Source organism: Amblyomma maculatum, chromosome 6 (genome assembly GCF_055883805.1).
Source record: "Amblyomma maculatum isolate TAMU_Amacu chromosome 6, ASM5588380v1, whole genome shotgun sequence".
NCBI classification, from domain to species: Eukaryota; Metazoa; Arthropoda; class Arachnida; order Ixodida; family Ixodidae; genus Amblyomma; species Amblyomma maculatum.
Window position 1 is genome coordinate 32423843 of NC_139349.1, and position 72089 is coordinate 32495931.

The 72089-nt window shown below is 47.3% G+C and overlaps 1 long non-coding RNA gene and 1 pseudogene across 2 annotated transcripts; one reads left to right on the plus strand and one right to left on the minus strand.

Annotated features, from left to right (window-relative positions):
• Nucleotides 1-1209: 1209 nt before the first annotated feature.
• On the plus strand, nt 1210-39746 carry LOC146185410 (uncharacterized). Of its 2 annotated transcripts, XR_014707992.1 has the most exons (4): nt 1210-1664; nt 28086-28228; nt 38326-38658; nt 38811-39746. It is a non-coding gene; the product is annotated as an uncharacterized LOC146185410 (long non-coding RNA). The 2 variants fall into 2 exon arrangements; XR_014707991.1 differs by having other exon boundaries at nt 38326-39746.
• Nucleotides 17674-18762, minus strand: LOC146185411 (uncharacterized; annotated as a pseudogene).
• Nucleotides 39747-72089: the final 32343 nt, after the last annotated feature.

Below are 72089 nucleotides of genomic sequence, written 5' to 3' on the forward strand. Positions count from 1 at the left end.
CGTGCAAGGAGACCGACTATCACGTAAGGAGACGGACAGAATAGTAATATTTCCTTCAATGCCCATACCCTGCTAAAAAGTGGAGCTCGTAGTAGGACAGACCCACCTGATTCAAATTTGTTGGCGTTTTTATTCATAAATTTGCTCTATTCTTGCGACAAGAGCAACCTGTGACTTTGTCAGAAATATCTGCAAGTCCTTTAACTGCGCCTGGAGAGCATACGTAACAGAAATATGACCGCTGCACGCGTATTTGAATGGTTTCGTTATAATTGGAGTCTTCTCTATTTTTTTACTTAATTTGTTGCATTACTTGAAGCCATGGATCATTGATAAATTAACATGCAAGAAATGACGCGATCTATGACTACGTCATGCGAGCAGCAGGAGCAAGCGTAGAAGGCAAGAGCAGGGGTTTCACTTGTTCCTTCGTTTCCTAAGTAAGAATGCTCCAGAGCATGCTCTAATAGTTTAGTAACCGGTTTTACATCTTACTCAGCACCATAAAGCAGTGGTCGATTTCACTCGATCATCAGCATTCCATTTCAACACCATATTGTCGCTGCTAGTTGCCGGTATTATTTTCCGAGTACATTTAACCTTCTGCAACATATCGTTCACTCCTTGCTTCTTTTCAGACGTGTTCGATACAGTAGAGTCAATATTAACCCCACTCGCTCTTCAGTACGCGCGGTCCTCCATGCCGTTTGAAAAACCTGATACAGTTTCCCGCCTTTCCTTTGCACAATTTCAGTCAGCCGTGCGCTCCCTTCCCGCCAGCTTTAATAACGGAGAGGACGTGAAAAGAGACCCAATTGTGCGCTGGCGAGTTCGTTGAATGAGGAGCTGGCAGTGCAGAAAAAAAAAAAAAAGAAAGGAGAGAAAGAAAGAAAAGAAATAGCAATGAGGCAAATGAAAAATAGGGCGAGGGCTAGGCGCATGTGTGTCGCGCGGGCAAAGCAAGGCGATGACATTGGAAAATAGAAATGAAAGGAAACGGAGCAGTGCGAGGTTGGTGGGGGTGAATGGGGGTGTGGGGGTGGGGTTCCCAGCGCCACCTAGGGATCGTCCGTGGCATTTCCCACACGCTGGCCATCCGTCTCTCTCCTACCCCGTGTCCTGGCTCTCCCTTTCTCAGTTCCTCCTATCTCAAGCCCTCGTCACTCTGTACATCTCCCTCGTACTTTCACTCTCTCCCGAGCTTGCGTCAGAGTTCGAGCTCGCGTTACGAACAGCGGCGAAAGTGTGTGCGTGCGTGTAAGCCGTGGCAGCAGACGCGTCCCCGCGCGCGCGATGAGGCACGCTCGTTGTCTCTTCATCGTCCCGGTCACTCGGGGCTCGAGAAAGTGATGTTTCCTGCACGTTTACCGCCTCCCTCTCTGTCCCCATCCCTTCTGTTTTTCTTGGTTCTCCCATCAGCGTGGTCTGCCCAAGGAGAGCGAGCATGCATGGACGGATAGACGCTGAGCGCTCCCGCGGGGATTGAACCGTCGCCGCCACCGTTGCGTGCTTGCCTGCCCATCCGCCCACACTCGCTTTCGGCGTGCGTCGAAGCAGCCGATGAGCCAGCCGGATGGCCCGCATCGCCGAGACGTCACCGCTCGCTCTGACCGGACGGACAGACGATGCTCATGGCAGAGTGATCGTCTACTGCTCTTCTTCAGGTTCGTACACAACGTGGTTTTATTTGTTCGCCTGCTTGTGTGGCTGCGATCAATGCTCGACCTGTGGAATAGGCACTGTTTAAGCTGTGCTGTGTAGCCCTGACCTCGTGGGACTGCATTTTCGGGAAGGGTGAAATAGGGATTTTCATTCATGCTCCGATAGTGTGTGTGTGTGTGTGTGTGTGTGCGTGTGTGCGTGCGTGTGTGTGTGTGTGTGTGTGTGTGTGTGTGTGTGTGTGTGTGTGTGTGTGTGTGTGTGTGTGTGTGTGTGTGTGTGTGTGTGTGTGTGTGTGTGTGTGTGTGTGTGTGTGTGTGTGTGTGTGTGTGTGTGTGTGTGTGTGTGTGTGTGTGTGTGTGTGTGTGTGTGTGTGTGTGTGTGTGTGTGTGTGTGTGTGTGTGTGTGTGTGAGCGAGCATATATGTATATATGTCTATATTTTTTAAAGTATGACGAATAAGTAGTTTGTAATTGTAATTATAGCTCAGCTATCTATACTGATGTTTTTCTTTCACTGTTCGAAAACAAAAACAAAAAGTAATATCGCCGTTACAGTCTTCTGATCGAAAAATGACTGAAGAAAGTATATTCTCAGTATCGATCTATGAGTACCAACGTTTTGCGTGTGTGCGTACGGCAAGTGTAAATAACGGGATTTGTACCTATATAAGCAGCTCTTCACGTGCGAAGGTCCAGAGTCTGGCAAAAGTTGCTTTACTATGACGAGCTAAGCTTGCTTAAACAAAATTGTCAGCCGGCCTGCAACCGATGACGTGTAAAGAGTGAGGAGCTGTTTGTTAGGCAGAATCCTCCCTTACAGAGTACGCATTCTAGTACACTCATTGGCCTTAGCAAGAAATGACGTCCCCGTTGTTGTGCTGGCGATGCACTGTACGCAAAATGCTTCGCTCGTGAGAAATGCATCTTCTGCGTCGCTGAGCTGACATTTTAATATAACCTAAACACAGATGTCAGAGCTACTCTCAAAGTTGCAGCCTTCGTGATCAAATGTTGTCAGCTCAGTGACGGAGGAAGGAGGAAAGGAAGGGGGTTAACCCTTAAAAGGAACGGGTTTGCTACCCTGCACTGAGGGAAAGGGATGAGTGGATATACAAGTTATAAGGGAGGGATGGGTGAAGTTAGTACAGGCACATCACAGACATGTCACATCACATCACGTCACAGTCATATCACGTAACGTAACAGCGAAATCTAGCCCAATATGTCAGTGAGCTGGCAACAACTGAGTCTAACCTAAACACAGTTTAAGGGCTGCTTCTAAGTTGCAACCTTCGTGATCGGGTGTAGTCAGGTCAGTGAATCATTGAACAAGCGGTGCGAACATGCGGCTCTGCCCAACTGAGAAGCCGGATGAAGTGTCTCCTGAGAACTCTACTGACGCTGCGTCTGGATATAAACCTATGCTACAGTTCGCATGGCGCACATGGCTTCTGGCGTAGAATAGGTTCATTCGCAAACCTGTACGTCAGTTTTGTTTTCATAGTTGCGTTTTCAAGGACCATGGCTCCGCCCTTTGAGGACACGAAGTGAACGCGTGACAGAGTGCGAAAAGAAAAGTTCGGAAAAGAATAAGCCGGTAGTAGCTGGCTGTCTCAAATGCTAGGGGGCCGTGACGCGAGGACTGCGCGCCCCACAAATCTGGAGCAGTTCACACGGTCCTGCACTCGCGGACCAACGAAGCATACGGCTGCCTGACGACCGGAACGAGTTTCCGAAAAAACCTGACGTCATTGAGAGACAGCGCGTCACAACTATGGCTTATAGGTGATGGCGGCACTCCATTGTACGCTCTCGTAATGCGCCGAAATTTCTTCCATTGAGTGAAAGTCCCACTCAGCCCTTTCTGTGCTTCAACCTTACCTTTCTTTGGGCTACGTTCCAAGCAGTTTAAAACACAGCAGAAAGCTAAACGTAAGAAGCAGCATTCACGGCAAGAGGTGAAGTTACTGAGGCGCCCCAAGATGGGCAGGGGAAGAGGGTGCGGCTTGTGCGGCTTATGTGGCGGAAAGCGCGGTAGACGCGGGGCCCACATTGCGACCGGCGGATTTAGCCTCATTGCGCTCATTGAGAACCGCTCGGCCGCCGGCCTTGGACTCGTTGCTGTCTGGCGAAGCGACAGCGCGTTCGCTGACTCGCCCCCGGTCGCCGGGTGGTTTGTGTACGCCGCTGCAGCAGCAGGCGCATATAAGCACGCACGTGTGAGTGTATGTGTGTGTGTGCGCTGTACTACTTCCCGCCGCCCCATTGCACTACATCGTCATACTGCGGCTTTTTCTGTGTCGCACAGCACATATTTCATTGCGCGATGCTCAGCTTGCCGTTTCCGTTGTTTGAGGCGTCACTGTTTCCGAGAAGAAATGCTTAGGAGCGCGAAGGTAGACGGCCCCATGTGTACTCGGATCGCATAACGCCGTAGTGATTTTTCGTGACGAGTGCCGTAGACTGACTGCACGGAGTCCTCATCTGTGGGCAGGGGGCCGCAGGCTTTTCAGCTGCTTTGAATAATCAGTGCGTTGGCTTGGTTTTACAGAGTAGCAAGATTCATTTCACTTTGCCTATCTAACGATACCGTTTGAACTGTGTGCGCGCCCTTGCACGACCTTGATACACGTTGTCAGGTTCCTTTTTTTTTTCTTATTAGCTTACCTTTCCTCCCTGCTTGAGTCAAGTGGAACTACAGAGGTACGCCACGACACCAAGCTTAAGCTGAGCAAAGGCTGCGGCTATCTTTCTTTAAAGTCCATGGCGGCCTGTTGATAGAGTACAAGAAAGAAAGCAGATAGCTGAGGAGCGTCTTCACTGACAACCAATAAGAAAAAAAAAAAAGGATATCTCGCTCATAACAGTTTCGTACCCTTTATTCATTTGGCTAAGGCAAGGAAGCAACTTAATTGGCAGGCTGGGTCGTTACCTCTACGCACTGTGCGCCCTGCACGAAAAATTGATAAGATCATGAAAACCTATATTTGTTTCCCACATCTGAGTAATTACTTTGTTTTCCCGCCAAATGTCTCGCCTGTGGCTTCCTCTACACTGACGTCAATCAATATCGCCGATGATAAAAAGCTTCAGCTTGATCTCACGAAGACCCACTTCCAAGCAGCTTGCGTATCGGGTTCGAAAATCTTTTTTGTTTATTTTCTTTAGAATGCGACGTACGTTGCGCCAGCAAATATTTACTCGGTGGCTTTAGCGCCGTGACTCTAGTACAGACGTTCTTTGCCTGGCAATAAAGTTTTGTCTGCTTTCTCCGTCAGTGCCAGTCCATATTTTTCAGTCATGATTGCTGATTAACAAATTGCAATGCTAACTCACTTTCCACGCTCCTTGCGCTTCCGACCTTGTAAGTCGTAATTATCGGACTTCCCTTCGCGCTTCTCGTGCGCATAGATTAGTTGTCGCTATATCTTGCGTCCTCCATATCGCGCTCGTCACAAAACCGTTTTTCTTGTCGTTTCTTAGAAGCCGTTTGCCGCTTGTCCGACGCCGCTTGTTGCAGGCTAGCGGGAAAAAAAAAATAATAAAAACACACACACACAAAAAAAGAAGCACAGCCCCTCTATAGAGGGTTTCCCAGGCTGGCGTCATCATCGCCAGGCGACGGCGGATGATTCTGCGCCCGCTCTGGTCTGCATCTTTCTGCGCTCTTGTTATTGACACTCATCTTCCCGCCTCGCGTTCTACGGCCTTGTTTCCACAGGGACGGCCGTCTGAGCGCCAGCGAGCGTTAATTCCTCGCGATCTCTCTCCCAGCACAATGCCACAAGCCTCGAAGCTTGTTTTTCGTGAGCCACGGCCCCGAAGTTTCGATTTAGCATTTCTTTTTCTCAGCCATGTCTATTGTGTCATTTCAGTGTTACGCACGGATTATATCGTTCTTTTTTCTTCTTTTTTTCAAAAAGAAAGAACAGAAGAGAACTGAAGATTTCTTATCTGACGAAATTCTTGCAGACTCTCTTTCTCTCTCTTTCACTTTGTCGGTTCTTTTTCTCCTTGCGTGCGCGCTCTGTCCATGAATTGAAGGCAGCCGTTGCGCTAGCGAGAGCAGGCTAAAAGGGTCGCGTTTCCTGCAGCCATGCCTGCAGCCCCCAGTCGCGGCCCTCTGCGTAAAGTGATAGGGCATGGAGGCCCAGTTATCTTCTTGGAACACACTGTGCCCATCCTACCATGTCCCGTCTCCGACGCTCTTCCCCACACGTCGCCTTCGCTCTCCACTTCCACTTTGATTTTTCTTCTTTCTTTCACGCCCTCACCCTCTCTGTCTCTCAATCGTGAGCTAGTGTGCGTATGAGTTTGTTTTTTTCTCCTTACATCTATTTCATCGTACTTTCCCTCGCCAGCATTCGAGCTGCTGGCCCTCTTCGTTCAATCAGTGCCATTCTCCGCAGTGCTCGCGTTTTTAAGTTGCACTATTTTTTAACTGCAAGTACAATGTTCAACGTTCGTGCTTTTCTCTTCTCTTTCTGGACCCTTTATTTCTCTCCTCCTTTTTCCTCTGCTTTCTGCGTACGCCTTCCCGCCTCTCTTTTGTTCGTCAACATCGGATCTTTCACTCTTTTTAGCTTTATCGCTAGGAGCAGACAGCAGGCGGCCCACTATCCGGCGGAAGTAGGATCGCGGGCACTAGCGGAAGTTCGCCCAGAAGAAGTCAACGTCCTGTAATGGAATAAGAATTATACGTAGGCGAAGACTACCGGATGTACACGCTTCGGCGCCTGAATGCCAACTAATTAGGCGAGTGTATGCGGTAATAGCACTGAAGTGCCTTTTAGGCGAAGAATGGGGACAAGTTTAGCGCGTCCAGACCGATCAACCTGAAATAAATTTCATTCGGCATAGCACGTAAGGGACGCATCACACTGGGATCCCCAGCGTTTGCCCTTATTGTACCTTTGTCAAAGGTTTAGAGCCCAGGGGGTCCGTTTCTGAGCCACTTCGTGCGGCTTGTAATGCATTACCAGTGTTCCGAATCTCTTGACGGTAAGATTTTTTGTCCTACCCCCTCCAATGGGAAGTACGTCCACTAATGCTGAATCAGCGCCACTGCACAGCTCAGCACCAGGCCCCCTGGGCCCTACACGTTTGGCAAAGGCTGTGCCTATACACTTTATAGGAACAAATTCGGTCTGGACCATATGAACGAGTCGTGAAGTTCGAACCCCAGTGACGTCATGTACCCACCGGTTTGCAACGGGCACGTGCTACCCCTTGGTCCCCTGTTCGGCTTCTCTGGAGTGGAATGCTCGGAATACGGTTATTCGACCCCACCTTTTTTAGATGAAAACCCCTTCAATCATGCTGCTCAAGATGGATCTGAATGTGAGTTAGTTGGTTCGTGGCGCAAGAAACATCAGCCAACTAGGAACAACACTTGCGAGCACACTAACGCAGTTAGCTTCATATCTCTCTCCTCAGTGTGTTGTTCCTATTTGGCCATTGTTTTTTTTTTTTTTTGTTTTTTTTTGCACCACGGCGCTCTGGACAAAGCTGCACCTGTGGCAATAAATTACATCATCGAATTTGGCCTAGGTTGGATATCAGTGATTACATCATGCCAGTCTGATAGCACTTCGTGTGTTTTACTACGCTCTCACCACAGGAAAAAACAAGTCACCAGGGCACAAACAAGGGTATACATAGGAATATCTTTGTTGCACTAAACCACCGAAAGTTTCTCATCGTCGACCCCGCCGTACATCGAAATGTATGGAGATCCATGTTTATTTCGGTCCGAACGCTGTGCATTGCATGAACGATAACGAAGTGCTCGATCAAATTCCTTATCGCATTTCTTTTCGCTTAGCGTCACGGTGTAGTAGCAAGGCGTCACGCACCTTGAACGCATAAAACGGAATATACAGCTTTGTTCTATCGGCTGGCGCGATACCCGCCTGTAAAGGACGCGGTGTGCGCTCTAGACATAGCACGTTGTATTAAAAATCAAATCCTAGCAGGTGAGCGAGAAGATTTAAGATGAAAAAGATAAAATTCCTAGGCGTTTAATTACCGCCGCGAAAGGGCAATGACCACTTTTTTATAAAGCTTTGTAACGAAATCCCGTTCGTATTTTTCGTTCGAACAATGTCCCCTGTGTTTTTCCTTCTCGTCTCAATTGTTCGGTCCGTTTTTTATTTGTCCTGAGTGGTATGGCAGCCTTTGCGGTTGCGTGGCACATCTTATGTGATACCGGAATGTTGCGCCGCCCATTCAATAAATGAGCGCCGTTTAGGCAGCGATTTTGTTTTCAGACGGAACTATGGCTGCACTGTACAATGATAACTAAGACAAGACATTCTTTGGCGAAAGCTGGTTGTCCCTCGCGGTCGTTACCAGCGTACCAGTGGCAGTTACCAGCGATAATTACGCTTTCCTGTCAGTATTCACTACAGCAGCGAACGTCATAAAATGCAGTTTAGGGAGTCTCTTGTTAAATGAAATGAAACGGAATAAAAACCTTTAAAATACCATACATTTCGTCTCACAAGCTGTTGCTGTTTGCATCACTGCGAAGGGCAGGGGCGACCTGATCCAATCAGTATCATGCGCACTACAATAAGTAATTGTGCTCATATGCGCCTCTCGCCGCACGTGTGCGTGGGGGGGGGGGGGGGGGGGCACAATTATTTATTATAGCGCCCGGAGGCAGAAGGCACTAGGAGCAGAGTTACCTAATATAGTCAGCACGATCTTGAATGGGCCAGGGCTCCCTGCAAACATCTTGGAAGACGAAGTACAGGCGTACAGTGTGATCTCAGCGCGCTCAGGATTCCTAAGGGAAAAAAAAAAAAAAAAGAACGAATACAGCATCTCTTGTACGCAAGCTCCCATGTTCCGTGGTGCCTTGATGACGCAGCCGTACAGTTAACTGCGCGCATATTTAGGCACCAGTGGAAATTAGGACCATCGCTGCGGGCTGCACAACGGGCAGTAATACCAAGGCCTACTCTGGTACACGTGCGTCGCGCTAGCTTGTGCAGCTTGTGACACAAGGAAAGAACCACGATCTGCACACGCAGGCTTTTTGGCCATGGACGCCGAGTCACAACCACCTGTCGAACCCGAACGCAGAGCAGCGCGATGCATCACCGCTTCCGGCTGACAGGGATCGCGGCGCTCTTCCGAAGTGAGAGTTACATAGCAGGTGCTAGACAGAGGTGTGTCCTCAAGTCAGCTCATATTGCATTCAATGCTGGTTCCTCGGCACTGATTATTAATTGAACAAAAAAAAAAAAGTAAGGACCAGATAAGCGGTCAATGTCTTTAGCATATCGGTGGCGGTTATTATCATTTCGCGTCCCTCATGTGCTGGAACCTTTGCGATGATCGCTCGACGGCTTTTAAGAACTATGTTGCGAATAAGATGGGTTCACTTTAGATTACAGAGATGTGTCACAAAGACAGAGCAGCAGTTGACGCTTTTAATTGAGCAAGTTGGTACCGCCTTCCGAAATTCACAATTGCTGGCGCATATAAAAGGCGGGAGCGGGGCACCAAGAGGCATCACAGATGGTATCGTTTTTCCTCTCCATTTACGTGTTACGAACACGTTTCCTAATGAGCCAACAGTTAGAAGTTTCGCAGGCAGAGATAGATAGAGGCTGTAGATACGGAAAGAAGCGGACATTTCGACCCCAGGGGCGTGTGCCTGCGTATGCTGCATCCTGAGCACTGGGGAACCAAGAAGCGAGGCATAAGAGTCAATGTTATTAGTATAACTAGCCCTGTTCACCTGCATGGTTGCACGAATGGTTTTATGTGTGTTTATTGCACTTTGAAAAATATTTCTGCCCTCCGTGAAGCAATTCCTATTTGCCTTGGCAGTACTGCTATATGAATAATTAAGGGAGATCGCGGGCACTCAAAGAAACATCGAGGAAGAACAAGGGTCAGCACAGGATAAAACCTCGATCTCACAAACAGCTGTCGCCACGTCCCCACAACATTTCCCGCTTTTTTTTTTCTTTTTTGAATGTGGCATCTTTCATTTCACTGGAAATAATATAACAACAACTTAGCAACTGCAAAAAGATAACTGCAACAGAGAAATTAATAACAGCGCCGTGGGTACACGTGCACGCAGCTGGCGAACATACGTCTGTTTTTTTTTTTTTTTGTTTTTTTTTTCACATATATTTTTGAACGCATCTGATATGGGGCTGAGCAGAACTCCTGCGTTGGCGCAGTCAGTGTATCATTGAATTGGAACGGCGAAAGCGGTTTGTGTGGAAATGGAGCAAGGCAGCGAAACAAAACAAACAAGAACTCTTCTCTAGCAAACACTGTACGAAATCACGGACGGCAACTTCGCTGACACCAGCGTTCGTGGAAGAGTACGAGCGAAAAGGAGAGCGCGAACCTTGAGCGGATGCCGGCTGCAGTTTCATGCAAGGTTTGATCTTCTACAGCTATGCGATGACATCATAACTAAAAGGAGCTAACCCAAGGGGGAGCACTTGATTTCGTTGTACGCAAAAAACTGGAGCAATGCGCGTAGCACTGTCCTCTCCCATACTGCGCTATCGACAAGAAAGGCAAAGTAGGCCGTCCTGCTATTTCACAACAGCTTCCTGCTGTAATGCTTGCTTGCGTTCAGTGGTGAAGATCGCTTGATTCTCGGCATGTGCGGTGTATGCAAGCAACGGTGTACAACCTCGCCAGTCAATACTTGTTGCGCTAGCTAGAATGGCACGTTTTCTTTCGTCCCTATGCTTTATCACGGATCCGAATAGGCAGAATACTCTAAACGAGTACAACGGTTGCTTGTTTGAGAGTCGTTCATTGAATCCCGAAGGTTGTGATATGTATACGTGCAATATCCCCTGACATCCTGCACTTCTTTTTTTGCTTAGATGACTTGATGCCTTCCAGCGCTAAAGGGATGGAAATCGCTTGTATACGTCGGTTGTATCAAACCTTTGTGTTATCGTTTGTGAGTTGGTAGGCTCTTGTCACAGCATACACTACGCCGGGAGGGACCCTGACCTCAAGCTATCTGTCACATTGAATGCATTGATGTTTGCGCAATGTATGTACCTTATTCTAACCGAGTGAATGGTACCTAGTGCTAAGAGTTGCACAGTCACGTTTTATAGTGAATCACAAATTGACCTAATACAGTTCAGCGGCATCTTTCGCTAGTAAATGTTTCTTTCTTGCCAAAGCGATCTTTCGCCGAGTAGTCGCTGCGTTATCATAGCTTGTGTATATATATATATATATATATATATATATATATATATATATATATATATATATATATATATATATATATATATATATATATATATATATATATATATATATATATATATATATATGTGTGTGTGTGTGTATATATATATACACATAAAACAAAAGCATTTTACACGCTCAAAGTGTCTTTTTATTTTTTTTTTTTTCCTATTCAACTACCATTTCACTCGAGCTCATACACTACGGTCTCTGTCTCTTTGCATCGATAAGAGTCCTGCAAGCCCAGAAAAAGAATACAAGGAGGAAGGGTGATATAACCTACCTATCTCAGTGGCTATTTCTGAGCGGCCAGTATATTTACTGGTGGAAAGCTGCACGTCATGCGTGGGCGTTCTAAAAACTTCGAGTATGACCCGCCGAGTTGGCGCATTGCTTACGGCGCTCGACTACTGTTCCCAAGGGCACGGGATCGAATCTCGGCCTCGGCGGCCGCTTTTCATTGGAGCCGAAAAGCAAGGCGCCCGTGTGCTGTGCGATGTCAGTGCATAAAGAACACCAGGTGGTCAAAATTTCCTGAGTTCTCCACTACGGCGTCTCATAGGCTTAGTCGCTTTGGGACGTTAAACCGCAACCCAAACCAAACCAAAATAAGAACGATGGAGATGTGTATTTATATCAGCAGAGGGCCCCGGCGATGTGACGAAGCAGAGCCGTTTGAGCGATACAGTTGAGGTCGCATACATCGATGGGTAGACACAGTGCAGTCAAGAATCGAAGACAAGCTAAAAAGAGGTAAAATATGCTCAGTCATAATTTCTCCTCTACATACAGTATACGAAACTCGCAACAAGATTGCGCCGCCACGTCCTTGGTGACGAGCAAGTACCATCATACTTAGCTGCAATGTTCTGACTCAGAACGCCTCCGTTGTTCACGCAAACCACGTTGTTGGTAGATGACACGGGAACGAAAACTCCCAACCATCAGTATATAGGACGCAGGAAATGCGTCCCCTTTTGCGCCCATCAGAAAAGCAAATCTTCCGAAGGCGTCCCTTTAGGTTCCAACCGTTCCGGCTCTCTCGGGCTGTTCGCCATCCCCTTCAGAACATGGCATCGCCGGTGGCGATACTTAGTAGCGTCGCGAGTCCAATCGAAAGGCTCATAATTACTACTCCCTACATTGCAGGGTGTCGCGCAATCTCGTTGTCCCGTGCGTGCGCTTACGCAATGCACGCTGTACACGTCCGTAACGGGAGCCCATCAGGCGCGCTATAGGGGGCACCACTCCACACATAACAAACGGCAACACATCTGCCAAGTTCCGAAACGAGTTTGCTAAATGACGCGGCTAACTCGGCTGCGGCCGATGTGCCCGCACCGACGAGGCGCGCGCTCCTGCTATCGGGAAAGCCCGATTCGGCCGCGCCGCCGCCGCCGCGCACTCATTCAAGCCTCGTTACCAATGTGCCGACGGTCGCGCCCTGCGAGAGGGCGACGCCATTAGGCCTAAGCAGCAGTAGTGGCCCCCATCGCCGCCAGACATCCCTTTTCTGCCGAGAGAAGGGGGCCCCCTCCTAATTCGATCAGGGCCGTCCGTCTTGATAGCGGCCATTCGTAAACTGTTGCAGTCCCGACGCTCGACCGACTAGCAAGCCGTGCACCTCGGTGCCGGTGGGCGCTCCTAACGGTCGCCTACGAACGTCTGCTGCCTCCTAAAGCAACGCTCCGCGAGCCGCTCTTATTCTCCTCAGGAGCCAGTGTTGCCCTATTGGCCGGGCCGTCGTGGATAAGTGGCCTGTAGCTTCCCCCTTTCCCCATCTGTTTCCTTTACTCCCCCTTTTTTTGCTCGGTTGGGTTTCGCTCCCGGATATAGGCGTGTTCGTCTGTCAGTTATGGGGATTCAGGAACGATCGGTCCTTATATAAGCATTGGTTCTTGAGCGTTTGCGTGGTATAAAGAGCCTGTGTACGCATTCGCGGGCGCTTTTCGGGCGCCTTTGAGAAGCATCTTGTTGGCGATTCCGTCGAGGGCAAGGGACTGTAGCGCCACTGTAGTGCTATCAAGAAAGAAGTGCCTGGAAACCAGGCAGGCAGCAACTGCAGCGTATCTGACTTGGGATCAGACTCGGCAAAGAACTGCGCTGCACTTTCAATGTGAATACATGCAGTAGAAATGAGAAATCCACTCCACATTTTATTTCCCCTCCTATCTTATTTTCTTTTCCAAATTTTGTGTATGGGGATACCCTCTTCTACTTTCTCGGCAAGTGTAGCCATTTATAAAGATATCGCGTACAGCGTCAAATTTTCAGTTAGCTCCCGTGATGGTATTGAGAAATGTAAAATTTGAAATTTTGCACTAGATACTGATGTTTTTACTGGCCTGTGTAAATCGTAGCGTTTTTCCTCATTTTCAAACTTCCGGCGCAGTGCTGTCAGACAGTCCTTCTGGGGCCATTTATTCAGCGTAAGACGGTGACATTGAGTTCCTGTGTGTGCCGTGCGGGGGCTTTCCATTAACATCGTGTGTGCAGCGTCAAGCAGCCGCAAACTCCAAAGTAACCGACCTTTTTTAATGAGGACTTAGTCAACGATATTGTGTCGCTTCATTAGTACTCTACATAGCTGAAATGTGCCGATCATTGACAGCAAAAAAAAATTTTTTCTTTTTATTGGAAGGGGAACACGTATACCCTAGATAATCTAAACACTCATTCGAGTGTCTTCTGGAGCAACACTAAATGTAACGTTATAAGTGCGGCACGCTGACCAAGCAAATTGCTGAACACGCTAGACACTCTCGGAGTCAGTGCTGACATGGGTCGTCCAGAAGGACGGCCTAGTGTTTCAAATTATTCAATACAGATTTTTCTCTAAAATGTCGTGGAAGGTATGCCGGTGTGGTCTGTAAAGGTGGACATTGTTTGCAGTGTGGAGTGCACTGAAAAACTAAAAATCACTAATCAACTCTTTTGATGATATGCCACAACCTTATATTGAGAAACTGAAGCGTTTTAACACTGAGGGGAAGTCGAGTCGATAAAAACTCTTAATCGGCGCTTGGTATCGGAATATTGAGCCTCGAGAAATACGCTTTTTATGGAACGCTAAATTGGCTTTGCCGCAGTACACGTGATATCGTGATATTGTCCTTTGCGTGATACCATCACGAGAATCATGCAAACGACCTTTACGTCATTAACGACGTAAACTGCATCTGCATTTTGATGAAGCGGCATCAATTTTTTTACAGTCTATAGTGTGGGAAAGCCAACCTAAGAGCTTCCAAAATCCTTTTTTTTTTTTTTTTTTTTAAACGCTGCATATTGCAAACAACGATGCCGATTATGAAACTTCTAAACGGAACCCGCCTTCGATTTTCGCTTCAACTTCGTGCCTTAATCATGAGCCCTGAAGCGAAAAGTAAGAAAGTGGAATGCCTTTTTCGCTAAATAATTTTTTTCTGTTACACCCTGCCAAGTCCGCCCTATCGCACATTCATCCTGCGCAGACCGCAGTGAATTATCCAACATCGTTTTTCAAAGACAAATCAGCGTTGCATAATTTAGAACACCTTGTATATAGCTATTAAGAATCTTCTTAGAGCAGTTTCCATGCAGAAAAAAAAAAAAAAAAAAAACGTAGCCGGTGTTTAACTCCGTTTGAACCGATCAAGACGAGCGAAAGCACTGTTTTGCATGGTTGTGCTAAGCGGTTTAGCATTTAGAAGCTGGCACTGAGTTTGGCAGTGTTAAATGTCTTTGCTGTACGGCATACAGCTGGAGTTACATGTGTCATCGGTTCGAATTACTGTTGGAAACTAGCATTCAGCTTGACTAATCGGTGGATGCTGAATGGGAAACGAAATGGCATGGCACACCTGAGCGCTTGACGAAGAAAAATTTCGTTACAATTTACTGACACCGTACGAGCAAATTCCGAGCCGGAGGCGACAGCCGGGAGGGGATTCGCCACACTGGCATCTGTTGCACGTGCCGCCGCCCAACTTGCTGCTTTGGTGGCTGGACAACGGCTGCCTCCACAGTTGCTATGGCAACCAGCAGGACACAAGCGAAGTTTTTGCTCGGCTCTGATGGTAGTATGAGTGCACTAAAAATGCAAATTGTAAAATGTAAAAATGAGTGCACTAAAAAAACGACAGCAAGCCTATCTGCTACTGATTGTAAGAAAGCTCTGCAACGATCCATTAGGTTATTTACAATTACTCATTTCTCATCATACATTTTACAACCTTTAATATGCAAAACATCGTGTCCTCATGTCACTAGCACTGTGACGTCTTTCTCATAATGTCCAAAAAAGCAAGCTTTGCGACTCATAAGATCTTGTGTCATACAATTAAAGTCTGGACGATTGATTTTGAGTGATGGGATATATCACGCAAATCTTATGTTCTCATTGATCACCTGAATGATCCCGATTTAGATGGAAGTTCAGTATCACACAGTCTATATGATATAAACGCCAGTTGTGTGAGAGCTGAAGAAACAGGTGACATAAGATGTTGTATGGCTATCGATATCACACAATTGTATGTGATTTTAAAGAAAAACTATTTGATCTTTGTATGACATCACACAAGAAGATCATATTTATCACACACGCATATTATTTAGATCAAACACATCATTCAAATATCACATATTTTTCATACATTGATTACACAGTTTTTTCAAAAGAGTGGCATTGTATTTTCGAAGAATATCTTGTGGCCCGTCGAAAGTCAAAGGCAACCCACATTTATCACGAGTTCAAACCGTCGAAAGGCGTACTTTTCACTCGGCGATCCGGACTTGCATTAGCCAAGGTGCATGGGGCCCCAACAGCGCCCAACAGTCACCTAGATATCGCGGCACTGAAGCATGCAGGGACCCTCATTGAAATACAACAAAATGCCAGCAGCGAGAATGTTCCTTTAACTGCTTGGTGTGCATCGAATAAATGGCGTAGGTTAATGCTTCGATTCTGCTCGCCACTATTGCACGTGTGGGGTCTTGCGTTTTCGGACAGAAGTAAGAAACACCCCTTGAGACTTCATGATGTATAAGGGTCTTGTGGGGTTGGAAAAAAACGTCAGAAATACGAGGAAATACGCTTCAAAAGTGTGGTGCCGAAGACGACGCTCTATTTTCTCACGCACGAGATTAGAGCGACCTTTGAATGAAAATGCTCCAATGTTTGAGACTGCCTATCAAAAGAAACATGCGTCTATCACCGGTCCTAGCATCATAAAATACGCCCGTAACATTGAGCAATAATAAGCGATTGATATCTGCACCTATATTTAGTAGCCTGGTTAAATGTGTGCACCGTAACGACTCTCTCTGTTTTCGTCAGGTCTCGTCCTGTATTTACGGAAACTGTGTCCAGGACATCATTTGAAGATCTAAAAGAAAACAACAAACTCTGATTTAAATTATTCCGAAAAAAAAAAAAAGCATTTATACAGCTAGGCGTGAACTTCGAAAAACTTGCTCCAACTATACTAGTATTTGAACCTAAGTGCAGTATATTGTAACTAACCTTTTGTTCCATTACTTTTGTTCGTAACTGCCCAGATCCAGCTTTGATATCAAATCTCAAGGGCCCACGCTTGCCATTTTGTAGGCGCAGCTGGGTCCTCGCGGAAAATAACCACGGTATCGGATCACGCTATTGCTGCATCTCTTTACTAAAGGAAGAAAGCAATGTACTCGAAAATGTCCTGTCAGAAAACATGGCCCCCAAAGAGCGTAGATGATACGCATCAAAAAGAAACATCTCTTTTGAAGTGCTCATCTAAAGGCTTGGGTAAACAATGCACTCATTTAGTTTCAGACACTTTTTGCAAGCATTTAAACATTCCTTTGAATGTTTCTTAGATCTGTAAGGGGGTAACCTAGCGTACTTTTCTCGATATATTTTTATCGTTTCGAAAATACCCCGTTCAAAGCCCCGCCGGGGTGGTGCAGTGGTAATGTTGTTGTTGTGGCTGTAGAAAGAAAGAAAAGAAAATGCACGGGCCTGCTACTGGCTCTGTAGCTGAGCCACCTCCGCTGCCTCGTGCGGACAGAAGAGAAAAATAGACAAGAAAGAAAAGAAGAGGGAGAGAAAGACGCGCGCCGCAACAACAGCCGTCGTCCACCACCACCGAAGCGGTGGCGGGTGCAATGACGGCCTACAACAGATAAAATTCAGTGGCTGGCTAGCCCCCGCCGCAAGCGGCGTTGACTTACCGTCCCAACCCCGTAGGGCCAGGAACTGCCACCCTTCACCACCTCCGCCTCCTGCCGTGCAGTGGTAAGACGCCCGACTACTGTGCCAGAGCACCCGGATTCGATCCCGACCGCGGCGGCTGCGTTTCGATGGAGGCGAAATGAAGAGGCGTCCGTGTGCTGTGCGATGTCAGCCTTTCTATCTCCCTCTCTTCATTCACTCCCACCTTCCTCCCTTTCTTTACGGCGTGGTACATGTATCCGCGGAGGATTGAGACAGATACTGCGCCTTTTCTATTCTGCAAATCAATATCAAATGCCGCTGATGCCTGCTGTACCTAGTGGTGTTGGTTGTACTAACGGCTCCTAGACATCTGGATCTGCTTCTGTTTGCTGTGGTGCGGTGTTCGAGGTAACAACAAATGAAAAGCGCCGCACGGACGTCAGGATCGGACGCCCGACGGTGTCAGCTTCGTATATGCATGTATGTGTGTGTACAACTTTTATTTCCACCAGAATGGAGGCCCCCTACTCCCCGCCCCCGGCACGCAGGCCTAGGAGACGATGGCCGAGACCTCCGCAATTAGCGGCAGACAAAGAGGTCTTGGTTCCTTGCGGCCTCTTCCGCCAGGCGGATGGCTTGATTCTCAAGACTTGGGTCCTCGCTCCGCAAAAGGGTTTCCTAGTCTTCTCTACTAAGTATTTTTGTTTTAGCCCCTGGGGAGCTAGTGGATTTCCAAATTACATGGTCTAGGGCCCCTTTCTCCCCACATTGCTTACATTTATCGTCCTGTCTCTCAGCTGTCTGGACGTGATAGGCCCAGACTGGGTGGATGTAATTTCCTGCTTGTAGACGCCGCCATGCGGTCGCCTCTGTTACTCAGACGCTTATCCGGGGGTGGAACCAGCTTTCTGTTTTGTCTATAATTTTCGACTATTTCTGTGTAATTTAATGGACGTTCGTCCATGTTCTAGCAATCAGGTGGCTCCATGGTTACCCGGAAGTAGGGATCTCGGGCTAACTCGTGTGCCGCCTCGTTACCATGGAACAAAAGCGTGCGCTGGAGTCCATACTACGCTGGCTTTTCTATTCAGCTGTTTTCCGGTCAGGATTCTCACTGCTTCTGGTGCGATCCTGCCCTTTGCGTAACTGTAGATAGCTGTTTTGTTGTCACTAATTATGAATTGTGCTTCCGTTGTTACACAAGCGAGCGCTATCGCAACTTCTTCAGCTGTTTCGGAGTTGCGGCTTCAGATAGTGGCTGCCAATACTGAGGCGCCTCGGCCGTTGACTACCGAGGCTACCGCCGCACCCGACTTCCCACTCGCAGCATCAACGTATGCAACTGCCTTGCTGTCCAGTGACTCGAGGCGTCCGTGTGCTGTGCGATGTCAGCGCACGTTAAAGTGGCTCGAAGCGCTTTTTGAGTGCTTCTGCTCTCTTTTGCCTCCTTTCCGCGTTGTTTATGGGGTGCATGTGTCGAGGAAGAGGGGAGATGATTAGCTTATCTCGGTATATCTGTGAGATGCTCGACTTTTGTTGCATCCCTCTGTCTGTCTGCAGTCATACTATATTTAAAATGGCTCTTCCGGTAGTTGTCTGGCTTAGCTTTTCGAGTTGCGACACTCTGACTGCCTCTGCTATTTCTTCCCACGTATTGTGTACCCCCATAGCGAGCAGCCTCTCTGTGGATGTACTCATAGGTAGGCACAGGGTCCTCTTTATGCATCGTCTAATGAGTGCTTCAAATTTTCTTTTTTCCTCTGCTCTAAGATTTAAGTATGGCGTAGAGTAGCTTATGCAGCTTATGACATATACCTGCATAAGTCTGATCAAGCTCCTTTCTTTTAAGCCTCGGCCCTTCAATGTTATTCTCCTGAATATGTTTAGGACTTGTGTAGCGCATCCTTCCAGTTTCTTTAATATTCCGTCGTTGTATCCGTTCTCTTGAATATATAGCCCTAAGATTCGTATTTGATCAACCTTTGGTACGCACATTCCTTCCACTTTGATATTGAATTCTCAAATTTGCTTGTACCTCAACGATTTTGGGTTGTAGACTAGTACTGATTTCTGCGGTGATCACGAAAGCCCCCTACTAGCCGCGTAGTCCACTAGCATAAAGAGTCGTATATGCATGAATCGCCCGGTGACGTCATGACCTGTCGTGACGGTACATCGCGCGCCCCTTGTCGAACACAACCAGCATTTCATTGAACGCATCAAAGTTCACCGGCGTTCTGTAATTCGTTTACAGAAGAGGAAAGGCGCAGTATTTGTCACACGCGAAATCCCGCTATCATCCTCACGGTAAACAAGGGGAATCATGAAGAGCATTTGACGGTCCGGGGCGTGGCAGAATTGTTAAAGCGCTGGGCTGGGAATCCAAGGGATGGAGGTTCGGTTCCCGGCGCAGACAAGGTGTAATAATTTATTTTATTGCGAAAGCAATACTGCTAGCACTTCGAGCCTTTGGCGTGTCGTGGCGCCTCCATACATGAGCTTTCACGTGACCGTGTGACGTCACGCCAGACGGAGAGACGGGGCTCCAGATCGCACCATCGGATGGTGGCGGTGAGTCCTTACAGGAGCCGCAGCGGTGACGTCACGCCATTTTCACGTGACCGTGTGATGTCACGCCAGACTAAGAGACGGGGCCCCAGCTCGCGCCATCGGATGGTGGCGGTGGAAGTGGAGTTCCTGGCCCTACGGGGTTGGGACGGTGGGTCACCGCCGCTCGCGGCGGGGGCTAGCTAGCCACCGAATTTTTATCTGTTGTAGGCCGTCATTGCACCCGCCGCCGCTTCGGTGGTTGTGGACGACGGCCGTTGTTGCCAACGTTGGTTGTTGCTGCGCGCGTCTTTCTCTCCCTCTTCTTTTTTTTCTTCTCTATTTTTCTTCTGTCCGCACGAGGCAGCGGAGGTGGCTCAGCTACAGAGCCAGTAGCAGGCCCGTGCATTTTCTTTTCCTTCTTCCTACAACCACAACAACAACATCGGATGGTGGCGGCGAGTCCATACGCGGCGCTGTGTCGCAGCCGAAAGAGGGCGCTCGCTGTTTGTGACGTCACGCTAGGAGGATAAATGGGGCTGTGGCTCGGCTTCTCGCAGTAGTTGGGGCGCAGCCGCCGAACAAGGCGCAGCGAAGGGTATTGCTTTCGCAATCTTCCAGGCTTAACCAAGCTAAGCCTTCAGCCAACTTTTTTAGCTCTCGAAAGCGTGACACCTCTGATGGCAACCTTCTACTGACAGGCTTCTGTCGACAACGATGAGGCATTAAATGCTTTCGCCTTCAAACCGTTTCATTTGTTAGTCAGTGCCCGTGTGTATTTCTCTTTCCTCGTGTGTCCTATTAACTGTGCTGCTCGTATACAGATATGCAATACTAACTAGCTCTTAAAGCTAACAGTGCTCGGGCGACAATTGAATCAGGTCACAAACGTTCTGGTACTGCGCAAACGCCAAGATTGTGTTATGATAAACGGTGACCGCAACAAATGCCTGTTTAGTGGTCCTGATGTCTCTTAATGGCAACAAAAGGCGGCGTCCAGTGTGTTTGCAGTTGTCGCGAAAATGGCGGTTTTACTGCGCTCTTTCAAAACTCTTCGCAAATGCAGTCATGATCCAAACACGAATTCAAGGCTACTGCGCCAATTTAGGTTGTATGGGGCACATGCAACATCGGCAAATCGATGCAATGGCCGAACAATCCGTTCCAATAACTTAAACTGTTGCCTTTATTTCTTTTTTTTAAATATCACATTCGGGTCATTTTTTCTGGTAACTTCATGCGTGAAATGCATGCAGCATTGGCACAAATATCGAAGCAGAACTTAAGGCGACAGCAACCTCGCTTAAACTCCTGTCGCAGTAATAGCGTTGCAGAGAGCCCGCGGCGAACTATCCACCACCGCTGTCCGCATTTCCGCTCTTAACTGTACCATCGCATGGACGGAATAAATTAATCGACGGTCTTCTCTGCCAGCTCGCGTGCGCGAAAAGTTCGGGCAGTGACCAGAATAAGCCGGATTGGCAGGGGGGGGATCGCCAGAGCGATGTTCTCTCCGCTCATTAGACGACCGCGGGGCGCAGAAAGCCCGTTTAGGTAACGTACTGCATGCGACGGGGTAATTCTTTCCCTGACGCGAGCGCCAGAGCGACGGAGAGATTTCTCGACTCGAGTTGACCCCTGTCTGCCAGACCGGACACCGGCGACCCGTAGTAATACCACGCGGCGGTGAGCCGAGGTCGTGGTCCCCTCACTCACATAAGGGGGAAGGTGGATGCTGTGCACAAAAATCTGCGCAACCGCAGAAATGTAAAAGAAAATAACGAATAGAGCAACCCCAGCAGCCCTGTTGGCGCATGGTGATGGATGAGAGGAAATTGCAGACCATCCCGAAAGGGGAAGAGTGTGGGGAAGAAGGGATGAACGAAGCTGAAGGCGACGGGCTGCCCAGAGGTGACTTGACTTGCTGCCATTCCTGCCCTTGCTGTCTCTGGGCTTTTCGGCTACAGACCTTTCGCCACCTCTCCTGCAACGCACTTTCCTCCCTTCCTTACCCCTCCCATTTCCAACTCTGTCGTCACTTCCGCCACTTCTGACTTCCGGTGTGTCGGCAGGCCGCCTCGCTCGAGAGGGGCTTCCTTGAGCGAAGCCAAGCCTAGCCTTCACGCTGCCTGTGGTACGCTGTTTACTTTGGACTCCTCTCTAGCGGCCCCGACGTCGCGGCCGCCACAGCACGAGTGATGGTCTGAGAGCTCTCCCGAGCTTCCCTTAGTGAAGTTCCGATCCCTTTTTTTTTTTCTTTTTCCTTTCCCCTTTCCTCTCACTTCTTGACATGCTCTGTCAGACCGCGGCGCTTTCTTTATTAAAGAACGTATGTGTTCAAGCTTTGTATACCTCGCAAAGTGAAGGGGTGAAGCAGATGTAAAAGAAGGCGTCAAGGAACCGCTTTCTATGCTCGATTCTTGCCTTTTATTATAATGTAAATTCGCTCCTTTCCCTCGCGCGGGCCCCTTTTTTGTACCTCCAACATCGCCTTCCTGCTTTCTCAATTTATATGTATATTTTGGACTACCTCTCCCCCACTTGTCTCTATCCTCTCTAGTTTCGTTTTTGAATTTTTTTCCCCAGTGGTCGTCGTTGTTTCCACTCAGCAAACTTTCTCGCTGAGCATATGAACGCTTTCGGAAGTTGCTCGTATCCACAGAGATATATTTCGAACATGAAAGAAACAAGATAAAATGAAACATGTAGGTTTGGACAAAAAGAAAAGCTTTTGGAACTTCAAGCTGCAGGAAAGTACTTTATGGTGAAAAAAATAAGGGGCTCGGTCTTGTAAAGTGCTCTCCGAAAAGTGGACAAACTTCGCCATCAATCATTATTCACTGCTTATGCTGCTGAAGCTGGGTTCCTTCAGCAGTGTATAGTGAGCGATATCGTAGTACGCCTGTTACGTTGGAAGGAAGCGATGCACTTGTAGAAGAGAGAGAGAGAATGGTGCAACTTAATATATCACCATTGGATCCAAACCATTTTGCTCATAAAAAACAAACCACCGCGGACGTGAAACCAAAAAGCTCTTCACAAGTGCTAATTTCGTCTTCTGTGCCAAAGTAGGGCACGAAACAATGAATTATTGACATGTGATAAACAATTAGTCATGAAGTATTAATTCGCACTTTATATTTTGTTCTTTTCGGAGCAGTTTGTCTCAAGACGCATGATTACTTGATGCGTTTTCAAATTAATTGATGAGCAAACTGAGCTTTCTTTCTCTTTGAGAACTCACTGTTTTCTTTCATGCGCGTCTTGCTGGGTAACGAGTCAACCTTTGGTGCTGTACACGGCCACTTATTCCTCTCAAATTTCACATCACCTGGAAAGGAGAAACCAACCTTATCGCCCCTTTTATTTCTCCTCATATAGCGCAGAGAAAAGACGCCAGTAACACTCATAAACAAGAACATGATTATGCTTCCAACAGCGCTTCGCTGATTTTCTGAGCATCTTTCGACCGTGTACCCGTGGGGTTGAGCCGTTTGCCCTCTGAATAGTCAGCCGGAGTGTTCTGCTTGCGCAAGGCTCGAAACGAGTAAGCCCGCGTGTGTCCCTTAATGTCGCCACGCTTTCAAATTAGTAACCAACAAAGCATGTCTGACTCACCGTGAACGAAGTGGTTAGCCAGAGGGGTTTTCTATTTTATTTACTTTTAGCTGGTTCCGCGCAATCCCGGCTCAAATATTTTTGGCGTCTCGCCCAAAGCACACCACGATGCGAACTCGAGTGCCCGCCCAGACAAAACTCGACTCTTCGGCCTCGACAATTTGGAGCACGCATTAGGAGCTTCAGTGATTTGAGTCCGGTTCACGGTGTAACAATGGTCCACATCACACACATCACAATGCAAATGTGTGCCAAGAACTAACAGGCAATTGTGTGTTTATGTGTGTAATCCGGAGATAATCAGAGGATTGCCCGCTGAATATGCAAGCTGACATCTCAGTCATTAATCACTCCCACGTTCGGGGCATTGCTTGGTTCTGCGCAACCATCCACTCACCTTCTTTGGCTCACACTATACCTCGCTCCTAAGATGACACACATATGTATAAAAGAAAGCATTACTCAAATAGGGTAAGGGCCACTGTTAATGCATATCATTTCACTTCATCCTCATCACTGTGCTGCCAAAATCGATGGAGCAGCTTGGCACAACGACATAACCGTTTCAGCAGCCGCACCTCGGTTCCAGCGCGAGCAAACAGACTGGCGTAGGCGTCCCTTACCAGGACTAGTGAGCCCGTGCCGCGGCCTGGAGACGGAGGCGCTCAGTACGCAGTTCCTTGCCTCATTCCCTCTAGCGTCAAGGAGAGTCGGCACCCGCCGCACATTTTACTGCCCTAAGCTCGAGCCATAAAGTGGCACTGCTGGGCTTCGGTGCTGGCCGTTCCTCTGGCCGTCTGGGAGCCGCCGTGGCGCCTCATTTGCATAACGTTCGCTCGCTGCACCTCCTCGTCCGCCTTCCTTCTCCTCCATTCGGCAGGGATGCTTCGAAGTCTCGCCGCCTTAGAGCATTCCGCACTCTTTCCTGCATACACCTAATGCATGCCTTCTCTAGGATGTCCCCCTCCGTCTCCTGGCTTCTTAATCACCCGAAGGAGAGCAGAAGCTTTTCGAAAAGACGCGTGCGATGGATGCGTGGCAGAAGCATCTGCGTGTAAACGGCACGGGGCTCCTTTAGCGAGGCCTGTGCTGGTCGCGGTGGGTGCTACGTTGTTCGCTGACCACAGTCTTTCACCTTCAAAGAGCATATCGCTCCTTTTGAGTTTCGCTGTCAAAGCTAGCAGCTGCAGTGCAAGCGATTCTATACCCTGTAGACAGAACGTAGGTGCTAAGGGTTACGTACGCTAGCATGACGCCCCAGCCTAAGCGCCCATCGTGTCCATTGGGCGTGTTTCATTGCCTTGTAAACACGTGAGATAATTATACTGCAAAATGCTGCAAAATGCTGCAAAAAGATATAACATTCCCGTGATGGGCCAATAAAAGAACGCTGTAGTATAGTCATTTTCATTCGTAATGAACGAGTGCATATCGCTGCCACAGAGTCACTAAATGCGTAAAAAAAAATATCAAAGGCACTGTTTAATGTGCCATCGCTACAAAGGATGTAGTAATAGAGACGTGAAATATACCTATGCGTGCTAGTGCTACGTTGCACGAGCAAGAGAATGAAAGCAGTGTTGCTCACAACCGTGCCTCGTAAGTTCACGTTTTTTTTTTTCCTGAAAGAAAGAAAAAAAAAAAGATGAGCACAACAGATGTTTGCTAACATTCCCCAGCTTTCAAATGTCACGCTATCACAGGGCCGTCAGCGAACGCAAAAGGAAGTACTAGGGAGCAGGATAAGCGGCGACTTGGGATTATGGTCTCCTGCATGTCATTGCCTTTCTTTTTATAGCCATATTCCGTTTTCTTTTTATTATTATTATTATTATTATTATTCGCTGCTCTCTCCACATAAGCGGCGACTTGGGATTATGGTCTCCTTCATGTCACTGCCTTTCTTTTTATAGCCATATTCCGTTTTCTTTTTATTATTATTATTATTATTCGCTGCTCTCTCCACTTTTCTTTGCCTCAGTGCTCATTGCCGGTTTCGTTAATTTTTCGAGCTCCTCCACTTCCCGCCCCTCCCCTATTCCGCGGGAAATAGGGTGCCGCGATAGCCGTCCCGGCACTTCCCTTTATTCCTCTGCCACTCTTTTCCGTTCATTTTCTCCCTCTTTCCTCTTTCAGCCATCTTCTTACTTCCTGTCCTTCAGCAGCTTCGAAGCCAATTCGCATGTCGTCATCGGCCAAGTGAGAAACAGTCGTAAAAGCGTGAATAAAAAGAGGGGCTACGCCATACCCGCCAAGATACTCGAAAATAAAATAAAAATAACACAAGTAGTGATGAAAAAAACGGGAAGCTAAAACGTAGGAAAGACGAAAATAAAACGGAAGGGAGCAGCTAAAGGCTTTCTTCCCCTCATCGAGCCCTTTATCTCCAACCTCTGCCATTTCTCCACTTTGGAGGCCCATTTTTATCGCCCGCTGCTCGACGAAACAAGGAGGCGTAAAGGAAGCCACCAGAAGGGGATAGAAAAAACCATCAGAACGAAGGGAATAGTTGAGGAAAACAAAGGAGCGGATCGGCAGGCCGACCAACTATGGTGAGAAATGAAGGGGGAAGGCAGTGGGAAGGCAGTGGGGAACTTGGGGAGTGGTGTGCAAGAAAGCAGGAGCGGCGCATTGTGGAAGCTAGCTGGCTTCCCCCCATAAAAAGGAGGCGCGAGCTCGGGCCCATACGAACCAGGGCAGCAGCCGGGCTATGACTTCGGCTCAGGGGCGCGAAGACTGCGTCGGCACGCCGGGAAGAAGGGAAGCGGTGGGGAATAGGAAAATGAGGGAGAGCGAGTGAGGACGTCGGAGCGCCTTTCCCGCCCGCCTGTCCTTTTAGTGGGAGAAGCGCGGATGCGGCGCTAATCAAATAATTTGTTCGGGTATATATAGACGCGCAGCAGCACTTCTTTCCTCTTGCGCCTTTCGCGCCCGCCCGTCCTCGCGAGGTTTCGTCACCGTGCCTACGTTCCTGTCTGGGAAGAGAGAACAGAGGGAAAAGAGATGGGGAAAACGGTAGTGTGGTGGGAAGCGGTAGCTCCTAATGGGTGAAGTCCCTACTTTTGTTTCTCTCTCCTTCTTTGAGCCGTTTCCTTGTTTTTATTTACATTTCGTGTTGTAAAAAAGGGAGAGCTTTCCGGCCTTTGAAGAACTGCCGGGTAAGCGTGAGGGACTGTGAAGTAGAGGAAATGGTGGTTGTGTAAGGTAGTGTGAGAATACGACAAATCAGCGAGAAAAATAAAAAGGCATCGTTGAACGAAGGATGCACATACCGAAGGCAAGAGCCACAAAGCGGCGAAACGATCAATAGGGAGACGCCATCTCTCGGTCGTTAATCGTACTGGGGCGTAAATATTGGATCGCTCTGCAGACCACCACTGCGCGCACAACGCAATCGAGCATAAGCCGTTAGAGACGGCAGCCCCACTCGTTGGTGCCCTAACGGGTCGGATAGGCAGGTGGGGAGAAGAGAGGAGGCTGAAAAGCTTAGCGGTTTCTGGTCCATGACTGCTCTTCATGCGTTTTACTTGGATGTAGCGATTCACTCGTGTCCTTGCGTTTGTGAGTGCTTTCGAGCTGTTCACCTAAAGCTCGCAAAAGTACTGACCAAGCACGTATCTCGACAAAAGAAATACATTGAAGTAGGATGGACAATTGGGCGAGTTGGTACAATTGCATAGTGGGCAAGCAAGAGCATGAGTATATATGTAGAGCTGACAACGATGTCTTGGCTTTAATGTATGACTTCTCGAAATGCAGTGCATCTTCCTGTATACGATTGCCCTTTTCTTCTCTTTTAAGTCGCTTTGTTCGCGTTTTATCTGAAGGACCGAATTTTAGACAGCGTAATAGTGTTCTTTTACCGCGTAACGAAAAATAATCATTGCGCGTACTGAGGTTGTGTGGAATCGCTTACCACCCAGTATTGTAATGTGTTTTGGTGTCCTTGTCTAACTTGTACGCAGTTCCGGTTTCCAGCTCGGTCATTACGTTGTGTTTCATTTGTATGCATCAGATACCCCTGTGAAGCTCACGCGATTAAGGTGGATAAAATTCAATAAAATAAGGTTCACCACGGTGAAACGTGCAGTTCACTCGCTTTACTGAGTAGAACGGTGTGAATAGCTCTTTCCGGTTTCTGTGCACAGTATATTCTAATTGCGCGGACGTCAATTTTGCTCGCGTACTACTTGACAATCTGCGATACATAATCCGCGAGGCGGAGAGCACTGCACATGTTTTGAAGATCGCATTAAAAACTGTCGCCGTCGTATCTTAAGAAGCTAGTCTTCACCGTCGTTACAATGTTCTGCAATATCTGTCTGAAGTTCCCAGGGCAAGCACTCTTTGGCACAATATTCAAACGAAGTATTAGCAAAAATACGAAGCACTACATTTATGAGGATGGAAAGCAAGAGAAGCGAAAACAGCAGTCATCAGAAATGAACACGCTTGGGAATTCAGAGTAGATTAAGAAAAAAAATTCGGTTTCAAAAGCAAACTCTCTACAATTGTGGAATAGTTATTAGATCTACTTAGAGGTGAAAAAGTGTAGTCTTCGACATGGCCTTGTTGCGTGATATCCAATAGACGCACGTACCCTCAACTTGAGAACTTGAGCTGCGCTGTTCATTAAGTTGGTGAACAGCAGACATGCAGCCAGCAATTTTTTTCACGAGGGGTCCAAGCTTATACGCTATACAAAGTAGGGGGGGGGGGGGGGGGGGGGCAGTGTCGGAGGGACTTTTCGAACAAGATGCAGTGCCATCGTTACTCACTCCTGCTTTATTCTCCGCTCCTTTTTCTTTTCTTTTTTTTTCTTGTAGTTGGCCATTTTGGAGGGCGTCCGTAAGGCGTAAGCTGTGCTGCTGAGCCGCGCCGAGTCCTGCTGTGTTCAGCGTTCACGGATGAAGCGATTTCTGCCAACAGATGGCGACCAAGCAGGGCTGTGCCAGTCTCGGGATTCAAGGTAATTTTCGGACTTTTATGGTGAACACTAAAGCCTTTCAACACGCATCATCTGTAGGCAAATTCTTCCATCTTGCATCACTGAATGAAATCAAAAACCACATATTTAGCGTTTCGTATACCTGCGGCTGGTTAGCATACGGTGGCAGCTTAAAAAATGAGCTGCCCGAAAAAAAAAGGAAAAAAAAAAAAAACAAAAACTAAGGCCTAGACAGTAAACGGCAGGACCTGCGCTGACACGCAGCTATGTGTTACCTAAATAATCGCAGGATATGCATGCGTTTCAAACCCTAACGCGACGCTAGCAAAAATAGCTACGCTTAATTAGTCAAATTATTGCAAGCACGTCAAGGACCCACTCGTTAATATTGTAGACACAAACTGCAAACTTGTGGTTTTTCAGGTCGCGGGTCGCTATTGCTCCTATACCTAACGTCATCATCTTCTGCTCATTCCCGAATTCCCGACTAAAATCTTTCTACAACACGCTTCGTGCGTCGTGTGCTGAAAGTTTTGGGAAGTTTCTTTGGCAAGAAACAGACGCTGCACGTTGCCCACCAGTTTACAGAGTTGCCAATACGCACACTGCACAACGCTAAAAAATAATACTTCGTACCCACACATAACATGCTGGCCTGCCCTGAAACAGTGATAACCACTGCTGTGATTTACTAACTAGCGTATCCACGTGCAAAGCGCACGCATATGAAGTGAGAAGAGCATTCTTTACTCTGACGAAACTTTATTTCCTGTCTAAAGGCATCCAGATGAGACGAATAAAGTGCTTCTACTACTACTACTACTTTAGCGCTGACGTAAAAATGCCATTTTCAGTAATCGCACTCATAAGCTACTTAAGGAAGTTAACTGAAATGTGAACAGTAATAGCACACTTATTTTCCAAACACGTGTGCCCTGGGTGACATAGCTGCACTTCCCTTACAGGTAAGCCTTTGAAGTGTAATGCATAAACGGAAGCTTTTGAGAATGGTTTATTCCTTCGCCCGTAACTTGCCTTGGGAACGTTATGGCTCAAACCAAGCAGTGCACTCAGAAGTGAATAGGTTTAGGTGTGTTGGTTAGACTTCTTGACTCAACAAGCAAAGCGCAGGAAAAAAGACTGGGACGACGAGGAGACAGGGTAAGCGCTTGGCCGGTCTAGTCGTCGTCCCCGTCTATTTTCCTGCGTTATTCTTTTTCAGTTACGATGCAGTGTCTGTTTAGAATCATAAAACAGTCAATGAAAGTCTGACATAAAGCAGCTGGTTAATCACGCACAGTCACTGACAAAAGATTACGGGACGAGAGTTCCCGTGGAGACAGCTAACGTAGCGCCACTTAGCGCATGAATCATGCAAGTCCTTTTGTACCTGCGTGCATTTCGATCGATTAGATCCCATAGTTTAGCCGAGCTGTTTATTTTTTCTGCACGCCCGCATCTTGCAAAACTTTGCTGTCAATTCTACCTGGCAACAATATGAAGCACTGGCTATAATCATACCTTCAAGGTTAGCAGTTCGCTTTCGCAACGTACACACCACCATTTTGTTTAACATTACTAACCCAACAAATGCAATTTTGTTTTTCGTAGGCAGCTTACACAACTGCAATGCAGATCTGTGTAGTGTACCGTAAGCTGTTTTCCTCGCTGGATAGATTCGTAAAAATACATGAAGGGAGCGAACACAAATCTCTGCCATCGGACAATTGCAACAGTGCGAGACTGCACTGCAGAGCATAGTAAACGATAAAAGGCTCGATGAACGGATGTTGCAAGGCAAAGTAACCACAACTCTGCAAGCACCATTTGAAGCGCTCCACTTGGTCGCGAAAAGGAAAGGGAGCACCTCTAACGCTAGGAACAGTAAAACGGGAAGAGGAAAGTACCCATGGACAAGCTCCGACACAGCAACGGTCGCCTCTATATTTATCTACAATTCCATTTGAGAAAGAGAGGCGACTCCATGTCCTGCTCTTCGCAAGCGCTTCTAAAGCCAATCCAGAAAAAAAAAAATTATAATACATCCTCAAACTACGATTAAGCAAGAGGTCCAAACGTTCTCCAAGAATGGCCTCAAAAATTTTATAAGAAATCTACGGAGGCAGGCAGACAGCGATCGAGCGGAGCCCGTTAAGAAGCCGGTCGCTCGCCGCTCGAGAGAGAACCAGCCGACCACGAGGAAAACCGCTTCTCTGCCTCGCTTCAAAATATACTGCGCTGCTCTTCGTTTGCCGCGACGTTAAGCTTATTGCCTCCGCGCACACAGCCGAAAGGATAATCCTGTCCAGACTTCCTTCCTGGCTCGGCGTAGATTAAATAAGGGATTTACAGAACGGCGCGCGCGCACACGGGGGGATACAAACATCGAAAATCTTTGTGGCGGCGCTCGAGCGCTGCCCGTTCGAATTGCATGTGCCGAAACATTTTCGTGATAGGCGTGTGCGAGCAGATAAGAATAACAAGAAGAAGATACCAGAGCCACGTACCGCGTTATCATCCTCGCTTGCTGTGCTGGATTCTTTTCTTCTTCACTTTCGTTTTGCTTTCTGCCATTGCTTCCAATTCACTTGCCGTGTCCCACGCTTTTTCTTCTGGACTGGCCAGCGTCGTTGTTTAGATTTTAACGCGGGCGATCGGTTTTCTACGGCCAGGTCGCGCGGCTGGGTAGACCCCCGCTACGGTTTTGCGGGGCGTATGACGCTTTAACGACAAGGCCGCGCCATCGGTCGGCTTTCACTGGCGTCGGCGGCCCTGAAGTTTTCTGCGCTGGAGGACCGCACTCCCCGGCAACGCCGGTACAGGACTCCCGGCTGGGCCGGCCGAGTTCCCGCTGGCTCTCCCGCACTGTTGGCCGTTAGCAATGAGAAAACAAAATGAAATAGAGCAAGTACGCGCCGCTGTGGTCGCGCTTCAGCAGAAGCAGCAGCAGCACAAAGCGATGGAACATCTCACGCTTACAACAGCGGCCACGCCGGCGTGATTTCCACGAAAACTCCCTCTTCGATCGATTTGACTCCGTACACAGAGGCGGCTGTTTTCTGACCGTTCATCCTGTGCAGTTCTTTCAGTCGCCGTCTGCTGCTGCTGCCGTTTCGTGTAGTGTGTTTGCGCTTACTTCTCCCCCTCTCCCGTTCCCCAGCGTGGCTTGCGTCGAATGCCTTTGCCTCCGGTTATAGTGTGTGTGCGTGTATCCTGTGTGCGCGCGAGTGTGCGGGCGCGTACTTTTCATTTTTTCTCCGTTCGTCATTCCTTCTCTTCTCGACATCGTGTGTTCTCTTTCTCTCCCGCGCGTGAAGCAAATTTCGACCTTTTATATATCGAGGAGCGAGTTCAGTTCGCCTTTCCTTTTACCACCTCTCTCCTTTTTAACTACAGTATCTTTGTTTTTAGTTTTTTTTTCTTCTTTTTTGTCATGAGTGATATCGACTGCGTCCCCCCTTCGTCACGCACGCGTGTGCGTTCTTCTTCGTCCGTTAAAGGGAGAACATTCTCTTGGCGGAGGGGCGGAGAGCGCGCTGGGATGTTGCGGAGGAGATGGGAGAACTGCGGGCGGACGAGGATGCGACGAATTGGACTTCCAATTTATTGGCATGCTCCGGGCGTCGGCTGCTGCTCCGAGCCCCAGACTTCTTTCGATTACTTACTTTTCCTTCTACTCTCAGTTTCATTTTGCGCTCAAAACCATTTTATTTTTTGGAGTTCTTTTATTTCTGGCCGCTATCCTCCCATTGCGGTAGCAGTCGTGTGCCCCCCCCCCATTTTTTTTTTTCTCTGCCACGGATCTTGCATGCGCGCCACATTCTGCGCAGTCTCGATTCTACGTCTATTCAGATGCACCTCGCCCTTCGTGCTTTTATATTTTCTCTCGAACTTTGTCTAGTTTTATTGGTTGTATTCTCCTTCGCTCGATCGTCTCAACTCGTTAAAGCTGACCTGAAGGAGCTAACGGTCTCCCCTTACGCACACATAAAGGGCAGCTTTCCTTGCAGCCCGGTGGCATTTCTTGTCCGTGCAGCTCCTCTTCCAAGCGCTGCCAGTAGAGTGCAGGCCAGCCAAATGAGAGAGAAAAAAGAAAAAAGAAAGAACGCGTAGCCATTTACCGCTGTTTCTCTCTTTTCTTTTTTCTTTCTCCCCTTCATTCCTTCCCCCACGGCTGGCCACCGTATCGGCAGAGGAATAAGCGCTACTGCGCATTTCCTTTACTCAAAACTAGCTTTACTAACACGTTTTGTGAATTGCGAGCACAGCATATGCGTTATTGTACTAAGAAGGAATGGCAAGGGATGCACGACGAATGAAAATTAAGACTGATTTTGATTAAAGGAAACGCGTCGTATCTCAAAGCTAGGCGGAGACCTTGACTGCGCTGCAAAACGAACAGGTAATGAAAAGAGAGATGCTAGGGATGCTTAAGCTCCGGCTTTAGGGGTACGACACGACAGAGTTAAAGCTCCCGTATGCCGGAGCTTCATGGATCACTGCCTTGTCGTGGCGGAGGGGCTTGCGAAACTCGATGAAGTCGTGAGCTCTGCTGTGTAGGGCCACCCAAGATAGACAGGTCACGGCAGAGAGTTCTGACAAAATGTGATTCACTGGAGAAGGTAATGGCAACCCACTCCAGTATTTCCTGCCAAGAAAACCCTATGGCCAGTCACAATACCATTATCGATATGGCGCCGGAAGATGAGCCCCCCAGGTTGGAAGGCGTCCCACATGTTACTGGGGATGAACAAAGGGCGATTCCTAGTAGCTCCAGGACGAATGAAGCGGCTGGGGTAAAGCCAAAAGGACGCTCAGTTGTGGATGTGTCGGGAAGCGACCGGAAAGTCCGATGTTGCAAGGAGATATATCACATAGCAACATGGAATGTAAGATCTATGACGCAAGGTAAACTGGATATCGTCAAGCGAGAAATGGACAGATTGAACATTGATATCTTGGGTATCAGCGTGCTCAAGTGGACCGGAATGGGAGAATTTAACTCCGGCGACCATTATGTCTTTTATTGTGGGCACGAATCCAAGAGAAGGAATGGGGTCGCTCTCATAGTAAACAGAAGAATGGGCAAAGCAGTGCTAGGATACAACCCCAAAAACGACCGAATGATTTCACTTCGGATCCAAGGTCACCCTTTCAACATAACAGTTATCCAAGTCTATGCACCGACCACTGCTGCTGAAGAAGCTGACGTTGAGAGATTTTATGCGGACCTACAATGCCTTTTAGACCGCACCCCATCATCAGACGTCGTTTTTCTCATAGGAGACTGGAATGCTAAGGTCGGGAGTGAAGAAATATCCGGAATTACAGGCAAGTTCGGTCTTGGTGAGCCAAATGAAGCTGGGCAGAGGCTAGTAGAGTTCTGTCAAGAAAACAACCTGACCATAGCGAATACTCATTTTCAACAGCACAAGAGGCGCCTGTACACATGGATTTCACCGGACGGTCTGTACAGGAATCAGATCGATTATATTATTTGCCGGCAGAGATGGAGAAGCGCTATACAAGCAGTAAAAACAAGGCCTGGGGCCGATTGTGGCACCGATCATCAGCTTCTTGTTGCCAAAATTAAGTTTCGATTGAGGAAAACGCAGAAAACTAGAAGGCCTTTCAGGTATGATCTGGATCAGATTCCATTAGAATATGCTGTGGAAGTGAGGAATCGATTTCAAGAATTAGATCTCGAAGACAAAGAGCCCGAAGAGATGTGGACTGATGTTCGTGATATAATACAAGAAGTTGCTACTAAGGTAGTTCCAAAGCAAAAGAAATGCAAAAAAGCAAACTGGTTATCTGAAGAGGCTTTGCAAATAGCTGAGGAAAGGAGGATGGCGAAAGGTATGGGGGAAAGAGAAAGATACAAGGTTCTCAATGCGGATTTTCAGAAAATAGCAAGGAGAGATAAGAATGCCTTCCTGAACATACAGTGTCAAGCAGTTGAGTACAACAGCCAATTAAGGAACACAAGAGCTCTGTATAAGACAATCAAAGATATCAAAGGAAGCTTCTGTGCTAAGCTGGGCGTGATAAAGGACAAACGAGGCAAGGACCTCACTGAAGCCTCAGAGATAAAGACGAGGTGGCAGGAATACACAGAAGAACTGTACAAGAAGGACCCGGATGTGCAAACCCAACATAGGACGGTTGTGATTACTGATCTCGAGCCGGGCATCCTGAAGAGTGAAGTTGAATGGGCCTTAGCCAGCCTTGCTAAGAACAAAGCTAGCGGAATTGATGGTATTCCAGCTGAGTTGCTTCAAAACCTCAACCACGACGCTGTTAACACACTGCATACATTATGTCAAAAGATTTGGACAACCCTGCAGTGGCCACAGGATTGGAGGAGGTCAGTTTACATCCCCATTCCAAAGAAAGGCAGTGCCAAAGATTGTTCCAACTTCCGCGCGATCGCGCTTATTTCGCATGCTAGCAAGGTGATGTTAAAAATCCTGCAAGGTAGGCTGCAGCAGTATGTGGATCGGGAGCTTCCGGACGTGCAAGCTGGGTTTCGCAAGGGCAGAGGAACTAGAGACCAAATTGCCAACCTTCGCTGGATCATGGAAAAAGCAAGAGAGTTCCAGAAACCCATTTACTTCTGCTTTATTGATTATGCGAAAGCGTTTGACTGCGTAGATCACAGCAGATTGTGGCAAGCTCTCCAAGAGATGGGAGTTCCAATTCACCTCATCTGTCTCCTCAGGAACCTTTATGAAGGGCAAGAGGCCACAGTCAGAACTGGGCATGGCCTTACTGATTGGTTTCCGATTGAGAAAGGAGTGAGGCAAGGCTGCATACTGTCGCCCTGCCTATTTAACCTATATGCAGAGTGCATCATGAGGAAGGCCGGTCTGGACGAGTCTTCAGCTGGAGTGAAGATTGCTGGAAAACGTATCAACAACCTTAGATATGCGGATGATACCACTTTAATGGCAAAAAGTGAAGTGGAACTCAAGAGACTTCTGATGCGCGTACAAGAAGAGAGTGAGAAGTTTGGGCTTAAACTGAACATTAAAAAGACGAAGATCATGGCGTCTTGCCCTATCAAGTCCTGGAGCATCAATGGACAAGAAGTGGAAGCTGTGACAGATTTTCTGTTCTTGGGCGCCATGATTACCTCGGAAGGAGACTGCAGCCATGAAATTAGGAGACGCCTGCTTCTGGGAAAGAGAGCAATGGTTAGCCTTGACCGCCTAGTAAAGAGCAGAGACATTAGTCTACCAACCAAGGTCCGTATAACCCGTGCTATGGTCTTTCCAGTTGTGATGTATGGATGCGAGAGTTGGACTGTGAAAAAGGCTGACCGCCGAAGAATTGACGCGTTTGAATTGTGGTGCTGGCGAAGACTCTTAAGAGTTCCTTGGACTGCCAGAAGATCAAATCAGTCGATATTGTCGACCATAAACCCTGACTGCTCATTGGAGGGTCAAATTCTAAAGTTAAAGCTCAGCTACTTTGGTCATCTGATGAGAAGAGAGGAGTCGCTGGAGAAAGATTTGATGTTGGGAAAGGTTGAGGGTCGCCGGAGAAGGGGTAGGCAGCGAACGCGATGGTTAGATGGCATTCTCGAGGCATTGCAGATGAAGCTATGTGATGTTAAGAAGATAGTGAGAGACCGGAAAGCGTGGCGTGACATGGTCCATAGGGTCACGAAGAGTCGGACACTACCGAACGCCTGAACTGAACTGATGCCGGAGCTCCATGCTACGGACTCTATTTCGTGTCCATTTGCTTTGATACTAGTTTAATCAGCTTTCTTGAATTTGGGCGCCTAGTTTCTCCCGCACATAATCATGACAAATAATCGTAAGATAATCCGAATCCTCTTGCTCGATGACATATAGACGTTTTTTTAATTGAAACAACGTTCGAAAAAGAAAAAAAAAAACGGCTAGCATCGGCTGCTTCCATTTTCTGTAGGAGTCCTTTACTATAGTGGTCATTCAGGCACTTCTGTTTTTATTACGTTGGATCTTGGCTTTTGTAAGCGATGCGCTGCGCAACTTCTGATTTGGTGTATAGGGTTTGACGTCTCAAAGCGACTCAGGCCATGAGGGATGTCGTAGTGGAGGGCTCCGACAATTTTGACCACCTGGGAACCTTTAACATACACCGACATCGTGAATCACTGGAGTGTAGTTTGCGTTTCACCTCCATCGGCGGAACATAAATGGCGCCCATATGTTGTAATAATTCAGCCGGAATAAACTCAAGCGGCAGGCAAGTCCGTGAACAAAATGAGAAGGTTAATGATGATATATTGCTTCCATTTTCTTCCTGTAATAGGCGCAGGGTCTGATCTATACTATTTCCTAGCTTATTTAGTTCAGCGATCAACTTAGTTTTAGTTTAGCGGGAACCTGTGATGCGATACGGGATTCGCATGCGGTGGGATGGAGCTGCGTCTGTGCAGCCGCACTCACGTATGGCTCCCAGTGGTTACCTGTGCGTCAGCACATGACGCCCCTCGTAAGCACGCATGCGCAGAAGGCTCCGCGTTGAAGCGGATTGTTTGTCGCGGTTCGTGATACCCTGAAACAGCGATATGGAGCTGACACACTCGTCTGCTGTTCACAACATGAAAATATAACACCTCCTTTATCTTCGAGTGGGAGTTTATTTAATAGAACCACAGTAAGGGGCAGGAAACATCCATAGAATCCCATTGTCCCCCATTTAAGTCGCTAGCGCCAGTTCTCTTCATAGCGGTCGAAAGAAAACCTATTTAAGCGTTGTAAATAAACGCTGTCGTGCACGATTGGAACCACCACCTGCGAAAAAGGAGTAATCCCCGATGCTGGCGCATTAGACAACTCGACCACCGCCGCATCTTATCGCGCCGCATCCGTGCATAGCGAGTCATTCCTTCATAAATATCAGTTTTCTTCAGTAGCCAGGTGCCCAGAAGTAGTGAACACCGAAACTAGCGAGAGTTTCCTATCCCTGCCACAGAGTCCTCAATGACAAATGTGCATTACATCTTTTTTATTTTTTTTTATTTAAGCATACTGTAAGCCTTGTTAGGCTCTTACAGGAGTGGGCTAACTAATGGGACCATTACAGAAAATACAAAACATCAGAAACACACACACACACACACACACACACACACACACACACACACACACACACACACACACACACACACACACACACACACACACACACACACACACACACACACACACACACACACACACACACACACACACACACACACAAAGGAAAACATGCGCACTGCAACAATATAATGGACATTCAATTTGTCGCATATGAAGCACTGAAAAGAACCGCAAAGCGACACAATAAAACCACACGTTAGTCAATAGGTACTAATAAAATGAAATTTTAAACTGAACACTCGCAGTGAATAAAGAAAGAAATGTTTGGAACTATTTTTTGTTATACCGTTTGCTTCTCAAAAAATGACTCCACCTTTTTAAGAAAAATATCAAGCAGATATCGTCCATAAATTCATGTGGCAGCCTATTCCATTCTTCAATAGCTGAAGGAATAAATGAAAATTTGTATACAACATATTCTAATGTTTCCTTGCGGTTGAAGAAGGCGCTGAACGTTGTTGTTCTGCTCCATCTGCCAAATGAAGGAATTCCCTGTGCGTTAAAGACAGTTTTATAAAGTTTATGAACTTTGCCATTCTGGCATTCAAGGAAATACTACGCAGATTTACTTCGCACCTTCTTCCTCGTTTTCCTTGTGGCCTTTTGGTACCTATTTTGTGTACACATTTAATTTCTGCTCTGCTGAAAGGACCACGGTTACCTGATGCCGCGAAGCCATATTTTGACTCTGTGGGCATTCCAAGCTTTTTTTTTTTAGCATTTTCTTTCATTACATGCTTCGTTACTGGAGCATGTAGTACGTCTTTCGGGCGTTCCTCATAAACCAAAAATAAGTAACACCGCAGACATCGGCTACTCCAAGGACATTATTCCCTTGGTCCCTATCAGCTTCTTTGGGAAAGAGTTGTTTTAAGAAGCGCTATTCTAATACGCAGAAAACTTTCTCGAGTTACCCATGTTGCAGTTCAAGACTTAAATATTTAATCAACCCTTTCGTTTCAATTCTACAACACGCAGTGTCGTAAACAGTCCGGTGAAGAGGATCCACCACCAGAGGATGCCCCGTGGAGATCTGCTCCGCTGGCGGACACGGGCCGGAGGCCGCACCTCCAGCGACAGTTTCGACATGAACTGCCGGATGCGCTTCGATAACGCCGCTCTGACCCGCCACTATCCGGGCGACTCAGGAAACGGCGCGGAACAAGGCGCGCGCGCGCGCGCGCTCTACGGCCTCCGCTCGGCGAGGCAGCGTCGCGCCTCGGGAGAGGCGCGCGGCGCAACGCGCTTTTCCCTTCCTTCTCTGTCGGTAATTAACAGCACCGGCCTCGGCAGCCAGACAAGAGGAAAAGGGTAAGGCTGTGCACAAAAGGCCCAAAAGGCCGCTGCTACTAAGAAGCTTTGTCGCGCACTCGTTCTTTCTCAGTTGTTGATCTTTTCTTATTTTTGCTGAACCAACGCCAGCGCCTCCTTCAGTCTTACGCGAAGGCCCGCCTTTCTCACAGGGCGCACAGTCGAGAAACGAGCCGGTACCGCAGCGGTAGTGGCGGTTTCGCCCTGCGTCCTTTCCGGAAACGGAAACGCCTGCCTCAACACGCATCGACCGGATCCAACTTCCGTTTCCACGTTTCCTTATCATTCGACTGTCCAGACTGCTGTTTTCCGAGGCCTGGACGGAGAACTGATAAGGGCTTGTGGTGACATTACTCAACGGCTTGAAGAGAAAAGGACGCACGGATTCTTCTGCCGGCCCTTTACTGAAAACCACCCCAGCCCTCTTCCGTCATTTTTCCCTCTCGCCCCGTCCTGCACCCCTGTAGCCCTACCAGCGCACCCATTTCTCTGTAAAATTGCGTCACAACCTGTTCTCATTGTATCCCCCCCCCCTCCTTCCTTCAATATTATAGAGCACAGAGCCCGCCTATTGTCGCCTATCCGCAACTCGTGCGTTAGCGACGGCGGCGGAATGCCACCAGAAATCGAGCAGTTACATCTGAAACGACCTAATCTATGATGTCAGTGTGTGAAAAGTTTAACTGAAAGAATTGACTGCGAACGCTCTATCTTTGTAGAAAAAAGGTGCCGGTGTGTTTACAGTTCTGTCCTCGTAAACAACCTCATAGCGAGCGCTTGTAATGTCCAACGCAAGCCGCTAACGACTGCGTCGCAGACAACGTATTCAGCGCAGCCCAACCTAAATATGAAGGGCGTTCATAACAGGTTAGCCGCTCACATACACAAAAGAAGGACAACATGTGCTATTGGTTGGCAATGTGAATACGCAAATAGAGAGGTATTATTAAAAGATAACAATTACAGATGCTCAGAGCTTTATGATAGGCTAAATTTCGTCTCCCAGAGAACAGAGTTGGACATAGTGCGTGCTTACAGGATCAGCAAGAAAACATTGTAAGGCAAACAATAAAGGGACCACTGGCTAATCTATACTGCCTTCATTGTCTCACACTATAACGATTGCATGTCTAATTTGGGCCACGAGCCAAGCAGCCAGCATTTCTCGTCGTGATGACTGCTGTGCGTTAAGACGGGTTCGTCGTGTTCGCTATTCGCCGCCAATGGTTGCTAAGGCCGGTCAGGGAAAACATTATTCAGAGGAAATGAAACGCGCAGACCATGATCTGTAGCGCGTGCTGACGCCACTTTCTCTATCGGAGGACATCGCCGGTCGCGATTGTCATGGACCAAAAATGGCGGACGTAGCCGAGCACGTTGTTGGCCTAAGTAAAGGTGGCTGATGACTGATGCTCCGATTCCGGAGTACGGCTACCACCAGCTCGTTACGAACCTTTCTCGAATGCGCTGCAATTTTTTGCAGTGGATTTCATTCTTACCTTGCTCTCGACGATGAGGTACCCGATTTTTGCAGGCGATGCCATGTTAAAGTGTTTTATCGAATTGTGTGACGCAATATGAAATTCTCCAAACTGCACAGACTAAAATAATAATTGGTTCACAAGAAAGGAAAGGTGCAGTATCTGTCACACTTGTTTGGACACCTGACCCACGCCTTAAGGGTAGGGAGGAAGGTATGAGTGAGAGCGGTAAGCAAGAAAGGGGTGCCGTGCTGGAGGGCTCTGGAGTAATTCGACCACCCGGGGATCTTTAACGTGCACTGACATCGCACAGCACGACTAAAATGACTATGTTAAAAAAAAAGGGGGAAGGGGGGGGGGGGGGGGGAGAGGCAGGCTTTCGTTTCAGTATTTCCCAACGCCTTTGCAGTTGCTGAACATGCATGGGTTTCAGAACTTGCGTCTAAACGGCAAACTGAAGGTTCGGGATTCTGTTACGAATAATATAGATAGAGCGGCAGAGACAGACAGATGGAACCGAAAAGAGGTGGTCTCTCCCGCATCATTGTCGTACAGTGGGTATAGAGAGCGAAAGAAGGCAGAACGTTATCAGAGGGCAGATTAAGACATACGAGCGTGCTCGTCCGTCAAGCGGACAAGAGGCAATTGGTGGAAGTGAGCTGCCGAGGCCACCCTATAGCTGACCGGCTGCTCCGATGGATGCGTTGGCGCTTACGAAGCCAAGGTTATAGGAGCGTGCTGCAAGCAGTAATGTAGTGCAGTTGCCTAGCTGGTAATTCATAGATATTGCCCGCGGAGTACGTGAAATCTCCAGACAACAGTTATACTTGCGCAACAAGGTCAGAACAGAGCAGACTGCGCCTTCTTCAAAACGTGTCGTGGTAATGTGCGATCTTCTCGTTCCTGACTATATATGAAATCAACACAGCCATCTCGTAAAGCCCTGGTATCCCGTGTTTGACAAAAAAAGAAAGTTTGTGAAAGAGAGTATTGTGAACAGTTTATAAAAACCGTTTCACAGTACTCTTCCAAGCTTTTGGGAAATGACCTGTTTGGGCGACAGACAGGCCAGGCCGCCCAGAAAAAAAAAAAAAAAAAAAAAAAGGTTTTGTTTTTTCTTTTTTTCGCGTGTGGCAAAAAGCGGGCTTAGTGCTCCTTGGAAAGCTCTAGACGGAACCTTAGAGCAAAATAAATAAATAAATAAAATAATAAAAAATCTGCCATTCAGCGTTGGAATGCGTACCAGGTAAGAGCCTTTTCACAAAACATAGCGTTGTGCGACAACAGTGGACTGCACCAGCGCTTGTTTCACTGCAGGTAGTTTATTTTCTGGGCTAATAACCCCATTGGGAATATTTACACAGTTCTTGATTTAAGTAAAATGCGCGTTTTGAGGCTCAGAAGCATGCATGAAGAAAAATAACAAACAGGACAAGAAAGAATAAGGTTTCTAGATACTTTACTGTCCAATGGGAACATGAATTTCATTTCTCTTGTCATCAACCCTGCCTCCTGAGCGACGATCTGCAGTTAAAGATGCACAATAAGGTTATTATAGTAGTGGCTAGAGGCAATGATATGCTTTGTTAGAGGAAATATCATATATGCAACCAATTTAAGATCGCTGGAACGATCATAGAGCAGGAGATGCATTCAGGGCGAATTTCACGTCTTATCACAATCCCAATATTTTCGTTTGGTTTGGGGGGTTTAACGTCCCAAAGCGACTCAGGCTATGAGAGACGCCGTAGTGGAGGTTTACGGAAATTTCGACCACCTGGAGTTCTTTAGCGTGCACTGGCATCGCACAGCACACGGGTGCCTTGCTTTTCGCCTCCATCGAAAAGTAGCCGCTGAGGCCGGGATTCGATCCCGCATCCTTGGGAACAGTAGTCGAGCGCCGTAACCACTGCGCTATCCCTGCGGACCAATCCCAATCTTTTATTTTTCGACCCGAGCGAAACAGCAGTTATACACTGCATGAGAGGACCGAGGATCTCCGTATAAATGAGCAGGCGACAGTTCAGCAGGAAACAACTTTACATTGAACACATTACGCATTTTAGGCCGTACCTTTTATTAGTGATACGACTTGTGTCTTCCGCAGTCTCACGTCATTCATTATGCCGCTGTCATCTGTCGAACTACCACCTGCAGAACCGCGCTCGTGATTTTTCGTTCACAACGCCGACGTCAGATTGTCTCCAGGACGGAAAGCTGTCGCATTTAACTTGATAGCGATAAAGGACCATTTCACCGAAAATCCGGTGTTGTCGTTGGCGTTGTGGGCGAAAACCCACGAGCACGGCGCTGGCAGGCGGCGGCTGGAAGCTGATATGGCCGCGCGCTGATTCAACATTGGGTTGTTAAGTTCGGAAGGTCTCCGGCCTCTCTTTTCATGTGGGAGAGTGACATATATCAGAATCAGCCTGTCATGATATTAAGGCGAAATACTTTAATAGCTCATATACTGTCGGCGATCGTCAGGCCACACTATCGCTGTCAATCAAATGATGTCATCACCCGAAACCGAAATTATAACGTCACCAGAAAAATAAAAATCCGGTCTCCACTGGGAATCGGACCTCCATCCCTCGGATCCCCAAAGGAGCGCTTCAACCAACTGCTCCACGCCCGCTATCGTGAAACGCACATCATAATTCTCCTTGTCTACCGTGAGGATGAGAGTAGCGATGACAATGACGATGCAGTTAGTGATAACGACAATGATGGCATTGGCAATGATAATGACGGAGGAGTTAGTTGATGACGGCAAGCGTGATACACCGTGTGCACCAGCAGCAGTCAGGCTTTCGCATTCCTGCAGTGTGGATTCCACAGTGATCTCGGAATTTTTGAATTGACGTTGCCCTGTGGCCAAGCAGGCATTTCATGCGGCTTGGTTAAAACCGGGCTTTATATGTCGGGTGTTCGCCTACGCTATTGCGTTATACCCTTGAAGGCATAAGTTAAGTGTCCCCGATAATTTTTACCCGCTTTAAAGTTACTGAGACAGACAGAGCAGTCCTCACAAATTGTCTGCATTTGGGAGTAGTGTTTTTATGCGAAATAACTACTCCACGACGTCTAACCGCAGCTTACCAATCCCTGCGTTGTCGAAATGGCAGGCGCTACCAACTAGGGCCAATTCGATCGCGAGTTAAGTATGCTGCCACTAGTCCACACAGGCAAGTTCATACAGGGATTGCTATCAACAACAACACTATATCTATGTTGCTTCTGTCAACGTGGGCAACATACATCGTGGTCCTCCGCAAGGTCGGGCCTCTAGTTGATGACGGGGGGGGGGGGGGGGGGGGGGGGGGAGAGAGACAGCGACAGCGTAATTTATATCAACCATCTACCAAAATAAACTACGTCAGACTAGTTCTTTCGCACATTATGGTAGGTTTAGAAACGTTCAGTTCAGTTCAGTTCAGTTCAGGCGTTCAGTCGTGTCCGACTCTTCGTGACCCTATGGACCATGTCACGCCACGCTTTCCGGTCTCTCACTATCTTCTTAACATCACATAGCTTCATCTGCAATGCCTCGAGAATGCCATCTAACCATCGCGTTCGCTGCCTACCCCTTCTCCGGCGACCCTCAACCTTTCCCAACATCAAATCTTTCTCCAGCGACTCCTCTCTTCTCATCAGATGACCAAAGTAGCTGAGCTTTAACTTTAGAATTTGACCCTCCAATGAGCAGTCAGGGTTTATGGTTGACAATATCGACTGATTTGAGAAACGTTAGGCATCTGCAATTTTTTATATACCTTGGTATACAGTATGGAGATATTATACCTACTTTTTTGCGGGTGTGGTTTTCAGACTATTTCACAGTATCTGACTATGTCATCATCGTCGTCATATTCTAAGGCTTGATGCTAACCGCGCAAGTAATGTAACTCAAATGGATAAAGGGCAAGACGAGAGGAAGAAGATGGCTACGCAGTATGAAAGAGAACTAAACAAGTGTTGAGGGGAAGCCTCAATTAGCAAGCCAAGCGAACATTTCGGCAAGGGGAGTTGTCTTTGTCTGGGCGGCGATATCATCACTGCGAACTGAGACCCCCCATCAAGTCTTGTTCAATTCTCTTTCATACTGTGTGGCCATATTTTGTGGAATCCTTCATCTATTTCACGAAGCCTTAGAATAGGACAATGATGACGACACAGTAAGGTAATGAGAAATGTTATTCTGAAAGCCACAGCAGAAAAAAATCAAATGGATCCAGAAATTTATTTTCCCACTGCTTGCAAGGGAATTGGTTGCAAGAAAACCATGCCGGAGAACGAGATTAACCGACGTTGCCCATGACGAGGTAAATAGTGAGGTAATGAAAAGTTAGTTTTATCAGTAAGCTCGATTCTAGTCACCTCGTCTCTCTTCATTGTGCGTTACAGGTGGCTGTAGAAATTGAAAGAAAATAAAACGCAGTTGTAAAGCAGTGAAAGCCCTGCCCAACATGACCTATGTACAGTCTTGGTCAAAAGTTTTAAAGCCAAATGATTTTCGTTTAAGCCGCGAAATGGAGCCGTCATGCCATCATTAAAGGTCAAAGGGCATTTCAAATGCTACGAAATGATTTCTCATCACAGCAAGAGACTGTCTCAAAGCATTTCATGACCATTTAGCATTTAATGGCGCCATAGCGGCTTCATCTTGTGGCCGAGACAAAAATCATTTGGCTTCAGGACTTTTGACCAAGGCTGTACGTCTAAAGCGTTTAGCCTCGAGCTCTATATACGCAGAAGATATTACCCAAAACAATCGCCAAAAACCTTGCTACCAGCGACGCAGGCCGCCTCATGCATTTTCTGGGACAACCCTAAAATAGCGCGACGTAAAGGTGGCGCACACTCACAGTTCCGCCGCAACCTCTTCCGGGGTAAAGCGAAAGGCGACATTTGCCGCTCGCTCCCGTAATGGGAGCACCCCGTTCCCTCCTTCCATAAAAACGTGACGCGGCAGAACTGTCCCTCAGCGAAGAGGTTCATTGCGGGCTTGAATTATGGTGGCAACTTTCCATTAGGGAGTGTCCCGCGGCGCGAGGCAAAAGCGTACCCCTGCACCATTCATGCATGCGCACACAACGCGCCCGGTATCACAGCGGTGAAAGCGAGCGTTATTCCACCCTCGGGAATGCGCCGCGGGAACGCATAAAGAGACCGGGTCCTTCATCGCGGACAAACGCACCGAGCCTCTTCTCTTCGTTACATCCTTCCCTCCTTTTTTTTTTCCTCGGATTGAGTGACTTTACGTCCTGTTGGCCGGACCCACGCCACCCCCTAATGGACAGTGACCAAGGGCCCGGGTGGTGCACACCGGAGGAGACAAATCAAGACGAACGCGTCCGCAAGGATTTCGCACCCTCAGGACGTGGGACGCAAGACAACGGCGCGCCGCTACGCGGCATTGTATACCATGGGAAAACAAAAAGAGAAAAAGGGGGAGTAAAGAGGTAGCCCGAGCGGACGCTGTGCAACTCTACAGGGGCATCGGTGACAGCAACACACCGCGCATTATTTTCATGTTGCCTGTCCTGTCTAGTGTGATCTGGCGCGCATAATCTCGCTTACGTGTGAGTGACAAGCGCGGTAGGTCGTATATACACAGTAAACGGGGGAGGAAAGCGACCAGTAAAGATGAAACATGTGTGTCCATTATATCGGATGCGACTCCTGTTTCACAACTATACGGTATCAAAGGCGCATTTAACGGGAACAAGGTTTTAGTGTGTCTCTTCGTGACCTTAGCCTCAAAACTGTTGCTATAATGCAGAACACTGTTTAACACATCATAACTATTTAGGTGAGTCATTAATTCACTGGCTAATTAATAGTTTGACTAATAATTTTGTTATAAGGAAACACAAGATGTTATGTGATGTTTCATAATTTAGTTATATTGGGATCTCGCAGACACGAGCACTGAAGATGTAGTATATAACGAGAGTTTTTACATTTTTATTTAACTGTAGTGCTGTCCTGAACTAATTTGAACACAACCGCCGCTTATATATTAATGGTCCGAGCCCGAGTTCACTTGAATGACTTATTTCTTAAGCGTTGTTCATCTCCCAAGCACACAAAAGGGTATGCTAAGATCAATTAAAGAGAAAAGCAGAAAGAAAAGCAAAAGGCTGAGAGTTCACATCGTAAAAATAGAGGGTCTCTAAGATGTCTCTTAAGCGGAGAATGGCGAAAGCTTACCCGTCCGCTCCTATCTGCCTCTCATCGTTTGCCTCATATTGGCGTTCGTTGCAGTGCTACTTATAATTATAATTGGGTTACAGGAGAGGAAAGGCGCAGTATCGGTCACAATTGCTCCGGCAAGTGTGAGTTTGGACGGTTCACCATCGCTCCTGCACCGTCGCTCCTGTCACGTGGCGTTTCTTGGCGCGCGTTCAAGTGTGATATTGCAGACGGCAGGAACGCTAGACAAGAACCAATCTCGCGGCATATGACAGATCTCGCTCACAACTCTCGCTCACGGGATTTCGTTCCAAGAGCCTAGAAATGCTTTCGCCTTCAACAACTGCAAGGTCCCATTTTTCCGTTCGGCATAAATAGATAATAATTACTATTTACTGAGGGTAGCGACAATGCATTCTATTGCTGGACATGTGCACATAGCATATGGAGCTGGAAACAGCTTACACAAAGCCAGTGCGAGAGAAAAATCAGTTTTCTCCTTTAAAAAATCAGTATTAGCGTACTGACTGGCTCTCTCTCTCTTTCTCTCTCTCTCTCGCATACACACACAAACACACGCACGCACGCGCGCGCACGCACACACACACACACACACACACACACACACACACACACACACACACACACACACACACACACACACACACACACACACACACACACACACACACACACACACACACACACACACACACACACACACACACACACACAAAACAAAGATTTCCATCATTTCATAACCTTTTCTGCAAGGACTTGTGATCATTGCTTGCTTCAGTTTACCTTGTACTCCCTATATCCCACCGATTATGACAGGCAGTTTATTGGAAGGTTAACTTTCTAGCCCTTAACTATCTGCTAGAAGCTCACAAGCATCACGAATTTTCGGTTCGTGACTTAGGCGCGTGGGCTAGCTACACTACATTGGCAAGGCCGGTTTCTCAAACTAAATTGCGACGACTTCCAAACATTGCCATCTCTTCAGCCAAAGGCGTCAAGCCACGTTATGACGTCCTATATCTAATGAGCAAGAATTATGCTCCAAGATTAACATTGCATCACACTGCTAATGTGCAGCATCAAGGCTTTGACACAATGCTAATCGAATCGATGGACTAAAAACTTCATCTCTCCTACCGCAGACGAAAATCGGGCCGCTTCATTAGACTGGGTTGTTGCGGCGCGTCAGTAGCCGGAGTGCCAGCACCTTCACGGTCCACCTGCGAAAAAAAAAAAACACTGAAAATTTGTGGGGTGCGTTTTATGCGGAGGATCAAATATTCAGGAAAACATTTCAGTGTAAAACGGGGGAGGGGGGGGGGGGACGAGAATTGGTTGATACGCGGAATATACACTTTATCCTGTATGAGGAGCCTTGTGTACAAAAAGAGTCCGCATGACATTATTAAACTAGCACGCATAACTCGCGTAGCGTTCCGTAATGACGTTCATAGTCAGAACAGTGAGAGTTGACTTACGCACTGAAATCTCAGCTTACAGCCGACGCCCGATCACAAAGAATCTGCTGCTCACATATGGAAAATCGAATAGGGAAGCTCTTCATGAGTAGTTGCGGCTTCTATTTATTCTCGAATTCCACTGCAGGGTACCCTTACAGGCCTATTAAGTGCGCCCTACCAGCATTTACATTCGAGAGATCAAGGCTTGTAGTACTGTGTAGTTGTCTCGGCGTCAAATGGAGGGCACGCCTGCTAGTATTTCTTATCGTCACCATTAGGTTGCAGGCTAAAAGGAAGAGATATAATTTTAATACTGGCTTGATTCGTGGAGTTTAATGTCCCAAAGCGACTTAGGCTATGGAGACGCCGTCATGAAAGGCTTCGGAAATTGTCGACCACCTGGGGTTCTTTAACGCGCACTGACGTCGCGCAGCACACAGGCACCTTGCTTGCCGCCTCCATCGAAAACCGCCCGCTACGGACAGGTTTCGATCCCGCATCCTTGGGCGCAGTAGTCAGTCGTGCACCCTAACCTCTGTGCCCCCCCCCCCCCCCCCCCCCCCCCCCCCCGCTGTCAAGGCAGTGCGAAAAGGAATACAGGGTTGGAGGCGATGAGTAGGCACGGAAGGAACACGGAACACGTGGAAAGAGGAAGCAATAGCGAGAGAACAGGAATAGCGGAACCGGGAGATGTCTGGGAAGAAAAGATTATTGCTACAGTGGAAGGCGGAGAAAATGTCTAGAGCAGAGGAAACAAGAGGTACAAGTTAACTATAACTGCTCTAAGCGATTTTCGTAAGAAGTTCAGGGTATCACTAGAGTAATCAGTCACCTCGGGCTGTAAAAATGTTCTGCTTCCAAAACACAGTTAATGCCCAAACTTTAGCGTTATACTTTCGTAACCGCCCCGCGAATAGTTTTACTGAGCCGCTTCGTGCATTATAGTTTGCGCACGTTGTTCTATTGTTCTCCTTTCTCTTCATCACTGCTGTTTATATTTCCCTGTATCTATTGTCTCCCAGTCCCTATATCTCTTCCGTCCACAGCTCGAGTTTTAATTATAATAGACTGTGATTGCCGCACTGGCATCATAAAAAGTTAAATTGGTTCACAGGAAGGGAAAGGCGCAGTAACTGTCACACTTGCTCTGTGGACACCCGAACCGCGCCGTAAGGGAAGGGAGGAGGGTGGGAATGAAAGTGGAAAGAGAGAAAGAGGAGCCGTAGTGGAGGGCAACGGAGTAATTTCGACCACCTGGGGATCTTTAACGTGCGCTGACATCGCACAGCACACGACGCCTCTTCGTTTCGCCTCCATCGAAACGCAGCCGCCCTGGCATCATGTCATGTTAAAATATTCGTTTTTGTTCATGTTTTGTCGTGGGCTAGTGGTTCCATCGAAATCGGCCCCCGGACACGACGGAGCAACATGGCAGCAGCTCAAAAACCTTAGCGACGAAGCCCAAGACCAGCTCTTAACTATCGTAAACAATTCATGGGAATCCGGACTGGTGACAGATACACTAAAACTATCATTGATCTACCCCATACGGAAATCAGGCAATAACTACACAAAACCGGAGAGTCTATGACCAATAGCTTTCACTTCAACGATCTGCAATCTGATTGAGAGAATGATAGCCGCAAGAATACAACATTACATCGAATACGTACAACCTGGACTGCAGCCGACCCGGGCAGGATTCCGACCGAATATGGGCTCACATGGCTGCCTTTGGCTGCTCCACAGGGTAATCAACCGCAGGTCTCGAAAACAGACACCAGATTACATCCTCGCGGTTGATATGCACAAGGCATTCGACAATGTATACAACAGGCAATCCCACAAGAATTAGCAAAGAGAAATTCCAGTCAAAAAGCGTACAATTAGATAAGCAGCTTCCTCCAAAGCAGACAGGCTTCATGCAAGGCTTCAGGGTGGAGCCCCAGAACCTGTTACACGGATATGAAGGTGCCCCAGGGCTCTATCTTCGTACCTTTGCTATTCAACTTGGTGTAGCAGAAGAGCTCGAGAGAGACACTTTGGCCCGATCTACCGTCTACGCAGATAATGTCATCATATGGGCGGAAGCGGTGGACAACCCAATGAAGAAAGCATGCAGACCGAGCTGCAAGCAGCAATCTTCAGCCTTACTCGCAGCACAGGCACTCGGACTACAGCTGTCACCAAAAAAGACACAACTCATAAGCATAGATGACAAGGATGCCATGAACGCCAAAAAAGTGATTACATTGCAGAACACAACTTCACGTCTTCAAACGGGCAGACAAATATTTGGGGAGCACAGATTTCTAGTTACAATAGTCCTCGTAAATGGCTTCGTACATTAAAGCGTAACTGGACTCTCATGTTGCATATGATTCGCCAGATTTCAAATAAGTACGGTGGAGTCCGACAAAAATCGTGCCAAACACTGTCTAGAGCGGTTGCTGTCAGCGAGATTCTGTATGAGGCACCCGTGTATGGGTTTTCTGATCGCGCACTGAGACATCGAAAAGCTACACAGGGCCACTCTTCGCCGGCTTCCTAAGCACACGAGCAGTGAAGAGCTGCTCAAGCTGGTCACCATACCACCCATACGAGACATTATCAACGAGTAAAAATACGAATGCAATTCTGACTAGAAAACAGGACACAAGGGAAGCAGATAATGGCGTGAGACAACCGATTCAACACGGCTCTAAGGTTCTTGGGGACAGACACATCACCCCCGTGGGAGGCGCCCGGTAATCGCACTAAAGCCACAGCGACCTATTAGTAGGCGGAATGCGGTGGCTAGGCGCGTTTTAGAACTGAGTACGGCTCTCACAAGACCGCTGGACACAGGAGACATCTACACTGACGCTGTAGAAAGGAAAGGGTAAGTGTGTCACGGGTTTTTGCGCAAGCGCCCCAGCACAACGGACAGCCCACATGCCACCTACCTGGAGGATAATTTTACATGCAACGTTGCTTGCCATATGGGGAGCCATAAACGCAATTACGACGGCTATAGCCACAAGAGATAATTTCAATGAATATCGATTTTTAACCGACTCACGTGCAGCGATTGCATAGCTGACAGCACCAACTACAGACGACGCAACGACACCAGAAAGGGGCTGAAGCGAATGGGGGAAGTTGGAAAAGAAATTCACATTATATTGACACAGGGACATACTGGAACGGAGGGGGGAACGCAGCCACGCATGCGGCCGCCGCGGAAGCGGTGGACTTGCTGACAGGTATACAACGCCCGCACCACTGGTAGAGCGATGATGCACTATGTACGCACCAAAATAAACATGACAACAAGCTTAGGCGTATGAAGCAACACCAATGCTAGTGTTTGACAATACGAAAGGGCTCACTCGACAAAACGAGATTTTTCTAAACAAAATAATAGAAAATGCAGCATACGCTCCGCACATACTTTACAAGTGATTTCTCGGCACACTCAAAGAGAACAGGTGCACCACTGTCACTGTCAGATGCACTGTCATGAACAGTGTACAGCAGACCTAAACATGCTATATTACAATGGACATCTTTTTCACGAGGAAGAAACAAAATCACGCATATTCCACACGACGACATGACCAGCCTAGCACATCCGATACTATCAAGCACCGCAATTCAACATGCCATTGCGACCTATGGCCGTGAGAGCGACCTACTTCGAGTAGTGTAAGAGAGGTCGACTACAACACGCAGATCTTCAGCATGGCAAGCAACGAGAAGGGAGAAGAATCGATAAGCTACGCTCCCGTCCCTCCTAATTCCCTAATTACCCAAACAGAGACCAAGAGCCATCCCTTCATTCAAGTAAAGCTTTATTCATTCATTCGTGTTTTTATGTTCAAACTCTACCATGCTACTCAGTTTTTGCTGATTTATTTTTATCTGTACGTTCAGCTTGTCGAATTCAGAGCAGTAAGCATTAACGAAATTGCAGCACCAGTTATCCAGGACAAGCTTCGGTAGTTGGTATATATGCTAATTAGTGTTAGCTTCTTTGCTGATACAGGAATGCGCATTAAAATGATTACTGGGGCGTTAACACGTCCGTGACAATAAGCAAGGCGATAAGCAATAAGACAGGGCTTATGTGAGCTGAAGTGTGTCCACGTCCTTAAGTATATGATGCTGAGTGATATACAGTCTGTGTTTGAATTAGCTAAAGTGAGTATAAGAGGTTTCGGCCCGGTTGCGCTGACCTTAGCCAAGGGTCATGCGGACCCTGACAACACGTTACTAAGCCTGACTCAGCAAGCTGTCTTTGAGCTACTTCAACTAGAATATGACCGAATCTAGTTCCACGCATCACAACACAATCAGCGCACTTGAATTTGGGCTTTAGCACTTCCGCGCCCTGATGCGTATGAAGCACTACCTTTAAGTCCGGGTCAATGTGAGCCTGTAGCGCCTCAGCTGGCCTGGAGAAGTTCGAAAGGAGAAGAGAGTTCGTATGAAGTTGATTAGATGTGAATATTGCGTAAGTGGTCTGAACGTCCTCTAGCACTCACTATGAGTTTCTTTCCACCACACTCAAGGGCGAAGCAGCCATTTTATTTGTTCTCGTGAGAAGAACCGCGCCGGGGCATACATACTCTGATTTCCGTTCCATTTCACAAACCCAAATGTATTAGAGCTTGTACTTGCCGCATTGCATTACACTGTGACAGAGGCGTTATTTTTCCTAGATCGTGCACCCACAATGTTTGCGCGCTCCTTGCACAGCAGATAGGACAGAAGAGCATCGCACTCAAGTTGTCCCAATTATGCCATTGTTGAACTATTTATTGGAGATCCCCTCCAGTATCTGTCGTTGGTGCCTCCGTCTCTAATAATTAATGTACCTATATGCTAATACTTGTACAATAAACCTTCAACTTGACAAGCGAAACATTGTTCAATGCGTTATAACGTGCCTATACCTGAACATCCTGGGCTAATTTCTGCACCATATTCTTGTTCGCCTCCGCGATGTCCATGAGTGAGACGCAGGCATGCACCATGTTCGCACCCACTTCCTGCGCCCAAAGCCAAGCAGTTTCAACATAAGAATTAAAACACAGGACATTTATTGAACTTTTGACCACATTTAAAAAACACTGAAAGGCGCCAGCCTCGCATCATATGCATACCAAGAAAATGTTATCATGTCACTTGCTCGTTAAAAATCAAACGAGTGACTGAAAATATGGGCGGTCTCGGACATTCTAAAAATATTCGTAGTCAAGTAGTACGAGCTTCGTCAGTTGTTCCAGGCGAACGTAAAACGGCAAACCCATCCTAAAGAAATTTCGGCTCGTTTTCATACGTGCTCCTGAGCTTTCCTGGAACCCGGATCCTCGTAACGTAACTGGTAGACGCATGCCATCAAAACGTCACAGCTTTATCGAGGTGCCGCGGGGTGTTGTGTTTTTTGTGTTTAACTCCCCCGCTATGTTCTCTGGTCGAAAGACTTAGCTCGCTTGCACGAGGAAATAACTTATAAAAAAAAAAAGCAGAGCGCAGATTGCACAAAAACGGCTGTACACAGACGCATTCAACAAAAAGTAAGACTAGGACTAGGACTAACCAATCAATCTGCACTACTGTCATCTAACCCTCCGAAGCACTAAACTGATTAACGTATTAACGTAAACAAATGATCAAAGTCGACCCGCTCCAGGACGGTCGACCTAGCTGCCCTTCGTTGGCCGCGTTACAAACAGTCAACCTGCCGCCCTTTTGGCCCAACAATTTTCGTACCTAGCTGCTCTGGGTAGAGATGCATTTCCAGCTGCGGCGTGTAATCAGCCAGTAGACCGAATTCCTCCACCTAATGTCCTCCCTGCCTCATGGCATCGCTAAGGAATTAGCGAATTTCATTACCTCTTCCGGACCCGGCCCGACATCTTAAATGCAGCTCTCGTAGAACGCAAGTCCCGTCTGCGTGCAGCAGACTCCAGTAGCTTCTCACCGCTACAGAGCTCGGTGACAGCCGTCCTTCGCAGCTCTCCCCTCGCATGTGCCAGCTGCTTGGAGACCCCACCGATCAGCAAGACGCTATTATGCGTGAGCTGTTTCTTAGCGACTTCGCCAGAACATGACCCCCTTCGCCAGAACATAACCCACCTGGTGTTAAAATATAGCACCTTCCATCGAGAACTCCTCGCGGTATACCTGGCCATCCAGCATTCTTGCCATTTCCTGGAGAGCCTGGATTTTCATGTCGTCACAGACCATAGCCTCTGACGTTTGCCTTCCAACGGAATCACAGCGCCTATACAATACGCAAGATTCGCCAGCTGTGCTTTATCTCCCAGTTTACAGTGGATCTCCATCACGTCCATGGGCCCGAAAACGCTGCCGCTGACGCACCTTCCTGTATCAGTACCATGGCGTCCAACCCTCAAGTGCACATGGAGGAGCTAGCAACCACATAGCGCAATGTGGTTGCTAGCTCTCGTCCACATCCCTGTCCTTCTCTGAATGTGCACTGCCGTTTTTCCCACACTGAATACATGCGAGACATCAAATGGTGTTCCGCGTGCCTACGTATCTTCGGTTATCCGTCGCGCCATTTCCGACAAACTGTGCAACATGAGTCACCCTAGTATTCGTGCGACAAAGAAGCTGGTCACATTTCGTTTCCTGTGGGCGAGCATCAATGCCGATGTTCGTCCCTGGGGCCGAACCTGCCTACAGTGTCAGCGTGTCAAAGTTCACCAGCATAGCGTCACGCCTACCACTCCCTTTCGGCTTCCGGACGCGAGGTTTTCCCACATCCACTAGACATTGTTCGACCCCTCCCGTCATCCCGTGAGGCCTCCTACCTGCTCACACGTGTGCACCGTTTCCTCCTCTGGCCCAAGGCGTTGTCCATTGCTGACATTACAGCAAAGCCAGTTGCTAAGGTCTTCACTGCCGGCTGGGTGTCTCGTTTCGGTTTCCCTTCTGTCGTCATCACCGACCATGGTCACCAGTTTCAATCAGCCCCATTCACCACCATTTCCAACATACTAGGTGTCCGCCACATCCACACGACCGAATACCAACCTTCGAAAAATGGCGTGATGGGACGTCTCCATCGTCAACTCCTGGCTGCCGTTACCACTATCAACCTAGAGAACGCTGGTCTGACCTTTTTCCCCTCGTCCTTATGGGCATTCGCTCAGCACTGAAGGGTGACCTGGGCTGCTCCTCTGCATAGCTAACCTATGGCGTTCCTCTGCTTCTACCAGATATATTCTTCTCTCCTTCGTCCCAAACGCTCATTGATGATACTTCCCCCTACCAACGGAACCTGCACAATACATTTCGAAATATTACTCCGGTCATCCCTGCTGCTCGTCACCCTCAGTTCGTATTTGTCTGCCAGGATCTGAACTCCTGCAGCCATGCTTTTGTCCGCCGGTAGTGTGTCAGTCCTCTAACACCAGCGTATGATGGATCGGTCCGCATGCTCCAGTGTGCGCCAAAGACCTTCACGCTCGATATCAACGGTCGTGAAGACGTCGTGTCTGATTACAGGCTAAAACCTGCCTATATTGACGCTCCTTCACCCGTCGCCCCTCCAGTCACTCTCCTTCCGGCTCAGCCATCTTTTTGTGCGGTATCATCCAAACAAGTCCGCGGGGCAGATCCTATGGCTTCCGCTCTACGGGAAGGGGGCAGCCCTGTAGTCCTCTTCGCGCCACGCACTGGCGCGAGCCATTGCACGTCGCCGATCAAGGCAGACGCCGGCACGAGGTCCAGCAGCGCGAGCAGGGCAACTAAAAACTGTCATTTCTAGCCTGAATGCTGTCGGAGATGCTTTTATCCTCTCCTCAGCTTCGAAAGGCACAACAGAGCGCCGGCTTTACCACGATCTAAGCAAGGACCTGCACGAGTGCACATATATACGAAATGTCCACTGAAATTTGACCGAATTAGGGTACATTTGACTAGCGACACGTGGAATGGAAGAATGACCTAGTCATATTGTCACGGTGCAGAAGCGACAAGCCAACGCTTAGCACTGTTGCAGGTCCGAGAGCGCGTGGGCCTTCCCCTAATCTAAAACGTCGTCCTCGGGGGCCACCTAATAACACCTGGTGGCATTATTCCCCCCCTTCGGAAAAAGATAAGTAAGCACTGTTGCGAGTCAAGCTTGCTGGTGCGGGTAAGAGAAAGAACAAATAACCTCCAAAGAAAACAAGTGAAAACGCAAGCACCGGCCGTCACTGCGTGAAGTAGAGCTTCATGCGGAGCATGTGCACTAACTACTTCAGGTTGAGGCTGACGGCATGGATTGTGCACAGTACCGTCGGGCAGAAGTTCATACGTCACATCAAAGAGAAGGCGAAGCATTTTGAATGGCCCCCAAGGTAGCGACTTAGTAACTTCTCCGACAATCCTGGGCGACAGACAGGTGTCCACACCCACACTTGGTCATGGGGTGGTACTCTAAATGTTGGTGGCGTTGGTTATAGCGACGTGCATCGGTCGCCTGTTGTCTCTTGATATGCATGCAGGAAAGTTGGCGGGCATTCTCTGCGTACTGACTAAATTCTTCGGCGTGCGCCGTGAGCGGCCGGTCGTCGGTTGCACATGGGAGCATGACATCCAACATGGTTTGCACGTCACGGCCACAGACGAGGCGAAACGGCGCAAAACGAGTGCTTTCCTGTACATCCGTGTTATAAGCAAATGTCATGTACGGGAGAACTTCGTCCCGCGTCTTGTGTTGTCATCGACGTACATTGCCAGCCCGTCCGCTATAGTTTTTATTAGTCGTTCCATGAGCCCATTTGACTGCCGTTGATAGGCAGTAGTTCTCCGATGGCACGTGTGACTCATCTGAAACACTTCGTTCAGGAGCCGCGGTGCGCGTCTGCACCGTGAACTGGTGGAGAAAGCTGGGTAGCCTTCCTGGCATATGTCCCACAGTCCTCCCTGTGCTGAAGATCTTCCGCCATCTTTTGTCGACACTCCAATTCTCCGAGTGAGTCGCAAAAACCTTGACCTGACCTCTGAGTATGGGCCCTTGCCGTTTATCCAGCACCTACACCAAGACGTAACAGTGCAGAAGCGACAAGCCAACGGTCAGCACTGTTGCAGGTATGAGAGCGCGTGGGTCCTCTTCTTCTTTTCTAAAACATCGTCGTCTTTGGGTGCCACCTAATAACACCTGGCGCAACATTAGCGCATGAATGCAGAACATGTTCCGCACAGCCAGCGACCTTAATTTCATTTTTCTCCCCCGCAAGAACTTGTATCGATAGATGTTAATGAGAGAAATAGGTTTGCTCACAACAATACTCTTCCAAACATTAGCGACTTACGCGTACAGACTGGACCCGTATGGGAAGCATAAGACTTCACTTGTCGTGATTATAACATGTAATCAGCCAGCACCCTGCTCCATGTCCTTGATGTGGCATGCCCTTCTTCCCAGAATACCTCCTGAAGGGTGTGCACACTAGCATCCATGTATACCACACCCCGCACATGTGCGTCTTGAAAGTAGCAGCGCGAAAAAATAAGGACATGAAAGAAGACAATACAGTCGATAAATTGCAACTGAAGCTTACTGAAGCAAACACGAAATAGAACGAGAAGCCAAGAAACACCTCAAAACACTCAATCACTGATAGGCAGATAGAAAAACATAAGTCACCCCGAACACTTCTGATCTAGGTAACCCAACTCACTGCATGTTAACGCGATGGACGGCTCCCGAAGACGTTAATCACTTAGTCATAAAATGTGTCCCGCATAATAGATTTTCCTGGTTGATTTTCAATAGACCAACAGCCAAAAATTGCGCGTAGCTGAAAGAAAGGGAAATCCACTAGCGTATCCCTTACAGTTCAGTTCAGTTCAGGCGTTCAGTCGTGTCCGACTCTTCGTGACCCTATGGACCATGTCACGCCACGCTTTCCGGTCTCTCACTATCTTCTTAACATCACATAGCTTCATCTGCAATGCCTCGAGAATGCCATCTAACCATCGCGTTCGCTGCCTACCCCTTCTCCGGCGACCCTCAACCTTTCCCAACATCAAATCTTTCTCCAGCGACTCCTCTCTTCTCATCAGATGACCAAAGTAGCTGAGCTTTAACTTTAGAATTTGACCCTCCAATGAGCAGTCAGGGTTTATGGTCGACAATATCGACTGATTTGATCTTCTGGCAGTCCAAGGAACTCTTAAGAGTCTTCGCCAGCACCACAATTCAAACGCGTCAATTCTTCGGCGGTCAGCCTTTTTCACAGTCCAACTCTCGCATCCATACATCACAACTGGAAAGACCATAGCACGGGTTATACGGATCTTGGTTGGCAGACTAATGTCTCTGCTCTTTACTAGGCGGTCAAGGCTAACCATTGTTCTCTTTCCCAGAAGCAGGCGTCTCCTAATTTCATGGCTGCAGTCTCCTTCCGAGGTAATCTTGGCGCCCAAGAACAGAAAATCTGTCACAGCTTCCACTTCTTGTCCATTGATGCTCCAGGACTTGATAGGGCAAAACGCCATGATCTTCGTCTTTTTAATGTTCAGTTTAAGCCCAAACTTCTCACTCTCTTCTTGGTACCTCTACCTATATCTGCACACCTCGCGAGCTCCCGTAAGCGTACATTTAAACATTGTCCAGTTTGACCCAAATAAACCCGGCCTCATGATAGCGGTATCCGATAAGCAACATTATTTTTGAATGGCACGCATACATACTCATGATTCACTCGATATGCATGCATTTCCCGTGCTGCATTCGCGATTTATTCTTAACAATGTTATAAATTTTTTGACCTTGGAATATAAGGGCCGAGAACACCACTCTAGCACCATACCTTCTAGCTGCACTATTTCAAATTATGCGACAGTCTATTAACATAAGGTAACACAACTGGTCTTTTAGTATCACACAATTCGGCCCATGCCTACTCCCGCCAATTCCTGCTGAACACTTACAGTTTCTTTAGCAATTTGTCGCACATTCTTGCAATAACGTTAACTGGAATACCGGCGTTCGTTAGCCTAAAAACCTGCTCACTAAAACTTATCGTCATGCGCTGAAAGCACGACTTCATCAATACTGAACCCAGGCTGGATACTGAAATGCTATCTTTGACAAGCTTTGAATGTTTAGACTTGCAATAAAGTAGCGGCTTAACACTCCTAGGTGAATATCACCAGCACACGTAGTGCGTATCGAAAATCAAAGTAACGTCTAGATTTCGCAGCACGTTTTGTTCAGTCATTTGTTCCATCGCAAACCTGGCCTTGCTTCCTAAGCAAGAATATTCACAGGCCTTAATCTATCACACCCTTTGGAGAAGATTGTACCTACGCCCATGCATACCCTAAATTATACACTCCTATAACTTATGTTACAAGAGGGCCAACTTAACCCCCCCCCCCCCCCCCCCCCTTTTTTTTTTTTTGTGGGATCTGCAGCTCTCCACCTGCGAGCAGTGCGAAGCCGCTATGCTCAGCTCAGGCCCGCTAATCCAACTGCAGGCCATCGAGCGTGCAACCCAGGTCGCCACAGCTCAAGGACCCCTGGCCACCTAACGCGTAAGCCCCTTCCTTAGACTTCCTCAGCTAATAAAAGTTTATTCTCCTCCTCCTCATCACTAGAGCGCCGGCCGCAACACTTAAAAGTATCCAAACAACGTATGTCCTGAATCTTAACAGATTACATGTAATCTGCAAAGGAGCATTCGATTAAAAAATATTCAAACTGCTATACAGGAACGTATATTTCGGGAATGCAAGGGTAAACCCCCGCCCAACCAACTTGACAAGAAGACTCAAGCCCTTCTCACTGGTTAAGTCACTCTCAAAGGACAGTCAGGACTCTGCATGACTGCTTAAATAATGCTATCAGTAAATTTGCTACTGTTGCTACCATAGCTGAAAAATGTGCCAGCCCCGAATTTTTGGGCATATTCTTCCTATACGTGTATTCTCCCGTCACAATGAACATCACCCAAGGAGAAGTTCGTCACTTGGAGACAATTACAAACACCTTTCCGATATATATACACTTATATAAAGATTCCTGTCCATGGCTGAGCAAATACCCATTTCATACTACGCTGCTTGTGAATGTCCTCTAACAAGGGCTGTTGAATCGATACCTAAAGAAGTTTGAGGGCAGTGGGAGGAACAGTTGTCCAGTTCGGACTTGACTGTTAAGTGAAAGTTGGTGAACCAAGCCTAGCGGATGACTCGTGCAGGAGGGTTACTGCAGTACTGACCCCTCCTCAACGACTCCGGAGCGAACCTCAAATTCAAGCAGAACAATTATTACTTCTGTCTCTCATATCTCAGTATCTGCTTCTCTGAGCGCATTTACAGAAAATAAGAGGGGAGTTTTTCAACCAACAAACTGTTCGCACCACATAACATTACCAAAAAACCAACTGTACATAAATATATTTATCTGCTTCAACCAAATCACTTAGAGCTTTTCTTCCTCCAGCGACGGCGCATGCGGCGTCTTAAGCTGTCACATTATACCAAGTTGTCTCTTCGCTCGATACGCACAATACCAAGTAATGTCACGACGGGCTACTTTAATTAAAATACATAGTTTTCGGGTTCCCTTCAATGATGACGCGAGTAGAGTGAGTGGCAGTTGTAGAACAAAATCAACCGCACCACAGGCCTACAGTGCAATCGGTCCATCGGTCCGCGCCACGCCAAATACTCCTGAGCGGCCGGTCGTCTTTTATCTTCTCTTCTTAATGGCCTCCACGACCCGAGTTCACAGATTTCGGCCTGAAGCGCGCGCACAGAGGGCACGAAGCGCTGCTGCAAAGCCGTATTTACGATGGTGAGAAGCAAGAACACCCACGTACATACACATGCAAGACGGGAGCAGCGCGGAAGCAGATGGGGTGACTGTGGCCCTCGTTTAACTTTTATTGATTCCGACGGGTGAGTGAGAGCTAACGAGGCAGAGAAACACACGCGAGCAGAGGCGGAGATGAGGCTACCGCCAGGGAAGAACACCTTCCGCCAGCAGCAGCAGCAGCCGCCGTTAAAATTTCGACCCAGCCCCATTCCCGCTTCCTGCTGTAAATAACGAAGCCCCACTCTCGCGCTCATCTCCGCGCGCTCTTGCAGGGTAATTTTTTTTTTTTTTTTGTCTCCAGCGCCCTCGGCAACACGGTGTAGCTATCCGTGTTTGAACACAGAGCCGAAGCTTTGCGTGTTGGTGCCATCGCTCGTTTTATTACGATTGGTTTTGTCCAAATACCCACCGATACAGACACTATTCGAGCATTACTATCGCCAAACACTTTCCCAACATCACCATCACATAACAAGTAAAAGAAAAAGAAAATTGCACAGTTTAACCAGACAGGATGCGCAAGCCTGCTGCATAATGGATGGAAATGAAGAAAGAATCAACATCCGTGCATTAGCCGCGGTGGCTCAGTGGTTAGAGAGCTAACTCGACTGCTGAACCCGAGGACGCGGGAACAATCCATGCCGCTGTGGCCACTTCGATAGAGGCGGAAAGCAAGGCGCCCGTGTGCTGTGAAGTATCAGGGCACGTTAAACAACCCCAGTGGTCGAAATATCTGGAGCCCTCCACTACGGCATCCCTCATAGCCTAAGTCGCTTTGAGACGTTAAACGCTATAAACTAAACCAAACCAGTGCTGTGTAGTTACGTGATTCTTGCAGCAGCCATGTATACAACATGGGGTTGTTGTATTTCTCTCTTTCTACTTTCACTCCCACCTTCCTCCCTTCCCTTACCGCGCGGTGAAGGTGTCCACAGAAATCAAGTGAGACATTTACCGCATCTTTCTCTTCCTATAAATCAATCATAAATGTCACAAGCGAAAGACCTTCCTCGCATCTGCACAATGTAGTCGAAAAGTGGCCTTTGTTTGCGTAAGTGATCATACGTTGCTATTGTTCATTTATTGTACGCTCTCGCTCGGCATGCGAAAGGTACAGGGATCGTTACAGAGCAACTTCACCAGATGTCACGTAGTGGTGGCAATGCCGTTGGCAACAAATGGGGAGGCTGGAACTTCACTTGAATAAACTCTTTATTGTGCTGAGTAGCGCATGCAAAGAAACTAAGCAATCGGCTGTGGTGGTAGCAGCAATCGTGCTCGGCGGTTGTCGAATTACAAACGTCCGTTGCACCCATAAACGCTCCATATAAATGCGGCGGAGCGGCACCTAGACAAAGCCACAAACGGCGACTAGCATAACCTGGAACATTGTAGAAACAAAAGCGACTGGCTGGAATCTTAGAGATATATTTCGGCGCATCTTGCGCGACAAATAAAATGATGAATCGTTCTCGCGACAACAAGCATGAACAAACAAAGAATACAGAAACGATCCGCACACTGGAATCACTGTGATAAGGCCGCATGCCGTTAGCTGTCACAAAGGAACAAATAAAGGTTTGAATAGCTCGCGGCATTATGCGTGCTGTGATGACCTACCAACTAACTGCATACAAAAATTCATTGCACTCCCGAAGCTCAATCAATAGAACGACACGTCGTATTGATGTGGCATTGTCTGCACACCACTTTCCATAACCGTCTAGCGTCTTCGTGTGGACATGCCTTCACGTGAAAAAGGGGTCAACGTGGCACGGCTTGACAAGGCCTTTCGATAAAACGCAAACTGCGTACATTTCTCCTTGGCTGTTGCCTATCTGTGAGAGAAAAGTTCCAGTCATACTGTTACCAAGGGCCAAGTAAAAATGTTTATAACTCAATTTATGTCTCCCCCTTCACCTTTCCCATCTTTCTCGGTGTTTTCGATATCCGTCTATTTGCGGTAACGTGGCGTTACAGTAGTTACCATTCCAGAGTAGCAGCAGCGAAATTCCTAATGGTATTTGTTGCGGCCTCTAAAGGCAGCACCAAAACATTTAGCGACATACTCCTTACTACAATATCATGAAGGAAGCGGTGAAGTAAACCGCACAATAAATTTACTTTAGCGATTTTAGCTCATTGCTCGATTAACCGCGTCTGTGTGTACGATACTATACCAAAGCAGAGCCCTCGTTCCACAAATGCGGCGTAAGATGGGCTCTGACCTTTCACCCGTGGTTCTGGCGTCGATAAAATGCTATATATAACCTTGTGAGCGCGCCTGCAACTACCCTCGTCAGCGTTCGTTTCAATCCACTCCTAGATGCTGGCTGCGTCTTTGGCTAGGATTTGGTTGAAGACTTTTATATCGCTTCTTTCGCGGTGCATAGCGCAGGCGGGTGCAGCGGACAACGGCCGGCGCATCTGTCAGCAAGGGTAGACATCCCCGCCCATCTTGATTTAAAACTGAGCTCCCGATGACGAAGCCGTTGATGCGTATATTCATCTCTTGAATCGCTGCTCTACGGCCTACGCAACCTCCCAAAGAACAAACGACTGTAACTGCAGATGAGAGCCACGAAAGGCCTAGATAGAAGTGCAGTATGCAATACAGGAGAGCAGAGGACTGTAATGTCTAACTTTTGTTTTCGGTCATCCCCCGGAATGCGACGCCCACGCTCGTATTCACAAGGCGCAGCCAACGCTAATTGAACGATTGTCGCGTTCGAGAGATCGGCTACCCACGCAGCCGTTTCTCTCGGCGATTTTCCATTTTAGAAAGCTCTAAATGAAGACGACACAACTGTGGGGAAGTGGCGCGAACCTTTTTTTCTCGACTTCTCGGTAAACAAAACAAAAAAATGAAATAAATGTCTGTGAAAAATGCCGGAGCAGCAGGAACATTCAGAAAAAACATGCGTGGGCCTGTTTAATACACTAGTCATTGGAGCACGGAAAGCACGCTAGAAAATAATCTCAATGATATCAGTATTTTGTGGTGACGGTTGAAAACAACTTAACGCAGTTTAATAGCAGTACATGGCTGCACTAGAACCCTGGAACTATGGCAGCACAGCGACCATAGTTCTGCGTAAAGAAAGTGATAAAATTCCAGTTAGGAAAGGTGTTAAGCAAGGAAGCACGATCTCCCCAGTGCTATTTACAGCTTGGTCAGCCGAGCCGCATACATCATGGATCAACATCGCATGAACGTTTAGATCGCGAGTGGGGTCGTGCGGAGACCCAGGAGGCCTGCGTGCCTCGACTTCTTCGCATAATAAAGTTTTTCCTCCTCCTCCTCCTTGGAGGGTGTATTCAAAGACATGGAGTGGAAGCAGTTAGGCATCAGGTCGATGGAGAATATCTCAGTAATCTTGTTAATCTCATTGCCTTGTTAAGCAACTCAGGGGACCAATTGCAACTAATGATTAATGATCTAGACAGGAAAGGCAAAAAGAAAGGCCTAAAAATTAACATGCAGAAGACGAAAGTAATGTTCAACAGCCTGGGAACCTAACAGCAGTTTAAAATTGGTAGCGAAGCACTGGAAGTGGTAGGCGAATATGTCTACTTAGGACAGGTAGTGACCACAATCTTGACCACGAAAGGAAAAACTAGGAGAATAAAATTGGGATGGAGCGCATTTTGGAGGTACTCAAACATTATGACTAGCAACTTACCGGTATCACTCAATAGGAAAGTATGCAATAGTTGCATCTTACCTGTACTCACCTATGGGGCTGAAACGTGAAGGCTAACGATAAGGATTCTATACCTAAGTTGAGGACAACGCAGAGGGCTATGGAACGAAAAATGGTAGGCGTAACGTTAAGAGATAGGAAGCGTGCAGAGAGGGTCAGAGAAATAACTCGAGTTACTGACATTCTGATCGAAATTAAGAAGAAGAAATGGGCATGGGCAGGGCATGTAGTGCGACGGGGGGTAACCGATGGTCGTTCAGGGTAACAAATTGGATTCCGAGGGAAGGAAAGCGCAGCAGGGGGCGGCAGAAAGTATTAGGTGGGCGGATGAGGTTAAGTTCGCAGGGGTCAAGTGGATGCAGCTAGCGCAGGACCGGATTAAATGGAAGAAAATGGGAGAAGCCTTCGCTCTGCAGTGAGTATAGTCAGGCTGCTGCTGATGATGATGACGACGATGGTGACTATTATTATTGTTAACATTACAAGCAAGAGTGGTGATGCAAGAACATCGACAAAAGTGTCACTACCGTTTCGCTCGCAACTCATGAGCATGAAATATGTACAAATGCATGTCACAAAAATCTTCAGAAAGCTTAAGCACCGCCTAAGGGTTGACGCGGTAACGTGCGTGTTTTTCGGAAGCATTTGGCAAACCACATGGCACTTCGGCGCTGCGTCAGCGTCTCGTCTATGAGCATCGTTGCCAGCACGCGCCGGAGAGGGTGACCAAACACATGACGGCGTACGAACTGGCGTCTGCAAGCCAAAGCATGTGGGAAACCTGGAAGTCCGTCCGTAGCTGAAATCATTATATTGAGCGACGACGGGACCTTACTGGGGAAAGTGGGGGAGGCTAGGGGAACAAAGGCGCAGGCATGCGAGCAGACAAAAGAGGAGCTCTCGCTTCTGCGGAAACGAGTTGCGCCTGTGGCGGTGGGTGCTGCAGCTGGCCATGCATGGCTTGTCATTGGTCCTCACCTGCAAAGCGTTTCCGGCGTCGACGCTGAGATCTGGCACTGCCAGATACCTGCGTCGTTCAGCGTCGCCTCGCTTCACGGGCCAGAATTGCGCCTCCGGCGACGCTCATAGACGAGACGCTGACGTACGAGACGCCGAAGAAACGCTGCCATGTGGTTCGGCCAGTATCAGGTCACGGCAACGGCGCTTTTTCGGCAGAACAAGCTATGTACTCTATCGCGTAAAATAATCCGGGATAGAGCTCCGTTTAAAGAGAGTGAGATGTGCGACAGCGCTGTTTGACAAGGCATTTCTTCGCCGTTTGGCACTGAGAGACTGCCAGAAAGTTTCGCAAAGTGTTAAATAAGAGATGCAGTCATGTGGGATACTACAGTGATAGTAACAGTATTTCTCCACAAGAGGACACTTCAGTTGTTTTTATGCGATTTTAAGCGGCAAATTAGGATCGTATATAGTATTCCTTCCTTTCTTTGATATTGTAGAACTCAGTCTGTACCAAATGAGACAAGACCTTTTTCTTTTCCGCTGAAATCTCACGATATATATTCGTCCAGTGTTTCGTCCCCTTAAATTATATTTTGCTGGCACGCCTTGCCAGAACCAAGTCTTTTATTTTCAATTAAACCACGTCAGTCTGACAGCAAATTTTATCAGGAATGCGACAGCGTCGTAGCCAGAAATATTTTTTAGGGGGTGCATGCGCGGCTGGTCGAAAAACAAATGGGCGAAAAACTACCGAAAATAGAGAGGAGAGGATGCACCGCTCCGTAAATTTTGGTAATGTTCTGACACCGACCCCTCCCCCCAATGTTACGCCCCTGAATACAACCTCTTTTGTGAAGTGTTATTATCTTGATTGAAGCTTGCTTTCAGCATGACTAGGAGAGTTGATCCTAGGTGCGCTTACATGTGGTTGGATTTAAAATCATCTGCTACATTCAACAGACATTCTTTTATATTAAGGCGAGATGTGTTCGGAATTCGAGGAAGAAATTCTTCAGTCCCAATTACTGACTGGCCCCTCCATTCCCGTTGGCTCGTAGAGAGATCAGTGCGTCCATTAATTGCAAATATCAAGCAATATTTGTTTTAAAGGGCCCACACAAAATACACGCTTCTCTATAACGCTTCAGCGCAGGTTGTTTCAAGTAACCTCAACCAGTATGTAAGAGCTAGCGGTGCACAGAAGTAGGGTGAAAAATCGGTGGCGTATTCTTTCCCGTTGTGTGGCGTTCCTAAGATTGTATTTCGTTAATTCGGCCAAAATAACGATTATTTATGCCTTTTTAATTACTCACTTCAGGGTCGAGTGCGTTTCTTTAAGTTGCTGAGAGGAGTTAGCAGCAGTCGATCGATTTTCTTTTTCCGTCGCGATGTATGTCACGTAATCCCCGTTTCAGCATTTAAAACACTCGTTGCTTCAGTGGCGCTATGGATTGACACTACTTACTTGCCCACTGAGCTAATAAAACATCGGTTCGAATTCTTTATCGTGCAACTTTTTTCTCATTTATTTTTAAATCGCAACGCTAAATTAAGCTACTAAGATCTCGCCTGGGGTATGTTCCCCTTTAGGTCGCAATATGTGATGTTTTTAATTCTTAATAGCCGCAAAACCAGCAGTGAACAGAGCCATGAAGTGACAGCATGACAACGCTGACACTATTCAATTACCTTCACCATAACCATTTCCTGCCTTCAGTGAGTGTATGTTACCTTTAGGTTGCGTTCACACACACCTTTCGGTAACAATCGCCGTTTAACCCACTAAGAGGCAACCAGTGAGGAGAAAGAAGTTGCGGGACCCTACTGTTGAGGAGCGGAATTACGCGGTCAGCCATCCTATTCCGGGAGTTCGTTGGATTTTGCAGGGATGCAGACAACCAAAAAAAAAAAAAAAACGGAAAAGGGTGGGAGGAACAAGGCTGCTGGTATAACGGCACCACTCACTGAGCTGTACGGGTCTCAACTTGTTGGGGCTGGTCATAAAGGAATGATTGATTTCGATTCTTCCGCATCAGCCACCACCGTGTCCTTGGTTAATATCCTCTCACCGACTGTCTGTAACGACAGTGCGCAGTGAATTTTTTACCGCCACGTTGATTTAATGACACTGCTTCATAGTAATTTATGCGGCCGATAAGCATGTTTAATCCATAATGTGTATAGGCGCTACGCTTGCGTGCTCGAAGAAGCACTCATGCATGTCGGCTCTGTCGATGTGCGAAATATTCGAACTCTGTATGATGTATTTTGCGCTCTCGTGTGATTCACGCGTACGCCACCTCTTTACCACTTAAGCTGAAAAACGAGTGATTGGACTGAGATATACGGTGTGCTGCAGCGAGGCTAAGTGCCCCATGTGGCAAGCGTCGCGCTCTATCTAAATTTACGGCTTGTGCCGAGCGAGAGCGCAATGCGGCATGTCTACGAGGAACCGCGACAGTTCTGCCAGGAGCTTCGTCGCCGGCTACAGCTTCCGAGCTTGCGACGGCCAGAACCCTACGGGGACACATTTCCTTCCATTAACCGCCAAGAATGGGTTGACGCTGAGTTGGCGGAGTTGCCTCTTTTCTCCTTCTTCTTTCTTATCTGTTTTCTGTTTTTTTTTTTTTTTTCATGCTTGCAGTCCGTTATACACGGCAAAGAGAAATTCGCCCCAGGATGTGGTAAACAAAAATTAGGCTGGGCCAGGAAAAGTAGCGCTTGGTCTCTTATAGCAGGAATAACTGAATCCTCGTGTACCTACATTCGCTTTGTATATAAAATGTACTCGCATAGATTCCTAACTTCGCTCGAGTATCTGGTGCGAACGGAAAAATTAAATCAGGCGATTTTCAACTGTTTCGTTGTCCCATATGTATACCTATACAAATATATTTAATATTGCATGAATAATGGACACACTGAAACCACAGCACAAAATGTCATTTCAATGTATTTCTTTTTATTTATTTATTTATTTTTTGCTGCCGCCTCACCGATTTGTTTTCTATACCTATTGGAGATGCGTGGGCAGATTTAAAAAGCGGTTTTAGAAGTTGCTGCGACAGTAGTTTTCTGATTGGGCTAAATTGCGCTGAATGCTATTTATACATCCGTCTGTCCGTCCGTCCGTCCGTCCGTCCGTCCGTCCGTCCGTCCGTCCGTCCGTCCCTCCATCCATCCATCCATCCATCCATCCATCCATCCATCCATCCATCCATCCATCCATCCATCCACATACATACATACATACATACATACATACATACATACATACATACATACATACATACATACATACATACATACATACATACATACATACATACATGCATGCATGCATGCATGCATGCATGCATACATACATACATACATACATACATACATACATACATACATACATACATACATACATACATACATACATACATACATACATACATACATACATACATACATACATACATGCGTACGTACGTACGTACGGTACATACATACATACATACATACATACATACATACATACATACATACATACATACATACATACATACATACATACATACATACATACATACATACATACATACATACATACATACATACATACATACATACATACATACATACATACATACATACATACATACATACATACATACATACATACATACATACATACATACATACATACATACATACATACATACATACATACATACAATCTTATATTTCCTAAGAAAAGGAAGGAGGTCGGAGAAAAAGCCCACAAATCTACGCCTTGAGAATTCTTGGATCTTCTTACGTCATACACAGCAGCAAATTGGAATGCAGTACTCTTGAAAGCGTTAACTCTTGGGCTGGTTGGTGATCAGTCTTAAAATGAATCTTGTTTAGCGCAAAAGGACAGGACACACAGTAAGAAAACACGTACGTACAACACAAGCGCTACTCACAACTGCTTATTGAAGCCTAAAATACACATATATATAATCGCAGGCCTGCGTGCGCAGCCTAGCAAGCAATTTCTGGATACAGAACGCAAAAAGTTGTCACACGTGGCACGAAAGAAATTCAATCTCAGCATTGTAAAGAGCACTTGAGGTGTCACAAGCACAATCTTGACCCGCTTTTGTGACAAAGAACGCCTCCAAAGTTTCACGAGCGGTTTTTTGCGTACTTCTGCCTACTGCCTTGCATACTACGGAAACACGGTCTACAGTTGGTGCAAGCGAGGCAACGGTCAGCAAGATGCGTGGCCTCCAAGACTCAGGGAGCATGCCAAAGATCTAGATAGCAGGGAGGCTACGCATCTTGTTGACCATTGCCTCGCTTGCACCAACTGGAGACCGTATTTCCGTAGCGTTAAGATTCTAGGCAGAAGTATGCAAAAAACCGCCCGTGAAACATTGGAGGCGTTCTTTATAAGAAAAGCAGGTCAAGATTGTGTTAGTGACACCTCAGGTGCTCTTTACAATACTGAGATTGAATTTCTTTCGTGCCACGTGTGACAACTTTCTGCGTTCTGTATCCAGAAATTACTTTGTGCGCGCGCAGGCCTGCGATTATATAAATGCGTATTGTAGGCTTCAATAAAGCAGTTGTTAGTAGCGCTTGTGTTGTAGGTACGTGTTTTCTTACTGTGTGTCCTGTCCTTTCCTGCTAAACAAGATGAATTTTAAGAATTCAGTACTCAATTATAGGTGCATGTTGGCGCAAACCTAAGTACAATATCGCAAGTATGCTCAGTACTAATTAAGTAACAGCATTGTTAAGCTCAGTTTCTGAGCATACCTTACATATTTGTCATTTGTCATTGCGTGACAATATCACAAAATATAAAGTACTGTGTAACCTATGGCCAAAATCAAGTATAAAAACAAACATTTATACAAAGCTATATAAGAGACCAGATAGAAATATGCATGCCTACTTTTTCTATTCCATTCAGCGTTCGTGGAAGATTGTTTCTAAGCGCTTGCTCTCAGCGAGTTTTGCGGCATCGAACTTTCCATCGCTCTGACTTTCATGTACTGCAGAACGAATCTTTGGGGCCGAAGTTTGTCATTTAACTCTGGCGTTGGATGCTTAAACGGTGTTCCCGGCATAATTGTGCTTGTGCATCTCTCCGATTTTAAGCACTTCAAGTGATTAAAAAAATATGCGAAGCACGTCCTGCGTATCCTAAACTTTCGGCTACCCGGAATATTCCCTTCTGCGCTTTGAGGAAATTCAGTGTTTTTTGTTTCTGCCATACCGCAGACTAAATGAGAGCAATAGAGGCTTTACAAAAGTTAGCGCCATCTAGTGAAAGAAACAGAAACTGTGCGCGGCGGCCATGTTTTGCTCAGTCCGCCCGCGCCTCCCATCGAGTACGCTGTCAAAGTGCGCCTTCGTAGAACCCGTGCATGCATCGCAAGGTGCATTGGAATGCTCACAAGCGATTGTTTCATTTTTTAACATCACAGCAGTCGCTGTTAGCTCCAAGCTCTATTCGGAATGATGCCAGCATGTTGTTGCGTGCCCTTCTGCAGCCAGCGCACCGTCATAGACGCGGACGGAATCAAGGTATACGCAGTATACGCGTGTATGCGACCGTTCGTTTGCAGTCCTAATCGGCTTTACAAGGGTCACTTGCACCATGTAAAGCATTACTGCACGTCCCTCTGACTGGGAGCTAGCTCACAGAATGTGCTATCACCTAAAACAGCAAGGTTAATTGTTTTGCGCGCTATGGAGCCTTGTGAACTTGAAGGATAAACTTATGCTGCGATGGAGGACACGGGAGAAGGAGAAATGCATGTGTAACGAATGCTATTGTGCAATTATGTTCTTTGAAACATTTTGTACGTAGGTTACATTTACCATTGTGTATTTGATTTAAGACACGGGCATGATTACCGAAACTACTTTTTACAGTCGTACGAAATGGTAGTGCTTGGTGCAGAGAGCAATACGGTTGTCTAGTGCGCCCGAGGTGCGTGTTTCACGCTGCAAAAGCAAGTGGCTGCCAAAACCACGGCGTCTAGAAAAGCAGGAAAAGATGACATCCCACTAGTGTGTTGTAACGTGCTCACGTACAGCCCGTTTCGACCGGTCCACGTCCAGAGCGCGCAGCTCAGGTTTTATACCTGCCAGCGCGGCCGATAAAATAACGAAGCGTGCGCTTCACTTTTGTGTGTTTTCGAGTCACCCGATGGTTCGCTAATTCACAGCTACCTGAAATTCACTGTAATTTTTAAATATGTCGATTTCTTGTTTATTCCCTCTGTCAGAAAGTAAACATTTGAAGCCGTAATCTCATATGAAAGCGCTGACATTGGAAGCTTCGAGGAACTCGGGGGAGGAAGAACTCGGCTGAAACGAAAAGAAATTTGAAAAGTCAACTCACATTACTGCGAAGTGTTTGTGTTTTGTGCAACTGGCTGTGTTCATAAAATCAGATTTATATCATATCGTTATAGAAAAATTAGGGGGTCACTTAAGCTCCGCCGTTAAAGGTATAACGTGATAGTGTCTCTCTCATACACACACACGCACGATGTTTTTTCTTCGCGTGTTATATTTTAGCTCTTTTATTTATTTATTTATTTTATTTACCAAATACTGCAGGCCCTAACTGGACCCTAGCAGGAGGGGCGAAAAGAATACAATGCAGTGAAATACGAATTCACCAAAAGTAACATACTACACACAAGTGTAGTATGCTGTATGTTATATGTTATGTATGTTATATTTCTATGTTATGTATGTTATGTTAGATTTCTATCATTTC